Raw genomic sequence first — 72,089 nt, forward strand, 5'->3', positions numbered from 1 at the left:
CCTTGTCTAAATATGATCAGAGTCAGTGAACTCAGGGGGCTTCCATAGCCTTGGCAGCTCATGACAAGAGCCTAGGGTGATTACTGAGGCCATAAACAAGAGTGTCAATTTGTTAAGTCAACAACAGGAGTCACTGTACACTTACTCCTCATGTAGGATCTTTGTCCTTAATGTGCTGTACATTGAGATTTAATGCTATAACTAGTACTCAAACAGTATTTTTCACTTTATGTTTCTGTGTGGGAGCAAACTGTTGAAATCTTTACTTAATGTATGCTAAACTGATCTTCTGTATATAATGAGAATCGAAAATGAATCTTGATGTGAATGGAAGGGGAGAGGGAGTGGATAAAGGGAGGGTTGTGGGTGGGAGGGACGTTATGGGGGGGAAGCCATTGTAATCCATATTTTGTACTTTGGAAATTTATATTCATTAAATAAAAGTTAAAAAAAATTTTCGCAACAGTCTTGTCTGTATTAAGGAAGCCATATAAATTAGAAGACTCATACCTAATAGTAGTTCATTTCATGATTTATGAATGAGAATTAAGAATGGAAAATTTTGAATTGTATTCTGGGATGACAGAACAAATATTTATCACTTTTTGAAGAAAAAGTAGAAAATAACATTTCTGTTGTAAACTGCATGCAAATGAAAAGCAATGAAAATTTTATCTTAGTTCATTGCATAAAATAAATGTATGATTGTGTTCACACAAATGTATGTGAAATAGTAACTCTATTGCAGTATAATAAACATAAAAATTGCAAAATTTTATATACTAAGTTAAGCACGTAGAAATTGTATATCCATGTAAAACATTTAAAATATAGTTACTGGATTTTATAACTTCATAAGTATTGTGGAAACTGGAAATAACTATCTGAGTGCTTAAAAGTATATTTTCTTAGAGAATATATTTTCAGGAAATAGAAATAGTGAGAGAACAAATATTTGCTAGCAAATTAAACCAGGTTCCCTTTTGAAATTAAAGATCCTAGATAGAAACTTGGGAATGGAAACACATAGCACAATAGAAGAATTGAAATCATGGTTTCTTCTCCCAGCTGGAGCCTACTACTGGAACTCCAAAGGAGCTCATCTACAATCCCTACCCTTATATTTTACAGCACATAGTTGGAATTCTACCTAGTGAGAAAAGAGCTCATTTTTTTTTTTCCAAATGGAAACTGATGGCAGGTTTGTGGAAATTACTGCGGGGGAGGGTGCAGTTGGGAAGCATCATTATGGGCTTAAAATTGTATATATGAAATACATCAAATGCGTTCTCTTTAATATAATTAATTTTTAAATGATAGAAAACAGAGTAGAAATGAAAAAATTCTTTCCCATAATATCTTTAAGCAACTGTTTGAAAAACTTTCCAAGATCATCCTGTGTATCACTTTTAAAGCAAGTTTTTATATAACAACTTTACAAGTAAACTACATATATATATATATATATATATATCACATGATAGAAATAAAACAGATATAAAGCCGGCGCCGCGGCTCACTAGGCTAATCCTCACCCTTGCGGTGCCGGCACACCAGGTTCCAGTCCCGGTCGGGGCGCCGGATTCTGTCCTGGTTGCCCCTCTTCCAGGCCAGCTCTCTGCTGTGGCCAGGGAGTGCAGTGGAGGATGGCCCAAGTACTTGGCCCTTCACCCCATGGGAGACCAGGAGAAGCACCTGGCTCCTGCCATCGGATCAGCGCAGTACGCCGACCGCAGCGCGCTGGCCACGGCAGCCATTGGAGGGTGAACCAACAGCAAAAGAAGACCTTTCTCTCTGCCTCTCTCTCACTGTCCACTCTGCCTGTCCAAAAAAAAACAAACAGATATAATACTCTTCAAATTGTCATTATTTTTTTAAATATATACAAAAAGTTAAACATATCTTGAAGAACCCTAATATTATTGAAAGTTTTTGTTGTAATTACTTCAATGCATTCTTTTTACATTCAGTAAATATGATGTGTGATTCATTAGGGTGCGCTGTTAAGAAATATTTATTTCATTTAAAAATTAAATATTAATCTCAAATCAATAATAACAAAAATTATATCTTGTTATGTGGTGGTAAGCTGTCTATTAGAAGAAGTATTAAAAATGATGCTGAGTAGAAATATAATGGGATACATTTGAGGGTGTGTGTGTCTAGTTGTGTGAGTATACCAGATAGTTTATTAAAGTAGTCTTAATATACAGTTGCATGTTAGATTTATTCTAAATTATGAAATAATTAAGAAGAAATATCAAATACTAATAAAATACCAGTTTTAATGTTATTAGTCATTAATAAACACCATTTTCACATCTAGAATGTAATTAATGCACAGACTAACATTTTCCAAGTAAGAAAAATTATCAGGATGAATCCAGACACCACTAGTTTTTTTACCATCTGCAAAATCTGCAGGGGTGCCAGCCATGAACACTTTGGATATCTAACAAATTAAATGTTTCTAGAAAAGGAAAAATTCTAATCTGAAATATTTTAGTCCAACAGTATACAAATTTGACTTCTAAATAAATATGGACACATGTAAGACTTGGCTGTAGAAACTGCTAAATAGAATACAATAAGGGAATTAATGATCTTCTGTATGCAGGAAGTTATTAATTACAACTAAAGTCACATCAAGAGTCACATTTCAGGTGGAACAATATTACCTTCCAAAATATGTTACACTTTGCTCTAAATAAGAAATAGCTTACTGGGCATAAGAAAGTGTATTGTAGTTTACATTTAAGGAATCCTGTTTTAATGTGAACATAACTGTATAAATATATATGTATGTATATATACACTCACTTTTCATGTACATATTTTTACACAATGTGTTATACTCATTATACTATCATTAATAAATTCACACAATATTTCCATGAACTAATTTTAAGTTCAAGAAGGATTATTCATTCACTAAAGCCAATAAATAATGAAAATAATTGGCTCATGTAGTTATTTTTAAATATCACAATTACTGTATGGAAAAGATTTCAGACAAGCAAATTTTCAAATGATAGAAACAAATATTTACAGATTTGTGATATTTGTATACTCATTAACTTTCGTGAAAATATGTCCAAATTTTTAGATATTTTCAATTAGTTCTAAAGAAGCCTGAAGATAATTTCTTCCTGAATTCTGAACATTTTGGTAAAATTATTAGCAGTCATTGCTTGCTTTCTTCTTGTAATAATAGTGCCATCTAGCATACTGTTATAATAAATATAGATTTTTATTATTCTCATGAGTACAAGAAAATATGCCTTGATAACATAAAATAGAGGTGTAGGATAAGGAACATAGTAATTTGCAGAGGTAGGGATGATCGCAGTCTGTATTTTATCTATGTATAATATACATATAAAATATAGATATATAGATACTCCAGAGTCTCAAGCATACGAGCAAGTTCTGAATTATTACTATCTGACAATGTGCCACTGATTTTACCAGCCAGAGCAGAGTGAATTATTTCCTTAAGAATAAACAGTGGCACAGGGGGTTAACACCCTGGCCTGAAGCACCTGCATCCCCTATGGGTGCCGCTTCAAGACCTGGCTGCTCCGCTTCCAATCCAGCTCTCTGCTATGGTCTGGGAAAGCAATGGAAGATAATCCAAGTGCTTGGACCCCTGCACCCACATGGGAGATCTGGAGGAAGCTCCTGGCTCCTGGCTTCGGATCTGTACAGCTCCGGCCGTCGTGGCCAATTAGGGAGTGAATCATAGGATGGAAGACCTCTCTCTCTCTTCCTCTCCTCTCTCTGTGTAACTCTGACTTTCAAATAAATAAATAAACCTTAAAAAAAGTAATGCAAACTTTACCAAAATAAGCATACAGCTGTGATAGAATATTTAAAAAAATTTAAAAAAAGGAATAAACAGTCTCTTACCGAACATTTGCTTTGCTTCTGAGGAGCAGCTAATGCCAACATGGAAACAGCTGAAGATTCCTGACCTTATACGTGGACAGTAGGCTATTTCATGGTAACTTGTGGCTTGCATTTAGATGCTTGCATTTAGATGCTGTTGAGAACTGAAAACTCCTGCAGTATATTTGTCCTGTGGAATTATATGGAGAACAGGAGTAGCTACAGCTGCAGCAACTGCAGGATGTGGACTCATTGTCTGTGTTGATGTGTTAACAACATCTGTGTTGACATGACTCACAGAAAATGTGAAAAACCAGTCTTAGAGTAGTAAATGATGATATAGGGGCAGCTGGGCAGATAGCACTGTGCATGTTTTGAAATAAATGAGGTCTGGCAACCTGAGCAGTTCAGTGAAGGCTTGATTTTAGTTGAGCAGTGCGGCTAGGATGATATGGAACATATTTCTGAGTGTGTGAGAGACTTGCCATGAAACTTGAAAGGGGTGCTGATTAGTAAGTTGATCAGAAGGCTGGACACATCTTGTACACTTGCCACTCCCTGCATATATTCATTATTGAGGTGAGCCTGATGCGCTTAAGATTTATTTATTTCAAACATAGACTGACACACACACAGAGAGACAGAGAAAGAAACAGAGAGAGAAGAATCTTTTATCTGCAGGTGCACTTCTCAAATGACTGCAACAGCTGGGGCTTTGTCAGGCTGAAGCCAGGAGCCAGAAACTCCATTCTGCTCTCTCATATGAGTGGCAGGGATTCAAATACTTGAGATATCCTCCACTGCTTCTCAGGCACACCAGCTAGCACCGGATCTGAAGCATAGTAGTAGAGATTTGGATTAGCACCCAAATATGGCATGGGGGCATCCCAAGTTGAGGCTTATCCTTGCTATGCAACAAGGCCTGCTCCATTATATTATTGCTTGTGCTGATATAAAGCTATATATAATGGCTTTAATAGTGACACTGGTGTTCCAACTGTTTGAAATTGATCAGAGACCACAGAAAGAAACTCAATATTCACCAAATACTTAAGCATATCATCAAAATATATAAGTATTATGGGAAAATTGTAAAATATAGATTGAATTAAGAAAAAGAAAAGGTCTCTTTGAACTTTAAATACCAAGCAAATGCCTGGTCTAGCAAAGCATAATGCTAGTCCTATCTTGCTTATTGATTTAGAAAAAATGACCCCCAAGAAACAGTAAAATATAAACATAAATTAATATTTTACAGGCCCTGTAATATAATTTTCAGCAAGTTAAAAGCATTTCAAGCATTCTTTTCTTTAGTTTTGTGTTCCCTTAGTGTGGAGTAGCTCAGAATGTCAGCTCAGTGTCAAGCAACAGAACTGATAACTCAGCAAGGAAACATACTTTGCAATACAGAATTCTTGCTTTAATAGAAATTCCCTAAGCAGTTAAAGAATGTTATCAGAGTTTTATAGATTTAAGGGACCATCCACATCCACACACACTCCAACCCCCCCCCCCCAATAAAGCTTCAATTATCTTTGAGCAGGATACAGAATATACTGACTTGGGTTGTCATAGAGAACAGAGGTGGGTGTAGCAAAACAGTTGTAAGACACCTTCTTGACCTATTTCCAAACAAGTTTGTCTGCTGTGGACAACACTTTCCCACCAGAGCTGAGAAGGAAGCCAATTTCTTGCCTTGACAAGACCATTTAAACTCAGTAACTGAGGCCGGCGCCTCAGCTCAACAGGCTAATCCTCCACCTGCGGCACCGGCACCCCGGGGTTCTAGTCCCGGTCAGGGTGCCAGATTCTGTTCTGGTTGCCCCTCTTCCAGGCCAGCTCTCTGCTGTGGCCAGGGAGTGCAGTGGAGGATGGCCCAAGTACTTGGGCCCTGTACCCCATGGGAGACCAGGAGAAGCACCTGGCTCCTGCCATCGGATCAGCGTGATGCGCCGGCTGCAGCGCGCTGGCTGCAGCAGCCATGGGAGGATGAACTAACGGCAAAAAGGAAGACCTTTCTCTCTGTCTCTCTCTCTCTCACTGTCCACCCTGCCTGCACAAAAAAAAAAAAAAAAAAAAAAAAAAAAACCTCAGTAACTGAGACATCACTGAAATATTTTCAAATAATTGAATCCCTGCCTATCACATATGGCCCCTAGATTGAGTTCCTTGTTCCTTGGCTTCCTCTGGGCCTGACCTTAGCCATTGAGGACATTTCATGCATGAAAAAGCAGATGGGAGAGTTCAATCTCTCTCTCTCTCTCTCTCTCTCTCTCTGTCTGTCTGTCTTTTTATCTCTTTTACAAATTAAAAAGGAAAATGCCAGAGCTGACATTGTGGCATAGCTGGTATGGCCACCGCCTACGACGCCAGCATCCTGTGTAGGCACAGGATCATTTCCTGGCTGTTCTGCTCCTAATCTGCTCCCTGCCACCATCCTGGGAAAGGAAGTGGAAGATGGCACAACTACTTGGAAAAAATTGAGCTTCTACAAGTTCATCAAAGCAGCATCTGCATGATTAATACCCCACCTCTAACTCTCTGACTCACTAATCTCCTCACCTGCAAACGTGATGTGGGTGAGTGTGCAAGGGTTTTAATGTCTGAAAAGGCGAGAAAAGTATAAGGAAGTTGAAAAATCTTATTAAAGAATTGCATTTGAGATTGCGTAACAGGGGGCTTATTGAACATATTTGGGAAAATGAGGAAGGATAAAATGCTCAAAATTTTTTTCCAAAAGGTTTATTTTATAGAAGTACAAAGGACATATGGGAGGAGGAGATATTAAAAGTAGAAGAAGATGGGCCGGCACCACTGCTCAATAGGCTAATCCTCTGCCTGTGGTGCCGGCACCCCGGGTTCTAGTCCTGGTCGGGGCGCCGATTCTGTCCCAGTTGCCCCTCTTCCAGTCCAGCTCTCTGCTGTGGCCCAGGAGTGCAGTGGAGGATGGCCCAAGTGCTTGGGCCCTGCACCCCAAGGGAGACCAGGAGAAGCACCTGGCTCCTGGCTTTGGATCAGCGCAGCGCGCCAACTGCAGTGGCCATTAGGGAGTGAACCAACAGCAAAGGAAGACCTTTCTCTCTGTCTCTCTCTCACTGTCCACTCTGCCTGTCAAAAAAAATTAAAAAAATTTTAAAAAAATTTAAAAAAAAAGTAGAAGATAAAAAAGAATGCTATGAATTGGTTCAGGGCTGGATGATGATGGACTAAATTAAGGGAAATCTGATGAAGGGGAGGGAATGTGGGTGGATTTGGGGATAAAAATGAGATGGGCAGTGGTTGGAGAAACACGACCAAATTGAAGAGTTATTCTTGATCATATGGTTAATTGGGAAGGCTACAGTAAGAGATGGAAAGAACTGATGATAAACCTTGGTTAAAATACTGAAAATGGGCCAGCACTGTGGCACAGCATGTTAGATTGCAGCCTGTGACTCCTACATTCCCTATAGGTACTGGTTTGAGACTCAGTTGCTCCACTTCTGATCTTGCTCCCTGCTAACGTGCCTGGGAAAGCACTGCAATGTTAGTTGGTGAGATCCAGGAATTTACTGGGAAAATGAATGAGTTTCCTAGAGCTTTATTTTCTGACACACATTTATACAACTCTAGACAAACATCAGAGTACTGGGCAGGTTTCAGTAACAATCTATGGGACTATCAAGTTCTTCCATGAGCATGCCTCAGTCAGTTAGCTAGGCTTCTCAATAACATACAACCAGAAAAAAAATCATGCAAGATATAGGGCAAACAAGTTTCTCAAATAGCTTGTTTGCAAATTTTAAAATATTCCTTAGAATACCTAAGTTCTAACTTCTGAAGTCTTTTATTTATGATATGTGTTCATATTTATTATTTCTTTATTACCATTATTATCCTTCATATTTACTACAAAGATTCTTCAATGAATATGTGTATTTCTCTCTTCCTATATTTCTATCTAGATACCTATAAGGAACTAAAAAGTTCATTAAAATGTAATTTAAAGGATGTTTATAATGGTTTTATTAATTAGAAGATAAAACAATTTAGATTATGCATGCAATATAGACTCAAAATTAGGAAAAGCAAAACCTGTCAAAGAGAAAAGGTAAAATAGTCTGCAAGCATAGTTGAAGGATTCTGTAAACATTTTCTATAGCTTACAGCTAGAAAAAAGCGTGACACACATGGCAGTATGTTACCAATCAATGACAGAATGCACATTCTTTCCATGTGAACATGGAATATTCATAAAATTTGACTTTAAGAAAGCCTTTTGTCGCTCCCCCGTCTTCGTGGAGGAACGACACAGGACCCTGCGCTGTTCTTTGTCTGCTCGGCCCTCCCCGGGTTTGCTGCTGGTTCTTCCCGGGTTGGCTACCGACCCTTCCACCTCCGTGGAAGGGCGGTTCCCACTGCCACATTCCCCACTTCCGCGGGGGAGCGGCACACCGCTGGCTGGCTCTTCTCGGGGGCTGCACAGGTGTTCCTTCAGATAGATGTTCCCCTTAGATGTTCCTGGTGCATGTTGTCTCTCTCCTCCTTTATAGTCCTCTTCCGCCTATCCCAACTCTGCTACCCACACGCCAAGTACACTGCTCTCCTCCAATCAGGAGCAGGTCCTGCTGTTTATTGGTTGAACTGGAGGCAGCTGTGTAGAAGCTGTTTCCTCCTCTCCCAGCGCCATATTGTGGGAGAGCAGATGCATAGAATAAGTCTTAATTCCAGTAACTTAGTCTAGTCCGAGTTGCTCCCCACACCTTTATATATATATATATATATATATATATTCATATATATATATATATATATTCAATATATATATATATATATTGAATATGCTATCCTGTGATAATAAAATTATCATAAAGAACAATTTTTGAAGCTAATTAACAGAGGCCCATGTTGTGGTACATCCAGTTAAGCAGCCCTCCGTGAAGTTGGCATACCTATCCTGGCTGTTCCATTTCAGATCCAGTTCTATGATAATGTGCTAAAGCAGTGGAAAATGGCCCAAGTGCTTGAGTCCCTGCCAGCCATGTAGGAGATCAGAATGGAGTTCCTGGCTGCTGACCCATGTGGACATTTGGGGAGTGAACCAGAAGATGGAAAATCTCTTTCTCTATCTCTCCCTCTGTGTCACTCTACCTTTCAAACAAAGAAGTTTAAAAAAAAAGATTTATTTTATTGTATGTTTTCCCTGATCTATGGTAAGTAATTGAATACAAAAAAAATGCAATATATAGGAATGAAATTAACATTTTGATATTCATTGATTGTTTATAGCCCTTGTCTCTACCATTGAGGAACAGTGTTTTTTTCTTCTTACTATTTGTTGAAAACTTTACTTTGTATAGGGTTAATTTTATGAGTATAAAATAAACTGAAAGTAGATAATTGTAAAAATTAAGAGAGGGAATAAGAGAGGAAGGGTGGGAGCATGGGCAGGAGGGAGGATAAGGTGGGAAGTATCACCATGTTTCCAAATCTGTATATATGTAATACAAGAAATTTGTTCATTTTTAAAAATTTTCAAAAATTCATTAATCAAAAATTACAAAAAACAAAAAAGATTATTTATTGGAAGGGCAAAGAGAGAGAGAGAGAGAGAGAGATTTTCCATCTGCTGATTTGTCGCTCCCTTGCCCGCAAAGGAACGACGTTGCTCGCAGCTTATCGGTCTTCAGTAGACTTTATTTAAACAGGATAGAAAGAGAAACACTTGAGCAAGGGGAGCTCCGAAAGAAAGGGGAAGCTCCCATTACTATTTCACAAATGGCTTATATAGTATATCATTGCAGAAGCATGTAATGCAAGCTTAGTCCATGCTACAGTCCATGTGGCGGCGCTCCAATCGGGTGCCTGATCACGCACAGTCCATGTACTCCTCGCCCAACCATAAAGGTGATCACGTGTCTTCATCCAATCAAGTTCCTGGTCACGTAGCAGACAACTTGGATGCTAGCAGCAAGCTTATCATTGTTCCACCTGGTGTTTTCTCAACTCTTGGTCAGTGGGAAAAGAAGTAAGGGAAGTCCCAAGGCCATAGTTGTTTTGACTCTAGCCTGGGGCTATGGAATGGTCCCGATATTGCAGCTCAACAGAAACCATAAACATCCACACAGCAGTAACTATTGCAAATGGTCAGCAAGCTAAGCCTTAGCATGTGGGCCCATGGCCGGCTCATGGGTCCCCACACTGATTGAATCCTGAAATGGCAGCAATGGCTGGGACTGGTCCAGGCCAAACCCAGAAGCCAGGAATTGCATCCTGGTCCCTCTTGTTGATGTCAGGGGAACAAGCACTTGGAACATCCTCTGCTATTTTCCAACATTCATTAGCAGGAAGCTGGATTAAATTTGGAGAGCCAGGACACAGACCATCACTCACATGGGATGTCAGCACTGCAAACAGCAGCTTAACATATTTAACATATTTAACAATTTGCTCCATAGTAAGAAAATTTTTTAAAAAGCTAATTAATAATTATTATCTGCCTGGAAATTAACCAATAATTTTAATTATTCCATGAAAAAGATTAAAACAAAGAACCTTGCAATCAAGAAAATATTGTCAACCAAAGGATAGTCTACAAAAATTATAGGTCAGAGATAAAGTAGTTTCTAGAGGGAAATTAGGTAGCATTAAAGTCCATATTAGAAGCAAAGAAAGAGTGAAGGTCATTCCTATAGCTTCATTCTAGAAGCAAAAAGATGAAGCAGCAAATTAAACTTAAATAATTAAAAGGAAGGATGTTATTAAGGTGGGACTGACAATCAGCCAAGAAAACAACAAACAATAAGGAATCATAAAACAAAAATCTACCCTTTTCTATGTGCATGATCAAAAAGGGAAGCAAAAAATAAAAAAAGGAAACAAAACGAAACAGAGAAACACAAATTAGACTATTAAAAGAAAGGATTATGGGATTTGCTATGTTCCAAAGCATTAAATAATAACCAGAAGACACATTTCCTATACATTTGACATAGGAAATTGATAAATTCATCATGGCATAATTATCTGCCAAAATGCTATGATAATACATTTCAAAAATGTAAATATTTCCTCATCTATTAAAGACATTGAGAATGTTGTAGAACTTTCTCACAACATTCTTGGTATGCAGATTGCTTCACTAGTAAATTGTCTCCAACATTCTCAGAGAAAATGACACCAATTTTGTGTAAATGTTGTAAGAGAAATGAAAAAGATGGAAACCCCAAATTTTTTATAAACTCATATAACCTTTACCAAATATTATAAATAAATTATAAATATAAATATAAAACAGCAATGTCTTTCACAATGCTGTGTTTTATTTTTTCTCTCAGACTTAAAAATTTTGGCTTACATTGGAAAATAAGTCAATATAATGAATCACATTTCCATCTGGTATTTCAGAAAGAAATCTGATAAAATTTGCTGCCAATTTAGAAGTTGGAGTTGGTGGAATTCTGGCAATGCTATTCAGGAGTCATTAGAACCATTCCATATAAGTCCATTACACTGCTACAAAAAGTATCAGGTAAATAATGAATACATTACTAATTTCAAAGTCCAAGAATCCTCTTAATGAATGATTATGGGAAACTTTTTCATACAGATGATTAAATTTCTAGAGAGCAGTAAATTAAAGTCAAAAGCACATTTTTACTATTACATGTATGTAATATGTATTATATAATATTATGTAATATTACATATTACTATGACACTATTTACATTAATACTAATATCAGATGTAAAAATCTGATATTATGTACTATATAATATAATGTTACTTTTCTGTTGGTACTGTCCTTATTTAATTTGTGGTTAGGATATATAATTTTGGGATAAGATTAACCCTCTATTCTATTTGTTGAAGTGTATTTCTGAAATTTACATCGCATTTTCCAATGCACAGGGCATTAAAATTTGTCCTTGGTTTATCTATGTATCTTCTACCAGTGAGATCTGATATCAGGAATGGTATAAGACAGCAGAAAGTGAGAGAGGTTTGGGGGACCCAATTACTCATTGCCCTGCCTATTTCATCAAAATTATCCTCAATATTTCTTCTGTGAAATATTCCACTTGCATCCTCCTCTTCCTTTTTATGAAGATCAATAACTCATGGTCAAGTGTTCAATTCTATCAGTGTTCTCTAGCATAGTTAAAACTGTGTGTTAAAAGGCCTGTGGTACATTGACACAGATAGCCTGATCTTGCTCCAGAGTCTCAGGGATTATGTGATATTCCCAGTGGAGTTCAACATAAAGCTATCACTGTAAATTTTTCTGCCATCACTCCATATCTCTCCATAAGGTCTCCCAGTATGTATGACCCAAGTGAACACCAAGAAGCATCTTCAGGAGAGCAAGCCCTTTCCTCCTCTGAGCTTCCTCCAATGTGATCCACCTTTCAGAAGTAACTGACACAGGGGATAAGTTAGTGTTTCCTGTAAGGAATGTGTTGTCTTCAAAATCTGAGAAAAACTTATCAGAAACTACGTGTCACTTGTAGTAGTATATACTAGATATCTTTATTTGGAGGAATGTTTTGAAACATTCCTAACAACTTTATTGCAGTGACAGAGCTATGCTTTGTATGTTATTGTTCTCTCCAAAAATTAATATTAAAGTTAATCAATGCATTTTGCTGTAGTGTAGGGAGATGAAAACTAATGAGATGTTTTAGATAATGAGGATCCACACATGAATAGATTAATGCTACAAGAAAAAAAAAATTGCTCTTCTGCCAAATGAAGACACGACTTCTCTCTCAGGGTTGCAGCAATCACACATCATGATCTGAACAGAGAATAAAACCACCAGCATTTTGATCATGGACTTCTCAGTATCCAGAATTGCTACAGAATAAATTTCTGTTTACTATAACTTGTATGATATTTGCATTTCTGTTAGAGAAAGACAAATAGAAGCAAGGCGGCAAGCCCCTGCACTTCAAGGGGTTTCTCTTCCATCCTCTGCAGTAGATATGGCCTCTGCATATTACACATTTTTTTCCTTCACCTATACAATGAATGTATCCTCAATGTAATGAACCAATATATTTTTCTTTTGAATATTCAGATAGTCTGTATCTCTCCCACAATGTCGTGATAGAAAGTGGAATAATTAATATAGCCATGGGGCAAAATTCTATTCTTCCATCCAAATGTTTACTTCCTCTCTTCTCCAAATTTTAAACATAGAATGTCTGAAAGCAAAGCCTTTAATTCAAAATTGCCTAAAAATTACTTGTTTTTAAATTGCCAGTGTATAGTCAAGTGATTAATTTGTCTGAACTTTCTAATTATTTGTTTTTCATTGATACATCAATAATAAACAAATATAATATTGTACTTTGCTTACTACAAATTACTTGTCATTCCTAATTTTAATACCCATTTTCATTCCTGTTTATGTTTTACTTGAATAATTTGTATATGAATTTATACATCTTTTATTTTTTGATTCATAAATCTCTTATCAATAAAGAAGTAATCAACAGAGAATCAAAATGGAACCACACTTACACAAATAACTGATTTTATTTTTTAAACATTTTATTGAAATACAGTATGCATACCAAGAAATGTAAATAAGCATACAGATAATTTTTGACCTATGAGCAAATTCATAACCAACACCAAAATTAAGAACAAAACATTACCAGCACCCCAAAATTCCTCACTGTTACCTTCTCTGTATATTTTGATTTACATAGCATGATTTAGTGAAGGATTTCTGTAGCTATATACAAAATGATATGACATCTACCCAATTTTTATATTCTTTCTACATATTAACTTCTACAAATAAGAGGAAACTGAAAATTGTCTTTCTGGGTCCAGCTAATTTAACTTAACATAATGATCTCTAATTTCATCATTTTCTTGCAAGAATAACCAATATTCCATCATGTGTATATATGATTTATCTATTTTCTTTATCCAATTATCCATTTTTTATCCAATCATAAGTTGATGGACATCTAGGTTGGTTCCATATGTTAACTGTTATGCATTGAGTTGCTATAGACATGGGAGTATAAGTAACTTATAATGCTGCTCTAATTTCTTTCGATATATTCCCAAGAGTAGGATAGCTGGGTTACATGGTAGATCTATTTTTTTAGTTATCCATATTGGTTGTGCCAATTTGCATTCACATCAACAGTTTATTGTGATATTTTCTTGAACATCTGGCCAGAATTTGCTATTTATTCATTTTTGGATGACAGCCATTATACCTGGAGTGTGGTGATACCTCATTGTGACTTTTAATTGCATTTCCCTGGTGGCTAGTGATCTGAGTGAGCATTTTTCCCATGTGCCTGTTGGCCATTTGCATTTCATCATGTGAAAATGTCTGTTCATGTCCTTTGACTGTTTCTTAACTAGTTTACTGTCATTTAGTTTCTTGAGCTCCTTCTATATTCCTGATATTAATCCTTTATTGGAAGCATAGTTTGCAACCATTTTCTTTCATTCTGTCACTGTCAACTGACTCTTTACTTTGTTAATTGCTTCCTTTACTGAACAGAAGCTTCTTATCTTCATGTAATCCTATTAGTCTATTTTTACTTTTGTTGCCTAGGCAACATTTCATTTAAGTTTTACTCTAGTAGTTTGATAGAGTCATGTCTAAAGTGAGTTGATTTTTGTATTGGGTGTAAGTAAGGGCTTTGTTTCAAGTTTCTATGTATGTAAATACAATTTCCCCAACACTATTTTTGAAAAGACTGTCCTTTCTCTAGGGAATGTTTTCAGCTCATTTATCAAAGATTAGTTCATTTTAGATATGTGTAGGTTAATTTCTGGGTCTCCCAATCAGGTACAGGGACCCAAGGACTTGGACCATCTGTACTGCTTTCTCAGGCCAAAGCAGAGTGCTGGATTAGAAGTTGAGCAGTCGGGATTCAAACCAGAATCCATATGAGATGCTGGCACAGCAGGCAGCAGGTTTACCCATTATGCCACAGCACCAACACCAGATTTATTATTTCTTTATTGAATTTTTTGTCTGGTTGATTTGTCCATTGCTAAAAAATGGGATGTTGAAGTCCTCTTTTTGATTCTGTTGGAGCTCATCTCTCCCTTTAGATCCATTAACATTTATTTTATAAAACTGTGTGCCCATGGCCAGCATTGTGTCTCAGTGAGTTAAAACTTCATCTGAGATGCCAACATCCCATATGAGCAACAGGAGTCCCAGTTGCTCCACTTCTTATCCAGCTCCTTGTTAATGTACCTGGGAAAGCAGAAAATAGCCCACATCTTTGGGTCCCTGTGCACACATGAGAAACCCAGATAAAGTTCTAGGCCCCTTGATTTGGGCTGGCACAGCTTTGGCCACTGTGGTCATTTGGGGAGTAACCAGTGGATGAGATTCTCTCTCACTCTCTCTTCCTCTTTCTCTGTAACTCTCTCTTTCAAATAAATAGATATTTAAAAAAAAAAAAAAAGAAAAAAGGCCAGCGCTGCGGCTCAACAGGCTAATCATCCGCCTAGCGGCACCGGCACACCAGGTTCTAGCCACGGTAGGGGCGCCAGATTCTGTCCCAGTTGCTCCTCTTCCAGGCCAGCTCTCTGCTGTGGCCCGGGAGTGCAGTGGAGGATGGCCCAAATGCTTGGGCCCTGCACCCCATGGGAGACCAGGAGAAGCACCTGGCTCCTGCCTTCGGATCACCACGCTGCACCGGCTGCAGCGCGCTGCCCGCGGCGGCCTTTGGAGGGTGAACCAACGGCGGCAAAGGAAGACCTTTCTCTCTGTCTCTCTCTCTCACTGTCCACTCTGCCTGTCAAAAAAAAAAAAAAAAAGAAAGAAAAAAAAAAAAAAGAAAAAAGAAAAGAAAGTAAATGGATGTCCTAGTACTGGATGCATCTATACATTTAGTATAGTAACATCTTCTTGTTGAATTATATATGTGCCATAATCATTACATAATGCTGCTTTTGTCTCTTTTACCTATATTTATCTTAAAGTATATTTTTTCTGCTATGAGTATAGCTTATCCTGCATACTTCTGGTTTCCATTCATGTACAATATCTTTTTCCATCCTTTCGCTTTCAGTCTTTGTGTTTCTTCATTGTTGAAGTATGTTTCTTGTAGGTGGCAGATAGGTACGTTTTGTTTTCTTATCCATTGTGCCTCTCTATATCTTTTAACTGGAGAATTATTCCATTTGCATTCAGGTTATTTTTGGTAACTAATGACTTGATCCCACCATTACTCCATAAATATTCCTATTTTTGCTTTGAATCTCCTTTGTTCTTTTATTAGGTGGATTTCTGCATTCACTTTTCATGATGTTGATTGTCTTTCTAGTTCTGTGTGAAATACATCCTTAAGTATTATTTGTAAGGCAAGATGGGTGTTAACAAATTATTTTAATTTTTGCTTCTCTTGGAACATCTTTATTTCACCATCATTTATGAATGAGCACTTAAATAGCCGCATTTTAAAGATCTTTTACTTTTTCATTCTATATGCAAAACTTATTGTGAGTTGGGTCATAGACCTAAATATAGACCTCAGTAACATAAAATTTTTGAAAGAAAACAAAAAAAAATCATAACATGTGGACAGTCAATATTTCTTGAACAGGATATCAAAACAACTAGAAATAAAAGAGGGGGCAGCGCCATGGCTCACTTGGTTAATCCTCTGTCTGCGGTGCCAGCATCCCACATGGGCACCAAGGATCTAGTTGCGGTTGCTCCTCTTCCAGTCCAGCTCTCTGCTGTGGCCCGGGAGGGCAGTGGAGGATGGCCCAAGTGCTTGGGCCCCTGCACCCACATGGGAGACCAGGAAGAAGCACCTGGCTCCTGGCGTCAGATCGGCGTAGCTCCAGCCATAGTGGCCATTTTGGGGGATGAACCAATGGAAAGAAGAACTTTCTCTCTGTCTCTCTCTCTCACTGTCTAACTCTGTCAAAAAAAAAAAAAAAAAAAGAAAGAAAGAAAAGAGAACAATGAGATTAATAAACTGTAATAGATGTAAAATTATGTATTACTATCTAGTATATTGTTGAGAAAAATGATGAATATTTATGACTCCTTTTTGATAAAGTTAAACTAAGAAATAAAAATCAGAAAATATTTACTCTGGATCTTGGAGAGAGAATTGATTGAAAGTGGGTTATTGGGAAATTTCTAGGGATAGAAAAAAACTATATCTTCTTTTGGTGGCAGTTACATAGGAATAAATAATTATCAAACATTAAACAACTGAAAATTTCTAATCTATACTAATTACGTCATAACAAAATAAAAGTCTCTAAGTTTATAAAATTTCCTCTGAAAATATTGTTCCTAAAATTTTCTTTACTCTCTATATTCCACATTTTGGTCAGTGTCTTATTAATCTATCCAACCTATTTATATCAACCTACGAAATGTCCTGGATATGCTTTTCTTTTTTATTTATTTTTAAAATTTGAGCAGCCTAGAGATTGAGAGTGAGAGATGGAGAGAGAGAGAGAGAGAGAGAGAGAGAGAGAGAGAGAGAATTCCATCTGCTGGATCATTCTCTAAAAGCTGGGACAATATGAAGCTGGTAGCTAAAATGGAATGCCGGTCTTCTAGGTAGATGGCAGGGACCTAAGTAACTGAGCCATTTCCAGCTGCTTCTCAGTACCTGGAATTGGGAGTACAGCTGTTACTCAAACACAGACACCCTGCTAATGAATGCACATAGCCCAACTGATTTTTTAACCACTAGATCAGTTGCTTGCTCCAAAGATTTCTTTCTCATATGTCACAACTTCTTGTTTAAGTATTTAATTTATATTAATAATCTCCCTTTCATTTTTTCTGTATACTCTTATAACTGCTATAATAATTATAGTTTTAACAATCTCTCCCAAGACAACTGTTTTTCCAAATATTATCATTATAATTCCTTTTTTCTATCACCCAACCTGCTGCTAAAAGATTTTCTCTAAAATATATATGTGATCACAGAACTTTGTAACTATCTACCGAAAGACTTAGTATGACAAATATCTCCTTGATATGTCTATTATAAATGATTATTTCATCACTTATTATCTTGCCTCACTGTTCAGTCCAAACTTGGCTTATTTAAATGAACTGAGCTATTTTATTCTTTTGTTTATAATGCCCTCTGAAAGATGCTGGCTTTCTCATCATTGATCATCAAGAAAAGATTGGGGGTAGATGTTTTAATGTATCTCTTTGAAATGATCCCTGCCAATAACCAGTCTACTCCAGTCAGAGGATTGACTGCTTTCTCCATTTCCATCTATCTTTCATTATACTTTTAACATTTGTTTCTTGTCCTTGTTTATTATCTGTTTTTTCATACTAACTTCTTATACCCTAAAAGCAGGGAAAGTACTTCATTCATGTTCGTTTCCAAAGCACTTACCATAGCTCTTTGAAGAAGCAAGCATATCATAGACAAGATGAATCTATGGCAAATGATTGAATTATAAAATGTGAGTTGATTAACCAATAACAATATATACATATAAGTACATGTTTATATATTCATAGAAATGTATATGTGTCTATATAAATTATCAGAAATAAAAAGTGAAAATATCACTCATAATCCCATAATATTTATGTATTTGTGGTATTTATTAACCAATGGTTGTCTATAAGTATGCCGATTCCTTTTTTCCTTATCAGGATTTCTTGTCTTTCTAAGTAGATTTAATAGTTATTATTTTAATTACTGCATTTTGTTTCATGGAAACAGTATAGAATCGGTAACTGTCCTCCAAATGCATGCTTATTTTTCTCTACCATAAAATTCACATTTTTCCTTTTCTTTCCCATTATAATTTTATAATTTAGATTATTTTAATGAACACCAAGAAACATATTTTTATTCTTCACATCCTCCAAAAAACCTAGATACTCTTATTGTCACTATATAATGTTAAATATTACCTGTTTAAGATATGAAGGTAACAGAGAAATAAATGCTAGAAAAAAAATATATATATAAAACATGAAGTGTAGCATAAACCCTTTTTTAAAATATTTATTTATTGGCACCAGTACAGAGGCATAGTAGGTTAAGCCTCTACCTGTGACTCCGGCATTCTATATGGGCACCAGTTCAAGTCCTGGCTGCTCTACTTCTGATCCAGCTCCCTGCTAATTGCCTGAGAAAGCACCAGAAGATGGCCCAAGTGCTTGAGTCCCAGCACTGGTGTGGGAGACACAGAAGAAGCTCCTTGCTCCTGGCTTCAGCCAGGCCCAAGTCGGCCATTTTGGTCATTTGAAAAGTGAACCAGAAGATAGAAGACCTCCTTCTCTCTTTGTCTATCCCTCTCTCTGTCTGAACTCTACATCTCAAATAAGTAGATAAATCTTAAAAAGTTTATTTATTTATTTATTTTCATTTAAAAGGCAGGGAGACATTGGAGAGGTCATCCACCCCCTTATTCATTCTCCAAATACTCAAACAGCTGGAGCTGGGACCAGGCCAAATTCAGGAGGATTCCCTCTGGTTTCCCACATTGGTGACAGGGACTCACAGACTTGAGCTGACTCCTGCAATGCACCTGAACAGAAAGCTGGATCTGAAGTATTGTAGCAGTGACACAGACCCTGGTGCTGTAGATATCCCAAGCTGTGCCTTTGCTCCTACACCAAATACTAGCCATTATTGCTTCTTCTAAGATCAATTATTTTTGTCTCTTTTCTTCTTCCTTTCCAAGGCTGGGAACTAATGTGGATTAATGTTTGTGAGAAGAGAGAAATGTTCTCTTCCTGTAAGGTTAGACAACCTGTGCTCACTTTATTTGTTCTGCCTGAGATCTTGGGTTTTATGCTGTTAAATTTCTTATAATTTTGCTATTTGTTTATTATATAAGAGACAGAAAGAAGAGAGCACTTCTGTCTGATGGTTCAAATTTGCAAATATCTGAAATGTACAGTGATATTCCAACCTGATGCCAGGAGCTGTGAACTCAGTCCAGGTCTCCCTCTTGAGTGGTAGGATCTCAAATACTTCTGCTACTTCTCAATGTGCACATTGACAGGAAGTTTGAACTGGGAATGCAGTCAGGTTGCAAACTCAGGCACACTAACAGGAGATGTGCGTAGCCAAAATGGTATCTTTACCACCTGGTCAAACACCTGTTTCTGCTATTATATTACTTATACTTTTCACTATCAACTATTTTAATGATTCTGTAAATAATTATTAATATCTGTATTCTAAGTAGCAATTCTTTTTCCCAGAAGCTGAAATTTTTTCTTCCTTACTAAGTCTAAAGGCTTGTAAATCTGGGTTTTTGTTGTTTTTGAAGTGAACTCCTGAAATACAAAAAAGCTCACATTATTTTCATACCCAGTATCTTTTGGTGACCTGACATAGCTAAAAGGAAATCAAACAAATTAGAATTATATACAAGGTCCTAAATGGCTTGGACTTGTCAAAAATTTTATCCTCCATATTAGCCATTTTGTTAACAACTTAAACCTAAATCCTAGCTATGCGAAATCATTTGAACACAGGGGGAAAAATTCAAGGAAGCCCACAAAAATACAGGACTTTCAAGAATTCATCAAATAAAAGTGTTGTACCAACCAGTACTGAATAGAAGTATCAACTTTTCTGATTAGCTGATATGTCTTAGGTCTCATACTGAAAGTTTTTCATCACATAAAAATATAATTACAAATGTGTATATATCTTCCATCTTCACTTATTTTCTCAAGAATATGTCCTGTTTTTCATTCACTTTTGTTTCCTAATGTTTGGAATGAAGTCCCAACTTAAAATTATTGAGCTAGGGTAAAGTAATTGTTGCTAACAGAGGAAGCAATTACAAACTATCATTACAGTTTTATTTTATAAGCCTTTCAGGATTTTTGTTCAGTTGAACACTTTCTATTGGCCACATTGACAATACTATTTCTATCTTATGCAAATACAAGGAAGTGGATTCACAACGGTCATCAATTTTAACCTTGTTGAACACTGACATATGTTACTTTGTGTGCGTTCTTCAATATAAAAATAATTAAGAACAGATCTCTTTCTTGATCACAATTACATACAGTAGGATTCAGTACGCAACATGTGTCACAATGGAAGGCATCTTCCTGAGGAAGATAGGCTAATTCCTGAGGAAAGATATATTATATAATATATTGGTAACTTTGTACATCCCTTTTTCCATTTTTAAGATCCATCATGTACAAAAATCAAGTTTGATTCAGGACCCTTGTTGTTATGAAATTGTAGTTTTGCCTATGCCTCAATAAAATATAGTGAATTCTACTTCTAACCCCTGCTCTTGGTTTATTAAAACAGATTGTAAATATTGAACACTTTTACAGGAATATCAGAGAATAGATGGCCTGTGCCTGCTCATATCCTTGTACAAGATACGGGCATATATGTGGTTAGAGATGCAACTGTTAGGAAGCTTGTTCATTCTTGCTTTTGACTAAACCTGTATAAATTTAGAAGATAAAAAAATGCTATGACATTTCTGTTTTCAAATCTAGAAAAGGCTTAATAAAATTGTTATTTGACATTTGAAATGCCTTGCAGTTTTAGACGTTTATTGAAACCATTTGATGACTTGAAATGTGGTATTTTCCTTAGCTGTGTATGGAAGCTGATTGATTTTTTAATAAACAGTTCCTCTTTGATGAAATCAAATCAACATTCATTTTCTCTTCTTTGACTATTTATCCATCAGAACGAAAAAATATTCTATCAAATGATTGCATCACTTTTCATTTCATTCTTAGTACAAATAACACATTGTTGAGTGATGATGAGAAAAAATTAAAAACAACTATCATCAACTAAGAGGCATTGATTTAATATATAATCCTTTGCTTCTTTGATTCTTTCAATCATGTATCAACTATTATTTTATTCACATAAGTACTTTAAATTTTTTATCCTTTATCCTCTTTTTGAAATGAGCAAAAGATTGTGAATGTATGGGAGAGGCAAAACATAAGGTGAAGTCATTTATATATCTAAGAGTATAGTGAGAGACACACAGGAAGCACTAAATATTTTGTGACATTCTATCACAACATATACATATTTAGAAATTTTGCATATGTAAATGTTTTTTGTATAAAGAGATGTATATGTACATATAGATGAGCATGTAGTCCTCGTATTTAGTCCTATACTTGATATGACTGTAGTCCTATCAGTGTGTGTGTAAACACACACCACATATACACACGTAGTGTAGTTATGCATGTAAATTTACCTATGTATTCATTAGTATATCTCCTCAAAAATTCAAAGTTTCTTTCATTTCAGCTGCCCACCACATATGTATGTATGTATGTTTCAATAGTTTTAGTGTAGGTGTGGTGGAATGAGAAGACCATGCCAAGGTGGCCACTGGCAAGCAAGCATCAGTTACTCAAGAATGGCTTTGAAACCTACCTGGCAACGGAAACTGCCTGGCAATAGGCTGTGATTGGATGGATTTGAAACTGCCTGGCAACAGGCTGTGATTGGTTGGGGCAAAGACCGCCCCTTGACCAGATTGGCTGGTCTTGGCTATATAAGATGTACCAACTGAAATAAATGAGTCTGCGGGCTGCTCGCCTCAAGCCTGCTTTCACATGAATCCCGGGGTCTGTGTGGTGACTCCGCGCCTCTTGCCCCCACCACGCTGCTCCTCTCAGAAACGAATCCACTGTAACATTGTTGAGAAATCAACGGCAACATGTAGGGATATGTATATTCATGTAGTATACATACAGTTATATGAATATATATATTCATGCATGTTTAGAAATAGGATTTGATTTCATGTTATAATTAATTGAAAGTCTATTAATTATCATTTTAATAAAACATTATTACTATTAATGACTGTTTTAAACATTTTAAGATCCATAATGGATATTCTCACTGAACTTTAATTATTAACAATATAAAATTTCTTGTGAGAAATGTTTCTCTTATTATTTAGAATATGTGTAATAATTGTGGATTTCCTAAATTTCTAATACACCATACTCCTCAATGTTCTTGAAAAACACAAAGTTCCATGCACCCCACTCATTTAATACACATGGCATTTTTAGTCAAATTTTATTGCCGAGCACATCACGTCTATTTTCACCAGAAATAGCAACAGGGTAAAATATATATAATGTTCAAGAGAAGTGGTGGTTGGAGAAATTACCATTTTGGAATGGGAATTTGATTTTAAAGTAAATGTTAAAACCCTTACTATGACAGATGGACTCAGCAACTTCAGAGTGGGCCCCTGCTGTCTCTGTCACACTGTTGGCTGCCTTGTGTAGGTTTTAGCCTGTAAAGCAATAATAGTCCCTGAGGAAGGAGAGGTATAATACACACCTTAAATAGCTATAAGTGGTATGAACTCACCTAATTAATATGTACTGTCAAATTCTCAACCACTAGCAAATCACCTGAAAATTATGTCAACAGTTAAAAATTCTATAATCTGCAGTAGAATGCCTTATGAAAATTGACCTATAGCTGTTATTTTGTATTATTCATTTAAAAATTTTGAAGTATTTAAATCATTTAGAATCATTTCATTAGCAATAATTGTACATATTTACAAAGTACACTGTGACATATCAATACATGCATAAAATGTGTACTGATGATAACATGATAATTAATGTGTCTCTCTCTTGGTCATTACATTATAATTGGAGCCTTGGATCTCCTCTCTTCCATTTGTCCAGAAAATAGATAATAGTTTTTGTGAGCTATAGTCACATCATTGTGCTATGAAATCCTAGAAATATATTCCTTTTATATAACTGTGATAGAGGGAATTTTAAAAAATTAAATTTCTATATTACAACTTTAGGTAGACTTCTCTCTAGTTTTCTATTTTTAATATAGAGATCCATTTTTGAAAAATGACAATTCTTGGAAACCATGGTTTTTTTTTGTTGTTATTGCAGCTTTCAGTTAGCAGCTTGAAAATAGGAGTGATTTTATCTACTGTATTTCTGGGGAATAAATAAGGTGGAAAGGTAAACAGTTGTTTCATGTTTTGGAAAAAATTAAACCTTTTTTCATGTTTTTCAATTATATTTTCCATTATTACACAAACTTACTATATAACTGATATTTTTATAAAAATAAACTGTATATTGTGTCAAAACAATTTGCCATAGAAAAAGAAAATCCAAAATAAAATAGATCAGATTTTTTGGTATAGTTATAAGTGGTGCCTGGGCAAAAGTTAGCTTTTTATAAAAATAATTTCCTACCTTTTTGTACACATTATTCAAAGATGAAAGACAAGGTTAAAGAAAAAATAATAGCCCCTTGCCGATATGTCTAGTAGAACTTTAACTGATTTTTATTCACCTTGTACTATTTTAATAAATTATGATATAATTTGATCAGAATGGCTACCTTTAATGTGACACAAGGGTGATTTTAAGACATATAATAAATAGATATTGCACACAAATCAGATATGATGTTCTCAGTCATGGTACTTTGTGTATTTGTAATGACAAGTGGGCATGGGTAAATTCCAAAACATCACATTATGCACGAAGGAGGTTAACAAATAGGCCTTAACTGATAAACTTGCAAGCCAAGGGTCAGCATGCAAGCACAGAAGCTTCCCACCTTTCACTGATTCCCAGAAATTAATGTTTGAGGGACACGTGCATGTTCTAGTGACACTAGAGCCAGATCTCTTCCTTTCTTTCCTCATGGGATATACATGGGCACAATTTGCCTAATGGGGAAACAGAGACTATTGAATACCAGGTAATCAGCTTAGATGCCAACTGCGTATGTTAGTTGTCTGAAAAATATATGGCACCCAACACTTGGGGGATTTGATGTACATGAAAGCCATGTTCAACTGAAATTCCTTAACGATGGGAAGAGAGAAGCCTCCTGTATCTGTTAGTTCAATGTCACACATCTGAAAATGAGCTTCCTAGGTCAGTTTCCAATAATATCAACACAACTAACATGAACATAACATTGTTCACATGTTTCTAAATTAGTTATAGATATTTCATATAGATATTATCTATAAGTACTTTAACATGCAGATTTTCTTCTAAAATTTAATTAAGTAAAAACATATACAATTAATTGATTTGGGGGTTTGCCCTTTAAAGTGACTAGTGTGTTGCCTAAATAGAAAGTTCAGGCCGGCACCGCGGTGCACTAGGCTAATCCTCCACCTTGCGGCGCTGGCACACCGGGTTCTAGTCCCAGTCGGGGCGCCGGATTCTGTCCCAGTTGCTCCTCTTCCAGGCCAGCTCTCTGCTGTGGCCAGGGAGTGCAGTGGAGGATGGCCCAAGTGCTTGGGCCCTGTACCCCATGGGAGACGAGGATAAGTACCTGGCTCCTGCCATTGGATCAGCGCCATGCACCAGCCGCAGCGCACCGGCCGCGGCGGCCATTGGAGGGTGAACCAACGGCAAAGGAAGACCTTTCTCTCTGTCTCTCTCACTGTCTGCTCTGCCTGTCAAAAAATAAAAAAAAAGAAAGTTCAGATGATATTATTGTAAATAAGTAGTCTACCAAGAATTTGAGTCTTCGTAGGTATAGAGAGGGAGAATCTACAGATCACAATTAAGAAGTGTGTTTCTGAGATGTCAAGGTGAAGGAAGATTTATTTTTGAAAACCCTCCTTGTATATTACATTCAACACACTTACTAGTGAACTTAGCAGTGAACTGTCTCCATTAGTATACTTGGATTAATATTTTCACCCTTTAATGATGAGTTGCCTTTTTATGTGGGTGAGGAAAGTTCCTATTGCATGAAAATTGATCTTAGACATCTCTCCCCAACTTCATGTATAGTGGCACCATGGGAGTAACTTAAAATCATTGGTTGCAATGGTATTTACAACATAACATGTAACCATCAAGATCTGCAAACACTTCAATCTTCAGTAAATGGCCAATCCATAACGTTTTGTCACACATTTTTGGCTATCTTTTCTTTTTTATTATAGGTCAAATAATTTATACATTCTCAATGATGTGTATGAATTGCAAGTAGTTTTTTTCATATTTTATAACATATTTTCACAAATTTAGCTTTCAATAAGAACAGAAATTCTCAACTTTAAAAAATTATATAATAATATTTTTAACAATCATATTCTGGAATAAAGTACTGATTTATAGTTTATGTTTAGGTCCACAGTATATATGAAATTTATTTTATGAATAGTGTGATGTAGGATTGAAGTCACTTATTTAATTTGCATGTGAACATCCAATAGACACTGCATTAGGTATTGAAATGAGTATTCTTTTCTCCATGTACTGCAATACTGCCTTTTTCATAAATTATGCGTGAGTTTCTTTGGGAGTTGAATTTTTCTCTGTTCCATTGTTTAATTGTATACATCTGTCCTAAAGGCACCCTGCCTTAATTACATTCTTGCATAACAAATATTACCATCTATTTTTAAAGGTTATTTATTTGAAAGACAGAGTTACACAGAGAGAGAGACAGAGACGGAGACAGAGAGAAAATCTTTCATCCACAGGTTTACTCCTCATATGCCGGCAATGACCAGGGCTGGGCCAGGCCAAAGAAATCAGGAGTCTGGAACTCCATCGGAATCTTCCACATAGGTGGCTGAGACTCTACTTGGGCCATCTTCTGCTACTTTCCCAGACATTAGCAGGAGATGGACCAGAAAAGTTCAATTGTTAAAATTTTCCTGGTGGGGAAAAATGAATGGGCTAATATTTGAAAGAATGCCCTGGTAGGTGACATACTTCAAATTTAGAGGAAAAGAATAATTCTAAGAACCATAAAGTTGAATGATTGTTTCACAGAGTTATAAACGCTTTGAAAAAAAGACAATGGAAGACCAAAAATGAATGACCATCAATTAAAGCCTAATCATGAGGCCAGAATTGTTCCTTGGCATCATATAAAACCACCTCTTATTTCCAATATATATATAGGAAACCAGAAAATAAATCATCATACCTGTGAATTTCTGTGAACACTTCACAACCTTATTGTGAATTATTTAATAGTCTGCAGAGTTTAGAGTGGTACTGCATTTAATCTCTGGATAAAAGGGGAAATCAATATCTTAGTAACCCTTCAGTTATAGGCATGTGTTACAATGGGTGAAAGCAACTATTCTGACACTCACATGACACATTGTAGTACCTGGGGTCAAGTCTTCCTCTGCTAGTGGTTCAACTTCCTGCTAATGTTCTTGGGAGGCAGTAGTTGATGACTCAAAATCTTGGGTCATACTACCAATGTGGAGACCTAGTTTGAGTTCCGGGCTCCTGGCTTTGGTCTAGCTTAGCCTGGACAAACCAACGAACAGGAAATCAATCTCTCTCTCTCTTTCTGTGTGTATGTGTGTGTGTGTGTCAACATGCAAACACATTCTCCCTCTCTATCACCCTGCCTTTCAAATAGTAAATCAATATTTCAGTAATTGTATATATGCTTTCCATCATGTACTTTTTATAGCTCTCCATTTGTTAAACTCCTTAATGTTTCTGAGCAATATAATTTAGTTTTCAGTGTAGAAGTCTTTCCTTAAAATTTTAATTTATTTTAAACACATTAATTTTGTTTCAATTTCAATTGTCCCTGTATATATAATTAAAATTAATCTTAGTGTTATATTTGTGTAAATTACTAAATTCATTTTTAGTTCTAGTTACTTATTCTTTATTCTTTGGCTTCATATCTAAATAATCATTTCATCTGCTAATGATCTTAATTTTATTTTATCCTCTCTAATAGTGATGTATAATGTGGGTGATCCCATGAGGCTGCCTGCCCTGCCCTTGCAGGAGGTTAGGAGCGACCCCACAGCCTGGCTTCTGGCAGGCAGCAGGAGCCTCAGGCACATATCCCCCAAACCTTACCTTCTGCCAATCAGGTAAACTGCTTCCGGGTGTGCCCGAGGCCCATCTAGAAAGCTACCCTAAGTGACCTTCAACTTGATTGAAGAGGTATATTGGCACCAGTGTCAGTTCTGTCCTGTAGTGTTAGTGTTGCCCTGAGTTAGTTACGTCCCTTCTGCCTGCCCTTTAAAAATGTTGTCGTTAATAAAGCATACATGTTCACTGAAGTTTGTCCCTGGTGCTTCCTGGGGTAGAACATTGTTGACCCACTCTCCCTGATGATGCAGGCCTCACAGGACGAGTCCACAGCATAATATTTAATGTTCTTATTCTATTCTACTGGCTTGATTCACCAATGTCATAGGGATAGATTTTGTGATAATAGAAACCTTTTGGGGCTGGGTCTGTGGTACAGTGGGTAAAGCTGCCACCTGCAGTGCTGGCATCCTATATGGGTGCCAGTTTTATGTCTGAGCTGCTCCAGAAGATCCCACTCCCTGCTAATGCACCTGGGGAAATAGTCAGGGATGGTCCAAGTCCTTGGGCTCCTGCACCTATATGGGAGTTTGGGAAGAAGCTTCTGGATCTTGGCTTCAGATAGGCCCAACTCTGGCCATTGTGGCCATTTGAGGAGTGAACCAGTGGATGGTAGATCTCTCCTTGTCTCCACTTCTCTCTGTCTGTAACTCTACCTTTCAAACAAATCATTCTTCTTTAAAAAAAATAAACTTTTGATTTTCCTAATGAGAATGTGTCAAGCTTTCACTGTTCTGTACATTGTTAGCTGAAAACATTTGATGGGTATTCTTTATCAAGTTGAGGATTTCTCCCCATTTAGAATTTTTCTTTTATTTATTGAAAGACAGAGTTATGGAGAGAGGTAGAGACAGAGAGAGAGGTCTTCCATCTCCTGGTTCACTCCCCAGATGGCTGCAATGGCCAGAGCTGCCCTGATCCGAAGCCAGGAGCCAGGAGCTTCCTCCAGGTCTTCCACATGAGTGTAGGGACCCAGGGACATGAATAGCTTCCAGGCCATAGCAGAGAGCTGGATCAGAAGAGGAGCAGCTGGGACTAGAACTGGCACCCAAATGGGATGCCAGCACTGCAGGCCAGGCTTTAACCCACTGTGCCATAGCTCCCGCCCCACCACATTTAGAATTTCAAATAATTTTTAGTGGATTTTCTTGAATTACTGTTTTTTTAATGCACTCTCTGCACACATGCAAATTTGTAAGGAACAAGAATGAATTATTGCCGGACGCTTGCCAGCGAGAGTCCAGCGTAGTAAAGACACGATCGCTGCTTACTCGGTTCTCATGGAACTTTATGCATCCAGATGCAAGGCAAAAGAAAAGAAGCCAAACCCCCATCCCCCTACACAACACTATCCCCATTATGTACCCTAGGTTCCCCTAGCAGGACGCTCCCAGCCAATGGCAAGTCTGTTCACATGCAGTCCATGCAGGCACAGTCCAATCAAGTTGAAGGACACATAGTGCCTCAGGTCAAAAGTTCATCTTGCTCCATCAGGGTTGTTTGTGTGTCTTCAGGACATCCTGTGGTTAGCACTTCCTTGACTTGTTTTTCTCAGCAGCCAGCACTTCCTTAACTTGTTTTGCACAAGTTGTTACAACAGGCCATGCAAACAGCAAAGTGAGGAAGTTCCCACAGGTGGCCAGCCTGCGGTTCCCCACAAATTATGACAAAATTAATAAAGCTATTGAGGTGGTCCTGAATAGGTAAATTTTTTTTAAATTTATTTCACAGGTAGAGTTATAGACAGTGAGAGAGAGAAACAGAGAGAAAGGTCTTCCTTCCACTGGTTCACTCTCCAAATGGCTGCTATGGCCAGAGCTGCACTGATCTGAAGCCAGGAGCCAGGTGCTTCTTCCTGGTCTCCCATGCGGGTACAGGGACTTAAGCACTTGGGCCATGCTCCACTGCCCTCCCGGGCCACAGCAGAGCTGGACTAGAAGAAGTGCAACCGGGACTAAAACCTGGCACCCATATGGGATGCCAGCGCCACAGGCAGATGATTAACCAAGTGAGCCACGGCGCAGGCCCAGGTAAAATTTCTAAATATCCAACTCACTGATTCAAACGTTTCTGTATACCAGAAACAATTGTGTAGTATCTGATGTCAGTAATGCACTTTGGATTAATAATAAGTTAAGATTATTTGGATATTGTGACTCTTTCAGAGACTTTCATGATGCCAGAATATCTGTGTTGATAAATTTCCTTCACCAGTGACACAATTAACAAAGACTTAGACTGGAATACCAAGGACTCAAAGACTGAGTCTCAACTTTCACATTATTTAAAGTACAGAAATAAGGAATGTCTCAAATGTGTATCAGTTTGTAAATGGCTTCTCAATTTTTGTCGTATACTTATAATACTGGTTCATCATATTTACCAGGGGCAGAAATGTAGTTCATGGTTTTATTTTATTTTTTAAATAAATATTTAATAATTTCCACTATATAATTACCGTTTTAAAAGTTTGTACTGCTTTCTTTTCTTTCTTTTTTTTTTTTGAAATTTAAAAGCAATATTTATTTAAGTCAGAGACGTCCTGATTGGGTGGTCAGGAGGAGGGCTCCAAGACAGGCAAAACCAGAAGGGGCTGGTGGGAGTGGGGTTTTGAAGCTCACTTTTGGGGAAGAAAAAATTTGACAATCAGTAACAAGGTGGGGAAAAATTCTGCTTTCAAAAGGATTCTTCATTTTTCTCTCTAGAAGGAATAAATGGAATTTAAAGGTTAGCTTAGAAAGGCTACAGTTAAGATAGACTTTGTGTGGTTTGTTTTGAAATTTGAGGACATTAAACTTCAAACACATGCAACTTTGTTAATGAAGGCAATAACTGAAGTTTATTGTATCCAAGTTTTAAAGTTCTATTTTGTTTTGCCAATAAAATGAAATAAGTTTATGCCTAAAATTAAATATTCAAAGAATAATCAAATATTTCAGTCAAGTAGTTAGATCACTTAAAACTAATGATGAAATAAACTGATATATTTGATACGCAATCAACTGTTGTATAGAAAAATATATGAGAGTACTTCAAAAAGTTCATGGAAATTAGAATTAAAAGCTAAGTTTGTCATCTTGCAAATATTTTGAGATCACATAAATGAGAGGTTTCAAAAGCTCCAAGAAGTTTTTATTGCTAAAAAGATGGATTTAAATAACTATATCATAATAAATTTACATTTTCTTGCATATTTCACAAAACCTTGGAATATTCTCATATTAAGGAACTAATTGTTTAAATAATCCACATCTAAGAAAACCATTTCTTAGCAGCTTTCCAAGACTGTTTTACTCATATGAAAATTCTGTGATGCTGATAATGCAATATTAATAATTTCCTAGCTGTTAGTTTATCTGTAACAATAAAAATTAGTGAATTTGAAAGCAGGAAAATAAATGAAGTCAAATAATAGAAATCTTAGTACAAAATTTATTAACTAAATTATACTTATAAATCATAGTTAAGAGAATCCTATCAAGTTTTACTTTTCAATTTTTAATACTTTTATTAAAATATAGTATGCATGACAAGAAATCCACTTAATTGTAAAGATCAATGAGATTTTTCTCATCTGATTATTCTTATAATCAACATCCAATTAAGATAGCATTACTGGGGCCGGCACCCTGACGCACTTGGTTAATCCTCTGCCTGCGGTGCCGGCATCCCATATGGGCACCGGGTTCTAGTCCCGGCTGCTCCTCTTCCAGTCCAGCTCTCTGCTGTGGCCTGGGAAAGCAGTGGAGCATGGCCCAAGTGCTTGGGCCCCTGCACCCACATGGGAGACCAGGAAGAGGCACCTGACTCCTGGCTTCATATCAGCACAGCTCCGGCCATTGTGGTCGTTTGCGGAGTGACCCAGTGGAAGAAAAACCTTTCTCTCTGTCTCTCTCTCCTGTAACTCTACCTGTCAAATAAATAAATACAATCTTTAAAAAAAGGATAGCATTGCTAGTAGCCCAAGAGTTCTCACTATTACGCCCTCTCCATTTGTTTAAAATGTACAAGTGTATTTTGTCATTTACATGATACAGCTCAAGAAGCAATATTTATATACCAAATGATTTGACATTCACAAAATTTTTATCCTCTCTTTATATATTAACTATCACAGGTAAGAGAAAATTTGACTTCGTTTTATTCTTTTTGAGACTTATTTCACTTAGCATATTGATCTCCACTTGCAACTGTCAGGTTTTATTCTTTTTCATGGGTGACTAATATTCCATCGCATAATTATATAACACTTTCATCAAATTATCAGTCGATAGAGATGTAGGTTGATTCCATATCTTGGCTATTGTGAATTGAGCTGCTATAAACATGAGAGTGCAGCTAACTCCTTCATATTCTGCTTTCATTTCATTTGATATATTTCTAGGAGTGGGATAGCTGGGTCATACAGTAGATGTATTCATAGTTTTCTGAGGTATCTTTATAGTGTTTTCCATAATGCTTATACCAGTTTGCATTCGCACCAATAATGTATTAGAGTACTTTTTCTCTCTTGCCAGCACTTGACATCTGGATTTTTGGATGACAGCAATTCTAACTGGACTGAGGTGATACTTCATTGTAGTTTTTATTTGCACATCCCTGATGGCTAGTGATACTAAGCATTTTTGATCATTTTTTTGTGTTTGTTGTTCATTTATGCTTTCACCTTTGAAAAATGCCTGTTCACGTCCTTTGCCTCTAAACTGGGTTGTTTCTTTTGTTGTTGAGTTTTTTGAACTTCTGTATTTTGGATATTAATCCCTTACCTGATGCATCGTTTGCAAGTATTTTCTCCCATTCTGTTATTGCCTTTACACTTTATTTGTTATTTCCATTGATGTGCAGAAGTTCTTAGTTTGATGTAATCCCATTTGTCTACTTCTGCTTTTATTGTCTCTGCTTCTGGAGTCTTATCCAAGAAGTCTTTGCCTACACCAATGTCTTGCCATGTTTCCCTTATGTTTTCCTCTAGTAATTTGAAGATTTCAGTTCTTAGGTTTAGATCCATGACCTATTGTGCATTGATTTTTGCATAGAGTGGGTAAGGGTATTTTTTTCATAATTCTGCATGTGAAAATACAATATACCTAACATAATTTGTTAAAGAAACTGCATTTTCTCCACGGAGTGATGTTAGCTTGTTTGTAAAGATTAGTTGGTTGTAGATATGTGGATTGATTTCCAGAGTTTCTACTATATTCCATTGCTCTGCATGTCTATTTTAATGCCAATACCAGGCTATTTTGTTTCTAATAGTCTTACAGTATGTCTTAAAATTTGGTATTGTGTTTTCTCTGGCTTTATTTATTTACTTATTTATTTTGATTTAAGGTTGCTTTTATTATTTGGAGTATTTGGGTTTCCATATAATTTTTAGAAGATATATATATATATATATATATAAAAAGAATCGTCTTTTTGATTTGAATGGCACTAATCTGTAAATTGCTTTGGGTAGTATGGACATCGTGATGATGTTAATTCTTCCAGTCTAAGAATATATAAGATTTTTCCATTTCATTCTCTTATGAGTTCTGATGGTCTTAATGAAGTATTTTGATTCTGCTATATAAAGGATTATGTCAACTGCAAGCAGGGATAACTTGACATTCTCCATTCCAGTTTGTATTCCTTTGATTACTTGTGCTTGCCTAATGTTTGTAACTAAAACTTCCAAAATGATATTAAATAAAAATGTTGAAAATGGGAATCCTTCTCTGGTTCCAGATGTTGGTGGAAATGCTTCCAGAATTTTTTTATTCAATATGATGATATCTGTGAGTTCCCCATATGTTATCTTGATTGTGTTGAGGTATGTTCCTTCTATACCCATTTTAAGGCATTTATCATGAAAGGATGTTATATTTATGCAAGTTTTGTGTTTATATCTATTGAAATAATCATATGGTTTTTATCCTTCATTTTTTAGAAGATTTATTTATTTATTTGAAATTTTGAGAGAGAGAAAATGAATCAATTTTCTCTGTTAGTTCATTCCACAGATGGCTTTACAGCTGGGCTAGGCCAGGCTGAATCCAGGAGCCAAGAGCTGCATCCAGGTTTTGACAACATGGTTGCAGAAGCCCAACCTCTTAGGCCATTCTGACTGCTTTCCCAAGCACATTAGCATTAAGTGGTAGCTTTGGGATCGGCAAGGAGAGAAGGCCTATACTTCCAGGAATGGAAAGTCCCTACCTGCACTTCCCGGGAAGAAAAGCCCTTGTCAAGGTCCCCACAGGTGCCTAAAGGTCAATCAGTGAGGATCAGACCAGCCTGACCTTTAAAAAGCTTGTCAATTAATTGATTTGTCTGCCTGGGAAGATTTGTTATGGGCCAGGCACCTTGCAGATGGTGCTGAAACCCGGGAGCTGAGGCTGTGCGTCTCCCCTTTCTGGGTTCGAGGCCCCCTTGTTCCTTGAACCTGTCTGGTGCAACAGGTTGACTATGGACCATACTTGACCAACTGTCAGTAACTCCTCCCCTGCTCTCCCTCCGTCCTCTGGGTTGGCCCAGTCTCTGTGATCTCCAGCTAGCTCTCCATCAGGACAGAGACCTCCAAATCATGCACACATGGGCTCTGTTCTCCGCTAATTAGCCTCCCAATGGCTGTGGAGACATCCTGCTGCTGGCTTGGCCCAGTAGACAACTGACCTCTTATCCATTTATTGAAGTCTGGGAGAGGGGCTGCCTTGCCTGAATTCTAGTAGATCCCAGGCTGCCTGGGAGACCATGGGATCTGGCCAATCCCGAGGGTGGGATTCAAAATGCCCCTTGGCCTGCCTCCTAAATAACTTGAAGTAACTAGGACTGGCCCAGGTACTAAGGCATAAACACCTAATCTTCCACTCCACCCAGGCAAGGCCTAATTATGTACTTGACAATGGATCTAAGTGGCCCCCTGGGGAACCTTTGATTCCAATGTCCTCACCCACCTTGAGAATTTCTGCCACAGGGAGAGAAAATGGTCAGAAGTCCCATATGTCCAGGCCTTCTTGGACCTCCGCTCCCATCCTATGCCCTTCTCCCCTACTTTCCTCTCTGCCTGCTCCACAGCCCAGTTCTTGCTGGCCAAGATCGGGCCCCCACCTCCTAAGGACCCCTCTTCTGTGTTACTGCCAAACTTTCCACCCTGCACCTTTTCGGACTCAGTCCTAAGTTCCTAGGGACCCCATAGCTGGACAGGAACCTCCCACCCCCATGTGTGCATTCTTCCACCCAGCCGCCATGTCCTGCCCCTCCCTCTGGCTCCTTGCCACCATGTTCTGCTCTGCCCCCTGCCGCCCCACCATGTTCTGTTCTGCCCCCTGAAACCAGTCTCATCTAATCTGTACCTTCTGCTCTCCAGCCCAGGTCCTATTGGCCTCCAAAGTTTCCACTAGAGGTCAAGGGCCTAAGTCAAAATCTCGGCCTTCCACGTTTGCAGCCCCAGCTCTTCACTATCTCACTGTACTTCCCCCTCCCACCTAGGAATTCAGACTTTATCTTAGAACCAGGCCTGGTCCAAAGTCTACTCTCTCTGTCTTATCAGTTTGGGAATGATTGTCTCCACGCTTTCACTCTCCAGTCCCTGTCCTCCAGCTGGTCTTTTGTCCCTCCCTCTCTTGTTCCAGTTTTGCTCCCTCATTTCTCTATTCTAAGCCTGACTTTTTCTCTCATATCTCTACTCTCTTCAAGGTAGGAAACTAATTCTATTCTGAAGGACTCACCAAGGTGCACAATTTGATTTTTAGGTCTTATAAAAGGGATGGCTAACATTTTCTGTAATAGTATAGCCAAAATGAGAGCTTAAATTGTAACTGTATAGCTAGAATTACTTCACCATCAGTGAAGTAAACAGGGAAAACCTCCCTTTCAGACCAAAGGGAAAGAAAGTTTTAAAGTAAGAGCATAGTTTTCCTCATGGGCATTGTCTACTTCAGAAAAACTACTGCAGAACATGTCTGTGACTATAGACTTCTAGTTTAGGCCAACAAGATTAGAGATGGGACTTGAGCACCCCCTTGACTTGCAACCTCTGGTCTGCTTTAACAAAAACCAGGAGGAAGAGAAAGCTAGGCATCAGAAGAAATGTAAAGAGAGGTGGCAGGCCTATTAAATGTAGCTCTGTACAGTAATCTGCCATCAAGGAGACACAACAGGCCAATCCACTTCCATGAGATCAGTTTCCAGTGTGCCAGGAGATCTGAGTTTCCATGGTGACACTGCTTGAGTGTGAAGAACACAGCCACAGCCCACGTCCCTCTCTGCTCTGTGGCCTATGTCCAGAATTCTCAAAGTCACAGGGTCCAGGGTGACTGCGACCTGCCCCGCTAGCTGCTTTATCACCAGTATGAGTTCCCATCGTTTCCTAAGTAAGGATAGAAGTCATATTGAACTCGGCAAATTGAACCTGGCACTTTTGTGTGAGGAGGAGAGAGAAACAATGTGATCTCCCTTGATGAAGCAAAGTGGTTGCTCAGCCCCACCCCAATTCCCCAAGCCAGACTTAAAGTCAATGCAAACCATAGAATTCTCCCTCAGTCAAAGCTGTTATTGGTATATGTTTGGCTTGGAAGATGATAGTTCTCAGCTAGGCGCTAGCCTTGAACATAAAGATATCTGCAACTGCACTCTTTCCTCACTTCCCATAGAGTCTCTTTTTAGTCTGCTCTCCACCGAAAAATTAAATCAAATCAGTCTCCTGGGAATGTGGTCTTTTTTTTTTTTTTTTTTTTTCTAGTATCTGTCTTCGGCTGAGGTCAGTGCACTTTCACCACATTCAGCCATCTGAGATCCCTCATATAAACTTTTTATAATCTGATTTCTGTGTTAAAATGATCTGTATTAAAATATTAGTTTTAAGATAAAAATATAATTTTTTAGTTGCAGGGGAACAACATAAAGATATTGAAAGTTTCCCTTTGTCCTTCTTCCATGGGCATACTGGTGAAGTAAAAAAAGGATAATTATTTAGATGCAATTTTTTAAAATATTTATTTATTTATTTATTTGAAAGTCAGAATTACACATAGATAAAAGGAGAGGCAGAGAGAGAGGATTTTTCATCCATTGGTTCACCCCCCAATTGGCCACAATGGCCGGGGCTGTGCCAATTTGCAGCCAGGAGCCAAGAGCCTCTTCCTGGTCTCACACATGGGTGCAGGGGCCCAAGAACTTGAGCCATCTTCTACTGCTTTCACAGGCTACAGCAGAGAGCTGGATGGGAAGTGGAGCAGCTGGGTCTTGATCGGCACCCATATGGGATGCCCACACTGCAGGCAGCAGCTTTACCAGCTACGCTACAGCGCAGGCCTCTACATTTGTTTCTAACCTATAGCTTTCGCTATGCTTACAAAAATTGTACATATATACATCTATGTATACACTTACCTATGCATCTGTAATACATTTATGTCAAAAGTTTTAAAATTACGTTTTTCTCTTTTTAAGAAAATATACTAATTATGCAGAAAATACAAAATTGCAGTAAGATGAAGGCCATTAGGCTATGACTATCTTCATTAACAGTTTATATATAGCATATATAAATCATGCATATAATTTTCTTCTACTTATTTATAAAAACCTGTAGCATTTTTTTTCTAGAAAGCTTTTATTTAATATAAATTTCGTAAGTACAACTTTCATGTTATACTTTAAATGAAGTCAGAAAATAGCAACAGAATACAAATAAATAGGAAAAGGAGTGGGTGTTTTGGTGCAGCAGGTTAGGCTGCTTCTTAGGATGCCCAAACCACATTGTAATGTCTGTGATCTGTTCCCACCTCTGCTTCTAATCCAGTGAATCTTTGGGACAAAAGTCAATGAAAGATTCTTTTTCTCTTTCTCTCTCTCTCTCTCTCTCTCCCTGTCTCCTGCTTCCCCCCCATCCCTGCCTTTCAAATGAATTAACATGAAATAAACCTTTTCAGTGTTTAAATAAATAAATGAGAATACAAGTTAATAGTCGTAATTTCTCATTCATAGTGATTGTTAAACTAAATAAAATGGAAGCACCTTGTTCTTTCTTTACCTAGAAATAATATTATAAAAAATATAATACCATAATAATACTAACAAGAACACTCAAGTAGCTATATTATCATTAAATAAAGTGGACTTGACATCAAAAATAATTAAAGATGTCAAGAGAGATACGTTATAATGACAAGTAAGTCAAATATTCAGAAAGACACAATAACAACAATGGTGTATGACTTACTAAAAACTTCAGGTTATATACATGGAAGAAAAATTAAAGGAATAAACAAATAGATGCACAGTTGCAAACATAAGTTAGAGAATGCATTATTCTGCTTTGAGTTTCAAAAATCTGGAAAAAATAACAGGAAATGTATAAAACATAAATTGGAAATGATAACTCCCTTGGCCTTAATGATATTTGTGGAATACCAATATTTGTATAACATATATAAAAATAACATAAAATTATATTCTTTTCACCAGTGGCAGAATACACATAAGAAGGAACATTGAATCATAAAACAAATATCAACAAATTTAAATAGATTGAAACCATACAAAGTGTATTCTCTGGAAAAAAAGTATTAGGACTCAATGACAAAGCTTCCAGAAATACACATAATTGCCACACATAATTTCAAACTAAATTATGTACTTCTAAGGAACCATTCCTCCAAGAAGAAAAAAAAAAGAGAAATTCAAAAATACTTTGAAATGAGTTACATTGTCATACAGCAGCATATGAATTTAAATGAACCTCTGTTTCCTATCTAACTTCCCTATTCCTAGAGTACACTCTCCTTTACTGTACATATAAACCATGAAGCAAATGAGAATTTAATGTTAGGTTCTTTTTTGTTGTATTTTTTTTACCACAACTGTTATGAAGGTTTCTAGATAGATAGATAGATAGATAGGGAAAATGTAGGGGTTAAATAAAATAATTAAAGAGAGAGAATATATAGAATATATTTGTATATATATATATAATATATAGACTCTATATGTTGTGTTTACTACAATGATAACATACTCTTAATTTTTTCAGTGTATCAAGCCTCAGTTAAATGCCCTGTTCATAGAATCCTTTGATACCTTAAATGTTACTAACATGGCACCCCTAACAATTTATTAAATTTGCTTCCATTGTTTTTATGGCATCACCTTCCATTCCAACAGGTTCTAACACAACAAAGAGAAGAGATCATTTTTACTTAGCTCACTACTTTGACTCCAGGTATATAAACTCCTTGGTCATTAATTTTCAAATATTAATGGCATAAAATAAGTTATTTAAGATTTACTTTGTATTTTATCATTGACAGAAGTATTATATTTTTTCTCTTTGTTCTCTTATGAAATATTTTCTTTTGCATGCAACTTATGAAGTATGTATATGGGTACACACACACACACATCCCATAAGTTCTGTGGGAAGAGCTAAAAATTTCTACCATGAATTTGACTACAACATTCCTTTTAGCACTGTAGATCATTAGCCAAATATCCACAACTGTAACACACTCCCTGAAACAGATGCATTCCAAAAATTCAATTGCTGTCAGTTGACTCATGTTCATGTTGATTTCTATTCTAATTTTAAAATCACTTTATTTTTATTTTCCAGTTCTTTCAGGGGCCATTTATTTCTAATATGTTGCCAAATTCGCTCAGGTTACAAAATAATCATATAAAAACTCACCTATGTGTAACTAGATGCATAAATGTTTGTTGAAATTTAAAGACTATACTTCTTAAAGTTTATTCATTTAAATTATCCTGCTGATTGGATATGTAGTGTTGGTTTTTATTATTGTAAAGTATAGTTTTAGAATGTTATTCTTAAAACAGAACACATACAACTTACTATCCTGCAAATTTTGAAGATGAGAATTACAGATGACCAAGTATCTGAGTTCAATTTGTCAGAAACTATCTGTCGCTCCCCCTCTTCGTGGAGGAGCGACACTAAACCCTGCCTAGGCTTCATATCCGAGTCACGGCACCATTATGTCGCTCCCCGTCTTCGTGGAGGAACGACACAGGACCCTGCACTGTTCTTTCGTCTGCTCGGCCCTCCCCGGGTTTGCTGCTGGTTCTTCCCGGGTTGGCTGCCGTCCCTTCCACCTCCGTGGAAGGGCGGTTCCCCCTGCCACATTCCCCACTTCCGCAGGGGAGCGGCACACCGCCGGCCGGCTCTCTCGGGGGCTGCACAGGTGTTCCCTTTAGATGTTCCCCTTAGATGTTCCTGGTGCATGCCGTCTCTCTCCTCCTTTATAGTCCTCTTCCGCCAATCCCAACTCGGCTGCCCACACGCCGAGTACGCTGCTCTCCTCCAATCAGGAGCAGGTCCTGCAGCTTGTCAAGTTGGCGAGAGGCAGCTGGGTAGAAGCTGTTGCCTCCTCTCCCAGCGCCATATTGTGGGAGAGCAGATGCATAGAATAAGTCTTAATTCCAGTAACTCAGTCCAGTCCGGGTTGCTCCCCACACTATCAAATTCTTATATGAATTGTAGAGATTTGTCTTCTGCTTTTGATGCTTCAACAGACGTATCAAAGAATATAGTAACAGCAATAAAACTAGCAACTGTGCAGCATTTTGAAATGTTCAGGGTATATTGTTTCACACATAGTTTATTACATTATCACAGCAATCATTTCAGATAACCAACCTCAGTATAGACCACTAGTTTACAAATGTTTAATATCTCTAGAGAAAGTACTTAAAAGTGGATATAGTTAGGGATTTTATATACATAATTCCAATTTCATTGGTTATAGTTCCATCATGTTACCTGGCTTTTGAGCAGAGAGAGAGAAAGACTGATGGGGACAGGGAGAGAAAAGAGAAAGAGTGAGAAGGAGAGAGATTGATTTTCCACCTATGGATTCTATCTCCACAAGTTTCCACAACTTCCAGGACTAAGCCAAAGCTGGTAATCAGGAACTCAAACCAAGTCTCCCACATGAGTGGTATGAATCATACTACTTGCACTGTCACCACTGCATCTAGGATCTCTGTTGGCAGTAAATTTGAGTCAGGAACTGGAGCTGAATATCAAACCAGCACTTTGATATGAGACATGAGAACCAATCAGCATCTTATCAGCTAGTCTTAATTGCTGCCCTGGCATGCTACTTCTTAATATGGAGAAGCCATTCTTAGGCCCTGTGAATTCAGTGGTGAAATGTGATAATACTATTGGCAGGGAACTTACTTGTTAGTGGGAAGATAATGTAATAAGTAATAATATGTAAAAAGATAATTCAAGACAAATAAGGGTGGCAAATGAGAAAAACCCTGTAGCTTAAAAATGGCTAGTGGGAGATAAGTCATCATAATCAAAGTAGACTCTCTTTATAAGGTGATTACCTTTTAGCTACACAGAAAATTTCCAACAGAGGTCCTGAGAAAGGAGCTGACTTGGCTAGGAAGAATCCAAATATTCCTTCTGAATGCTCAGCATGTGAGAAACAGATAATATTATTTTTATGCATTAACTGGAGAGAAGACAATAGTCTAGAACTTCAACAGAATTATAAACAAGATTTAAATATTGGTGATCAGCTAGCAAACATATATACATATATGTCATGCAATAATGACTTGAACTTGTGACTACCTGGGGAAAGTGTCTAATAGATAATTAAATCTAAAAGAATATAAGTTATGGGACACTTCAATATTTAGGGATCAGTGTAGAGGAGACACATTCAAACAAGTTTACTTTGAAAAGCAGCTAGTGTGATATCACAGAAGCTTCTTTATGTTAGCAAAGAGGTAGAGAAGGTAGCAAAAGAAAATACATGATTTAATGTATTTTTATTTTTATAAATTTGAAAACACTTAATATCTACTGCCTACAAATTATTTTGGTTAAGTCAGTCATCTCTACAACACTGCTAGCTACAAATTCTAAGACAATTCTGGAAAATTTTGATGAGTCACTCATTAATCCTTTGGGACAATTTTTAATTTTTTTAAAAAAGAGTATTTACTTATTTGAAAAAGTTACAGAAAGAGGGAGAGACAGAGAGAGAGAGAGAAATCCTCTATTTACTGGTCCATTCCCCAAATGACGACATGGCCAGGGCTGGGCCAAAATGAAGCCTGGACCTAGGAGTTTCTTCAGGGTTCCCACATGGGTGATAGGGGCCCAAGCACTTGAGTCCTCTTCCACTATTTTTCCTAGACCATTAGCAGAAAGTTGGATTGGAAGTGGAGCAGCTGAGACCTGAACATGTGCTCACAGGTGGTGGCTTTACTTGCCACACCACAATGCCAGCACCAGGTGATTTCGGAAATGACCCCCTAAAATATATACGAAAATGTGGCCCCTTAAAGTTCCCCAAAAGTGCCATCTGGGATGTTGCCGGAATTCGGGATGCCATATGATATCACCAATATGCTTATTAATAAATCCCCAATAATAATAAGCTTGAGAGTGTTCTTGCCTAATATTTAGAGAATTCTAAATACCAGCATAAATAAATGAGACTGCATGGTATATTTTAGGCTTTTATTTAGTGCGAAAGATGCATAAGAGAGTGAGAGCTTTATTTAGGAGAGGTAAATCTGGGTTCATACCGAACCAGCCACATGAAGGAGCATCCAGGCCAGGAAGCCTAGGGTGGGTGGCCTGAAGGCTATGTGCCCTGGAGGTGCAGGGCTACAGCCAGCCCCCTCCTGGCAAGAGGCCAGGTAAAGGAAGAGAAGGGCAGGATACACCGCGTCCCAGGCTTTTAACCCACTTCCAAAGGAGAGTGGCTAATTAACCTGATAGACTGGTGGGCACCCAGGTATGACCAGGTAGGGGCATGAGATCACACAGGGGCGTGGCTAAGGTATCAGGTAGGTTGTAAGGTCATCCAGGGGCGTGGCAAAGACATTCTCTTCCAGCAACAAACCTAATCAAATTTAACCTATATGCCTGCCTACAGGGACAGTATTTATAAGTATTTATAAGCTGTGTGCTGACTGTTGATTTAGGCAATATGGCCACTCAGTTTAGGAAACAAAAATTCATCAACACATTTATATCAAACTGTAGTAAGCTCAATGCTATACATAGATAATGGACAGTAATATATGGTGTAGAAAAAACTCTAGAGAAAATTAATGAAGTAAATTGTGCAATGCACTTAATCCAAGTGAAAAATATTATGCAAAATTGTTAGTGGCTTGAAACTTTATTCTTTTAATAAAGTCTATAATATGAAACGAGAAAAGAACTAAAACTGCTGGAGTTGCTCAGTGGAAGGACCCATGGCAGAAATCTTACATTCTATATAAGAATCAGTGAAGAAACATCAACCTTTTAGGCACAATAAAGAATTCCTGACATTTGAGATAAATCAAATTGTGATTGTACTAATGATAGAATGGAGGATGTCTGATCACAAAAGTACATACTCAGATGTCTGATCACAGAAGTACATACTCAGCACTATTTGCAATAATTCTGGTAATAGAACACAAGAGTTGAAATCGAGATAATAATAAGTAATACTATGGACCAGGCAGAGTTATTAGAGAACTAATTGAAACATAGATTTTGCATGAGTCTGATTACACTTAAAGATGGTAAAAGATGTTGTCTATATTCTTAGCTTGAGTGACAAGTAATATTTTTCCTATAATTTGAAATAGATATACCACATATAAGATAATTTTTAAAAAACTTCACCAAGATAAAATAAAATAATTCATTTATTTAAATTAATATACATAGATACATGCAGCTTGTCTCATTTGAAATCTGCTAAAAATGTATGCCACTGTGTGTCTAATTAATGCATAGGTTATATTGATTATAGCAAAATAGAAAGGCTTATCAGGACTTTCTATTTGATGTCTTAACAGTAGTACTCATCTTTACCGGTCTGTCAAAGTGTGAGGAGTCAAATGGGTAATAGGCAGTCAGGGTGGTCCCCTGCTAGAAATTTGGAATAGGAGGTGCCTGTTCCCTTCCAAAGCTTATCTTTAGCAGATCAGATTCCTTAGCAATCTCCAAATTTACAAGTTTACCATGAGAATAGCAAGGGAGTGGTGACTGCAACTGAGATCCCAGATTGTTGTGTGGGCAGGTTCCCTATCCCTCACTTCTGGATGTTTTTGTTTTTCCAGGAGCAAAGCAGATAGGATAAAGGATTGTAAATCAGGTCTTTTGATGTCCCCCCTCCCCCCCACTTTCAAATCTCCTTGCTGTCCTCTTGGAAATTCTCCTTCCATATGAGACAAAGAACCAAGGTGACAATAATTTCTCTGCCCCCTTTTTTCCTGCAATAAAAACCTGGCTCCACAATCAAAAGGTAAAATTTCTATATAACTTTAACTCTTCTTCTCTTCTAAGTTATTTATATGATTTGGGGCAATAAGAATTAATAATTCTTTTAATTGAGTTAGGGAGATTTCCCTCCCAGCTAAAACTTTTAAAACTTTAAAAAGCCACCTGAAAAATGCTCTGTAATAAAGTTGCTACCTTCCTCTTCATTCCTGTGTACATTGTTATGTGAGTACATTGCCTTTTTGCTTCCACAGTCACCTTGAATCTATGAACAGAGACTTGTACAATATGCCGTGGATGGCAAAGCATAAAGAAGAGAAGGTCTTGGTCCTCAATATCACTGAGCTCTCATCTGGCCTTGAAACTACCTTCCTGCAGATTTGTTATTATATTATCTTACTACCTGCCATTTTTAATTAATTCACTGTGATTCAGGCATCTTTCAGTTTTTGCTGTATGCATTCAATTGATCTAGTAAATCCATGAAACTACCAAACATTCGTAACTCAATGGGCTCTAAACACGCAATAATTTTAATGATTTCTGAATGTCACATTCAACTATAATGTGTTAAATCATTATTTTGTATTCTTTGGGAAGATCTTGGGCAAAATGAAGTCTCTACCTATAGTAATTATAAAGACTAGTAAAGTTTACTTCTATTTAAAGGTTCAATTTATTATTTTAGATTTAATTATTCCCTATTCTATCCTCATCTTCTCATCCACCAACCAGAACACAGTATAGAGTTTGCTCTCGGAGGTGGATTAGCCCCTTGAGTCTTTCTTCTTTTCTTCCAATAAATTTTTAAAGGAGGATGGAAGACCAAGTTTGTTAAAGAAGCAACAGTATTTTTTCCTTAGCTGTGTTTACATAGGTAACCTCCCATCCATTTATGGTACTGCCTTTCCGCTAATGCCCCCCAAGCCTAAGGAGTTTATTCTTCTGGTGTTCCAAGGGGATTCACCACAGGGAGGCAGCATTGGCAACATTAATTTTCAGGTGAGTCAAATAAAAACCAACTTGTATTTGGTAAATAGCTTAATTGGAAAGACTGCTGCATTAGAGCCACCCAAACACAGGGACAATAAATTTCTCAAAATTAAGCAGAAGGTAGCTTTGTCTTTTATAGGAAAGTGTAAGCAATAAAAAAGTAGTTGAGTAAATGATGAGAAGGGACCTGAATAATTTTACAGGAAAAGTGTACAGTCTCACCATCTGGTTCTCAGGAGAGTTGATTATGTAGTATACTTAGCATTTCAGTGCATGTATTGTGGGGAGCAATCCGGACTAGACTAAGTTACTCGAATTAAGACTTATTCTATGCATCTGCTCTCCCACAATATGGCGCTGGGAGAGAAGTAAACAGCTTCCGCACAGCTGCCTCCAGTTCAACCAATTAACTGTAGGACTTGCTCCTGATTGGAGAGCAGCGTACTCAGCCGAGTTGGGATTGGCGGAGGAGGACTATAAAGGAGGAGAGAGACGGCATGCACCAGGAACATCTATGGGGAACATCTAGCTGAGGGAACACCTGTGCAGCCCCCGAGAAGAGCCGGCCGGCGGTGTGCCGCTCCCCTGCGGAAGTGGGGAATGCGGCCAGGGGGAACTGCCCTTCCACGGAGGTGGAAGGGATAGTAGCCAACCCGGGAAGAACCAGCAGCAAACCCGGGGAGGGCCGAGCAGACGAAAGAACAGCGCAGGGTCCTGTGTTGCTCCTCCACGAAGAGGGGGAGCGACATAATGGTGCCGTGACTCGGATAGGAAACCTAGCTCGGATAGGAAACCTAGGACGGATAGCAAACTTAGGAGGGAAGAAACGGGAAGAAACGGGAAGAAGCAGGAAAATACCGGAGAGAGAGACTAGCAAACAGCCTAGGGAAAAGCCGGACGAAAAGGGTGCCGGAAGAAGCTATTGAAAGCCTAGGCATAGACTCGGATACGGACTACGGGGGGAAGCTGGGAGAAATCTCTAAGGTCGAAAGCGAAAGTGAAAGCTAGAACAAACAGATTCGGACGCGGACTGTGGGGAGAGGCCAGGAGAAATGAGGGAGGAATATCGTTGGAGGAAAGCTTGAGGAAACATACCGGGTAGAGAAAACTGTTAGGGAAATTGAAGCCGCGGGGGGCAGGCCAAGGCGGAAACGAAAGCCACTTTGGGGTTCTCAAGTTAGCCCGGGAATAGGGGGCGAAAAGTTGAAACCAGAAGCTGAGACGTAAGCCAGATTGGGATCCGTCTGATTAGCCCGGGGAGCAAAGGACGGGAAGCCAGATCGTGGGGCGGAGACGTACGCTGGGTTGAATTCGCCAGGCTAGCCCGGGGAACTTAGATTGAATCCTAGTGGCGGAGACGCAAGCTACGCTGTGTTACTCGCGGAAGCCGCCGCGTGCAGAGAGAGCACGGGGCGTGAATAGATAGGGAACGCTGGCGTAGGCCGTGGTTCAGACGCGAAAGGGTTAAGCGTGGAGACCGCGGACCGCGCAAAGCCGGGAAGCCGCGCAGAGAGGCGCGCGGGCTGAAGCGGCGCAGAGCCGGGAACCCGCCGGCGGGGCGAGGTGCCGGAAAGCCGCAGGGATAAGAGAAACAGAAGTTTGGAAGTGAAGTAAAAGAGAAATGGGAATGCTGGAAGATAGAAGTGAAATGGGAGAGGTAGGAATGCCCGGAGATAGAGAAATAGAGAAAAATAAGGCCTCCCCTCAACATGCCAATTAGAAGGCTTGGATTCGGTCTGCCTGATTTAAGGCGGTAAGCGCCAGCAAAGCTCGACCAGAGTATGAGCTGCAGGTCACCGAAGATAGGCACGAACCAACACTAATAAGTCTCCCCCACAATAAGGCAATGAGAAGGCTTGGATTCGGTTTGCCTGATAGGTTTTGTAAACACCTGCAGGCAGTTCTAGCAGAGCAGAGTATGCGCTGCAGGGCACCGAACACAGGCACGCATCAGCGCCTAAAAACCTCCTCACAACATGGCGAAGAGAGGACCCGGATTCGGTTTGCCTGATGGATAGGACTTGTAAGAGCCTGTGGCAACTCTAGTGTGTGCCGCGGGACACCGAAGACAGGCGCGTATCAACGCCAAAAATAAAAAGAAAGGGGGATCTGTGGGGAGCAATCCGGACTAGACTAAGTTACTCGAATTAAGACTTATTCTATGCATCTGCTCTCCCACAATATGGCGCTGGGAGAGAAGTAAACAGCTTCCGCACAGCTGCCTCCAGTTCAACCAATTAACTGTAGGACTTGCTCCTGATTGGAGAGCAGCGTACTCAGCCGAGTTGGGATTGGCGGAGGAGGACTATAAAGGAGGAGAGAGACGGCATGCACCAGGAACATCTATGGGGAACATCTAGCTGAGGGAACACCTGTGCAGCCCCCGAGAAGAGCCGGCCGGCGGTGTGCCGCTCCCCTGCGGAAGTGGGGAATGCGGCCAGGGGGAACTGCCCTTCCACGGAGGTGGAAGGGATAGTAGCCAACCCGGGAAGAACCAGCAGCAAACCCGGGGAGGGCCGAGCAGACGAAAGAACAGCGCAGGGTCCTGTGTTGCTCCTCCACGAAGAGGGGGAGCGACATGTATAAGCTCGGGAGCAAGCAGATTTCAGGTAGGAAAGAATCCTGACTCTAAAGTTGGGTTACAAAAAAAGCAGAATATAGGAAATGTGTTAGTAAAAAGGTGCCTTTTTCCTAAACCCAGCCTGGCTTACTAAAAGTCAGATGACCAAATAGCTCAATCATAAGTGTCAGTTCCACCCCCACCCTTATGGGATTTGCCCCTCCCACTTCTTTACCTCTACAAAGCTATATAAGACCTGTTCTCCCAGTACAGGCTGTTATTCTCTCTGTGCACAAGGAGGCAGCCTGTTGGGTTTCCCCCACTCGACAATAAACCTTCACCCTTACTCCGGTGTTTGGTGTGTTTTGTGGTGGCCTTTCCTTTCAGAGTGGTCTGATCATAAGCCTTTGGTCAGGTGGGACAGTGGTGAAACAAAGAGGCATGACAGTTTGCTTAGTTCTCTCAGTTCTTGCATTGTAGTCTGGAGTAGTTGTTAATACAAACACATTTTGTTCTTGAAACTATCCCATTTATGGCAATAAATTATATATTCATAGAAGAGACCAGCAAGGTAGCTGATGTCTGCTGCCAACTCTTAGGATACTTGAATCACAGGAGAGCCACAATCTTACCACAGCAGATTCTGGTAATGAATTCACTTTTTTTTTTTTTTAAGATTTATTTATTTATTTGAAAGTCAGAGTTACACACAGAGAGAGAAGGAGAGACAGAGAGAGAGAGAGAGGTCTTCCATTTGCTGGCTCACTCCCCAATTGGCGGCAACAGCCAGAGCTAAGCCAGTCTGAATACAGGAGCCAGGAGCTTCCTCTGGGTCTCCCATGTGGATGCAGGGGCCCAAGGACTTGGGCCATCTTCTACTGTTTTCCCAGGCCATAGCAGAGAGCTGGATAGGAAGTGGACCAGCCGGGACTTGAACTGGTGCCCATATTGGATGTTAGCACTGCAGGAGGCTGCTTTACCTGCTCCACCACAGCACTGGCCCCCTGAAATCACATCTGTTAACATCTTTTTCCTCCAATCTGCCGTTTCTCCTCAAATCTTTTCTTGTTCAGATAGGAAAATGGTTTGTCAGTAATTTTGCTTCCTAAGCAGGTAGACATCCAACTCAAGAATGGCATACCTATATCTCCATTTGTTCCTCTAATTTTTAAAGTGTTATTTATTTGAGATGTATACAAATGGGAGGGGGGCATGGAATGTCTGCCATCCACTGGTTCATCCCCCAAATGCCCATAAACCTGGGGTTGGTTGGACCTGAAGCCCACTCCAGGCAAGCTAGATACTCAATTCAGATCTCTCACACATGTGGCAGGAACTAATCGCTTGAGTCATTGCTACTTCTTCCTTGGTGTTTTTTTTTTTTTTTTTACCAAGAAGCTGGAATTAGGAGCTGGAACCAGGAATTTAACTCAGGCACTCTAATATGGTATATGGGCATCTTTAATTGCATTTTAACAATTGAACCAAACACCTTCCATTTTTCCTCCAACACTTTTAGTGAGCTTTGTTTTTTAGTTTATTTTATTGTCCAATTTTGGCCCCATGCTGATTTGGAAAATTTAAAAAGACATCTTCTCCATCTTGCTCTAGAGTTCTGTTTCCAACCTCTGAAGGATGTGTAGGGTAGGGATGATATCAACATATGTTGATAACCCAGTTAGTGTAACTGCTTCTTAGCCTCATTTAGGGCTAACTGCTTCCAGTTTTCAACTTTTTTTGGTATATATAGAATTTTTTTATTATGATTTTGTTACAAGTTTTCAAGTCAAATTAATGGAAGAGTTTCATTCAAAATCATATAGAAATATTTCCTAGAGTACAAATTTTTCAAATAAGTCACTTTACCAATATTCAGGAGAATATGTAGTATGTTTAAAATTCAAAATTCAGTATAAACAATGAAATGGGGATGATGATTGTGGCGCAGTGGATTAAGCCCATTTTGAGATGCCTATTAAGTATGGAATAGCTTGGGGTTCTCTGCTTTCATATCCCCAGAAAGGAGAGATGGAAAAAGGAGATGGAGATGGGCCTCATCAGAGAGGGTTTACTTTATTTGAAGCAAAAAGGTTGAAAGTGTAGGGGGATATTTGAAACCTCAGGGGACTTTCCTCTCTTCTGTTTCATAGCTGCCCTGTGCAGCTTATCTGTTTTGCCATTTGCATTGCAAGGAGTAGAGAAGGGTCTGGTTAGGCACCAAGGGAGGGAATGGGGTGGGGTAGGGGAGGGGATAGGAAAGGGAGGAGGGGAAAGTTGCAACATATCCTTTACTGCCCACATCCCATATGGAGGTGCCAGTTCAAGTCATTCAAAAACACCATAGTGTACATGATGTAAACATACAACATAAATAAATAAATAAGTCAGAGAAAATACATTGTTATATATGTGATTATGTTTACATGTGTGCATGTCAATATGTTTGGTGCTAAGGAAAATTAATAACAAATATTAAACAAAGTACATATCCAATATGATCTTTCATTGCAAGTTTAAAAATCTTTAAGGTACTAATTCTAGTTTAATCACAATATAATGTTTGATGGTTAAAACACAATCAATGTTCGCAACACAATATTCCATTAGTTGAAAACAATGTAAGCCAAGAATAAACAATTAACATATTATAATGGATGCTGATTGTACTTCTTTTGAGCATGTGTTATGTTCCTGATGAGCTCAAACAACAAAACACTCAAATAAGCAGGGTGATTTAAGAGGGAAGCAAAGCAAATAATGTATTGCAGGGGTACCCATTTGTCTGTCATTAGCAGGAGACAAGCAGCTGCTAAACAAACTCTGCTCCCTCAAATTCTTCAGAAACCCCCAAGGGAAAGAATGCAAAAAACTCCAAGAAGTAAAGAGCGGAGTCAGCACCAGTAGCGAGTTATGCAACTTTTCAGGTAACTATAAAAATCCTGAGTGGTATAAATTTACAAATGGTTTCTAAATTTATTGTGGTGAATGGAAGAGATCCCAGTGGCCAAATCCAATCTCATTAAGATAAAAACATTTTTTCCTCCGTAACTGTCAGCTTTTATATGAAAAATTGCTTATTCTCAAACTCTGTCAATTTTTTTAAATGTCTACTAGCTGAGTTTGCCCAGCAGGAAGCTAAAGGATCTGTTCCACTGGCAGATTCTCCCTGCTTTAAAACCCTACAAAATTAAAATGGCTTTTATTTTCTGTTCATAGCCATCTCAACTGAATTGATATAAAAATAATATCACAATGTTGCCATTTAAAACTTGTATCTTTTTGTAGTATTTTAAATATTTGCAGACCTTACAGAGAATCTAATATTTCTATTAATAATGCCAACTTTTATTTCTCTCAATTTTCATTTTTAACTAAAAACCTCAAACTCAAAATAAGTACTATCTGCTATAATTTTGTATTTCTGTACAGTTGTGGTAAATGTATCATTTTTGCATTGTTTTTAGATGTAGGCATGTATCCTTATATCTAGTTAACTTGTAAGGAAATAATTTCATTTATTTAGTTATTTGCAATTGTCTAGATATTGAATGGTACTATTTGCATGGGACTATTTGCACAGACTCTTTTTTTCATAGCTCAACGTATTATACATTAATCTCTACTGCCAACACATAATTTCAAGTGAAAACATATTGTTTGCATTCAACTACATACATAAAATACAAACTTTCAAAAATTATTCATTATCTACCTATAAAGTTTAGCTTCTGAAGGGGTGGTGAGAGGTGAAGAACAAGCTTTTTATAAAACTCTACATAAATAATTTAGAATTTTAAATTTATTGTGTATCACAACACAATACTACAAAGCAAGTTACTTAAACACTAGAAAATTAAGTTATCGTCTCGAGCTTCTCTAGGGTAGGCTGGGGTGGTAACTTCTGAAAGCTTTGAAGAAAGAAGCTATTCCAGTCCTATCTCCTTGGCTTATAGATGGTTTTCTTCTTTCTGTATCTCTTCACATCATTGTCCTGTGTTGTATCTGTGTCCAACACCTTTTTTTTTTTTTAATGATACTATTCATACTGAATTTGAGACTATTTTAGTGACCTCACTTTTTAACTTGGTTTCCTTAGTAAAAAGATATTTTCTACAAATAAAGTGGCATTCTAAGTTGCTGAGGATGAAAGCTGCAACACATGAACACGGAAGGATGCAATCCATTCCTTAACATCCTCTGTATTTCTTCTTATGTTACAGTCTGACATTCTATTTACTTAAAATCATGAGACTATAAAAGGAAAAATGTCTATCTCTCTTACATTCTCCCAAATTCCATTTTTTTCACAACTCCTAAGATACTGATAAATTGTCCCTACTTTGACTAAATGCTATTACTTATCCAAAGTTTTCTTTAATTTACAGAATTTCTTTTAAAAAGCTCTTGTATTTTAGCATCTTCTTTTTCATTAAAACAGTTATCCCCCCCCCCCCCCGGGGGGGCTTGCAGTATAGCATAGTGGGTTAAGTTGCCACCTGCAGTGTGGGCGTCCCATATGGGCCCTGGTTCATGTCCCTGCAGCTCCATTTCCTATCCATTCCCCTGATAAAAGCCTGAAGAATAGCAGTGAAAGATGGCCCAAGTGTTTGGGCCCTGCCACATGTGGGAATCCCAGAAGCTCCTGTCATCTGGCTTCAGCCTGGCCCAGTCCTGGCTTTTGCAGACATCTGGGGAGTGAACCAGTGGGTAGATCTCTCAGTATCTCTTCCTCTCTCAATGTAACTTTGATTTTTAAATAAAAACAAATAAGTAAAATCTTAAAAAAAAAACACTTAACCTCGAGTTATTTATTTATTTATTCGTTCATTCATTTATTGTTATATAAAATGCAGAATAACAAAGAGAGAGGGAGAGGAAGAGGGAGAGAAAGAGAAATCTTCCAACTGCCAATTCCTTCCCCAAATGGTCACAATAGTTAGGACTGCACCAGGCCAAAGTTAGGATCCAGGAACTCCATCCAGATCTCCCATGTGGGTGGAAGGGACTCAAGCATTTAGACATCATCTGTTTATTCCCAGGCACATTAGCAGGGAACTGGGTTGAAGCAAAGTACTTGACACTCAAACTAGCGGTCTGATATAGGATGCGGGAATCCCAAGCAGCAATTTAGCCCCTTGCATTGTTTACCAGTCTCCATGTGTGCCATTTCTTTCTTTTTTTAAGATTAATTAATTAATTTATTTAAAGGCAGAGTTATGGGGCAGAGGTCAGGTAGGAGAGAGTGCAGGTAGACAGAAAAAACATATATTCCATCTGCTGGTTCACTCACTAAATAGCCACAACTGCCAGATTTTTTGGCCAGGCAGAAGCCAGGAACCTGGAATGCCATCTGGGTCTCCCATATAGGTGGCAGAACCCAAGCACTTGGGCCATCTCCCGCTGCTTTCCCAGGCACATTAGCAGAGAGATGGATCACAAGTGGAGCAGCACTTGAACCAGCCCTCATATTGGATGCCTGCATTGCAGGCCGTAGCTTAACCTGCTGCGCTAGAATGCTAGCCTAATCCTTGCCATTTCTAACAGCTAACTCCATGGAAGTGAATCTGTACCCACTGATAAATTTGGTCATCTCCCTCATATTTGTCCCTGACCTCTTGCCTATTTATGTGTTCACTTTATCCCCAAAATTACTCTGAACAGTCAGTCATCTATGACAAAATGTCAATTGAATAGAGGTTTCCACTTCACTTGTCATGTTACATTTCTTAGGTTGGTATTATAATTGATCACTCCTGTCCTGAGCTTTCTCCTCTGTATTCTACTCTTCTCACCAGCTTTCATTTCTCATAGTTATCTTCTCCAAGTTATCAAAATATTGGTTTTCATCTTATCCCTTTGGATTTGTGCTAATCTTCATTATTAATAAACTTTTAAATTAGCTTAATCCAAACTCTTTTTTGAAGTGCCACTGTGATCTTCTTACTACAAAAATTGGTATCACTAATGGTGTGCATCTCCCAGGCTCAAGCTAGACCTCAACATTGACAGTTCCATGGGTTTCTCAAAAACAATATTTAAAAAGTGAACTAGTCACCTTCCATACTTCTTTTAAAATTTTCATGTGGTTTTATTTCTCAGATATATGTATAACTTTACATTTCACACACACTTATGATTCCTGCTTCTTGTAATTCTCATGTTTAAAGAAATCAATTTGATATTTTCATGAGTTTTGTATTCTGTCTACTTACCAGCCATTAAAATGTAATCCTTTGTACTAATTCTTTTGACAAGAACCATGTGTAGTCATCATTTCAAAGTCATATATATAGTGAATTAACATCAAATCTTTGAAGTCTAGTCACTTGTGTGGAAAATGTGTTTGTAGGTATAATCTAAGGAAAACCAGTTACATCAAGGTTACAAAATCACTCATGGATAAGATGTAGAAACAATTTAATTACCTATTTTGTTAAACATTAAAATATTTTATAATAAATATTTGGCATTTTAAACTATTGTTTTTTGGAAGTATTCATATATATATATATATATATATATATATAATGTTGACAAAACCCAAAAGTATATAGAATCAGATGATATTAAATTTCATATTTTTGCTATTTGAATTTCAAATATTTCCTAAAACAATCAAGTATCATGTAAATAACTTTAAGATCAAATAACTGCCAGAGGAAAAACTTATCATTGGTGTTTCCCAATCCAAATTTGAATATGAAAAAAATGGTAGACCAACATCTACATATTTTCAAACCAGTTTAGTTTCTAGCTCTGATACATTTTTTTTGTTCATGTTTAATCATGATAAGCCTCCTCAATGCTATACTGTAAACTATTTTATTTTATTTTAAAATGTGTTAGTTTACAATTGATAAATAATAATTATCTATATTTATGGGATAAATTGTGATGTTTCAATCTATTATCTGTGAACTTGGAGAAACATACTTTTATCCAAAATTTGTTAGCATTTTATATTATTTTATTATTTTTTGCCTACTCTTTAAAAACAATTTATTTATTTAGTTGAAATTCAGAGTTACAGAGAGAGAGGGAGAGACACACAGAGAGATCTATTTGCTGTTTCACTCCCTAGATGCACTCAATGGGAAGGATTGGAGCAGCTGAAGTCTGGAGCTAGGAACTTTATGTAGGCCTCACACATCATCGGCAGGGACTCAAACACTTGGGCCATTTTCAGCTACTTTTTCCAGGTTATTAGCAGAGAACTGGATTGGAAGTGTGGGAAGCAGGAAATGAACTGGCACCAAGGTGGTGGCTTTACCTGCTATACTACTACCCTGGGACTGCACATTTTATTTTATGATATCTTTATTGAACTACTTAGTTGTAGAAATGTATTTTTTATTTCTTCACAAGTAAATATTGTCCTGGTAGGATTCGGAGTTTTAATTCTGGAAGAATAAACAAGAACAAAGAGAGGATTATTCTGATTACACACAGCAATTAGACAAATCAATTTATTTTTTTTTAATTGCCAGCAGCATTTGTGACTGAAACATCCCTTGGTTAACTATGTGTCATAAGACTGAACAAATTGGAGAAAGTGATGGCAGTATATAAAATTCTTGCTTGTAGGATGGTTACCATTTTATGGTGATAAACAGCAGTACACAAAGTGTACTTGCTGTTGCCAAGGGTGTTGTATATTTAAAAAGATCTTGAAGAATAAAATAACTGGTAGAAAACAATAGAAGAGGAAGTCTTAATCAATGTCATTAACCATCAGGAAAAAAAAATTCCATTAAGTTACAAAAACCACAGTAAGTTATCACCTCCTACATTTTAGAATGGCCATTATGAAAAAAATTAACCAGTGCTTTAGGGGATGTGAAAAATGAGGAACTATTATACAGTCTTGGTGGCAATGCAAATTAATGTAGCCACTGGAAGATAGTTCCTTAAAAAAACTAGAAATAGAAGGCATATTACCCAGCAAACTCACTACCAGATATATATTGCTAAAAGACCTGAAATTATTGTAATGGAGATACCTGCTCCTCCATGATTATTGAAGCATTTTTCACAATAGCATGGAATCACCTGAATGGACAAACAAAATATGTACACAATGAAATACTCTATAGCCAAAAAAGGTATGAAATCATGTCATCTGAAGTTTATGAATAGACCTGGAGAACATAACACTGTTAAGTAAGTCAAACAAAGGAAATTTAGTGTCAGATATTTTTCTCATATGTGAAAGCTAAAAATATGTCAATATGAATACAGAATGTTGATTACTATAGGCTGGAAGGGGTAGGGTAGTATAGAGGGAGTTCAGATCACATGAAACAAACCAGAGTTTGATAGAAGGAATAAATTCCTAGTGATACACAGCATAGTTGGGGGACTACAATTCATAATAAATTGGTAGATATTATAAGAACAAATAGAAGAAAGAACCTCCATGAATAAAGTGTTGTCAAAGAAGAGGAAATATTAATTATCCTGTTTTGACTTTCATGTAAAATAATGTAAGCTAAAACAATATACAAATAATAAAGTAAAAATGATTGAAAGTGATAGTAATACTTCCTAAAGAAATTATAGCATGGGTGTATATTTGATTTGTCAGTATTCTCCTGGAATGAAGTCAAATTCAGATTCATTTTTCCTGCAGCATGTATTTATCGATTGCATATCTGACATTTGATCTAATCATCTGTTCATAGCACTTAAGTAGCCTGACTAAAATAATAATAATAATAATGTGATATTTCTGTTTCCCTCTATCTATTAGTGCATAGAAATTCAAAAGAGTATAATTTAAGAGGTATTTGTTACTAACATTGTAGAAACATTTTAAAAGACCTCAAAGTAGATATTTTAAAATGCATCATTGTTGAGTGAAAAAATATGCTATATTTTTCACAAAAATATTTAGATGGTCCTTCACATTACATAGTTATAGAAGTTTTATGTTATCCTTAAGATTTAGTGAGAGACAGTTCAAATATTAGAATTTTGTAATGAAAGCAGAAACTTCTCGATGTGTTACTAGTTTTTCTTTCTGTTATTTAGGATTTTTTCTTGACAACAAAACCCTAACATTTCACCATTCTATTTTGTTGTAACCATTGAAAATATGTACTTATATAGTCACTCTGGAATTATATCAATCTGAAGATCAGAAATTATTTGAATCAGAATACTAAAAATGACTTTTATCTGATTGGCATTCTAAGAGATAACAGATACAAATAGAAACACAGGCAATGGAAATATATTGCCCTGAATTATTTCAATCTCTTGAAAGAAGAGGATGTTCACTATTTGTTTTTTGGAGCATCCCACAAAATTCTCTTTTGCTATAAAGTTTCAAGTTAGTATGTTACCAAGTTTGTTACCAATATAATAAAATATGATGTAACCACTTGCTTTAGTATACAAAGTTGCAAAAAAAAAAAAAGAGTAAATCTACTGCTTTTATAATCTGGAAAACTCTTTGTTCATAATCCATATCACTGGTATAGAATCATTTTTAAGGATTTCTAATAGATATTTTGGAATATATTTAAGTTTTCTAGGACAGCAGTTGATTTTTTTCTGTGTCCACTTTACAGTAGCATTTCATTACAGAGGCTGTCATATATATCTGATGTAGAAATTAAATACAATAGAGGGATACCTGCTGCTAACAGCTGTGCATATCTATGCAGTATTCATAGTAACATCTGCACAATTGCCACCTCATGTACTCCTCCATTAATGTAATCAGGAAAGTGTACAATTCCCAGTGCACAAATCACTGAGAATTGTAAATTTTACCTGTCTTTTCATCACCAAAATTAATCGTGTTCTCTTCACATATTCAGGGTATTTGCATAAATTTCCATATTATAACCCCTCTTTAGTTGCTTTCCTGTCATCTGCTCTAAGGGAGTGAATGCAAATGTCTGTTCTATAATGTAATTAGTCACAAATGATTGCCAAAAGCTTATGTTTAAAATCTAGAATAGTTTTACACATAGTAGTAATCTGTACATTATACATATTTTAGAATTCCAGTAATTAATAGCATATAATGAAGCCTTAAGGATTATGATAGTGTATACCATAAACTATATACATCTAGATTATTCCCAATTGTCTAGCTTTAGCTGCTCTTTGCATTGCACATGATCTTAAAATGGGAAGAATCTGTTTTGTATATTACAAAATATCTGGTAATTATTCTGAGACTTTTAGAAAAAAAATGCTGGATTTACAAGTTTAAATCTTTGAAAAATATTATCTCTGTAATACATTAAATTACTAAAATGTTAAGCATATTTAAATTTTAATACCATTTATTACAATTATGAGATTAGCATTAGTGACTTGACATGTTATTTAAGATTACTATTTTTATTTAAAATAATACTACATATGTAAAGATTAAACTCCCTAATGCAGGATAATATTCATAAACTAAGATGAAATATAAGCAATTTATATGATGTGAACATGCTGTTTAGGTTCATTTTCAAGTAAAGAAGAAATTCTAATTTGGATCTGAAATATTTAATTTTACATAAATATTTATTTTGTGTAAATATTTAAATGTTGTGAAATCCTAGCTGAAGGTGAATGAATGAATCTTTGTCCATTGTTCCTTATTTTGGTGATAGCAAATTAATAGTGTTCTAATATGGATTATTCACTTCATTGCCCTCTCTGTATTTGATCTGGGAGAATTAATTGTAGGTGAGGAGAGGAAACATGGATATGGTGCAAGAGTATTAGAGTATTTGTGGTATAGTTTGAGGGTTAGCAAAGGAAGTTGCAGAATATCATTTTGTTGAATCAATGTTTTATTTTTTACATCTTTGCTGGATAGAAAATGAAGAGCAGGGAGTTAAGATTAAAATAAGATAATTGTGAGAGGCGGACCCAAGTTGGCGGAATAGTGAGGGCGCGCACCGATAGTCCGGGAAAATTTAGTTTAATAAAAGCAGAGTTACGGTAGCCTAAGAAAAAGGATCAGGAAAAAAATTGCAGAGGAAACTCTTCCGGAGCTAGTGGCGGTGACTCAGAGGATCTACTGGGAGAGCAGGGTCGCCCACAGTGCGGAAGCCAAATCGCGGGAGCCGCAGAGTCTGAGCGCCAGTGCGGGAAGGGGAGTTGATGTGACACAGACACCAGCAGGGAGAGGAGGGATGCCCAGGGCTCCGAGTGCACACATCGGCGCTGGAAGCATAGGTGAGCTCAGTAACCGGAGACATTGGCAGGGAAACGGCAGACAGAATTTTAGAGGGAAGCAGGCTTTGAAGCGGGAAAGTTCAACAGATTACAGGAGAGAAGGGAAAAAAAAAAAAAAAAGGTGGGAGCATACTGCATACTGGTACAGACAAGTTCCTCTCTCCACCAACTTTGCAAAGGCCAGCAAGAGGCAAAGAGCTGGGATATACATAATAAAAGGGGAGAGATAAGGCTACAATTCAGTAGCCTAGGCAACCCAGTGGGAGTCCACAAGAGAAACAGAGCCTGCACAGACTCTTTGGGTAGAAGCCAGAGATCTCAAGCTAAATACCATCCATTCTGCTCAGAATGCAGTATTACATACCTCCTGAATAAAAAATAAAATAAAATAAATAAATAAATAAATAGAGATTTACCACGCATAACCTTTGAACACCTATAACCCTGAAGAACCAAGCAGAGCTCTCAGGTCACACACATCTCAAGCCTCCAAGGCTCCTCCAACAGCAGGCAGGCCACTTAACACATACATAGTATATATATAAAAAAAAAAACACCTCACAGTGAGGTAAAAAGAATTAACCATGCCAAGCAATAAACATAGAAATCGAGGGACAAGATCAATGATGACACTATGATGCCTCCAAATAAACAAAACACCCCAAAACAAGATTATGAAGATGATGAGGTAGAAGAAATGCAAGATACGGATTTCAAAAAATTTATGATAAGAACATTTAGAAGTTTTCAAAAGCAAATCCTTGAACTACAGAAATCCTTATTGGACAGGATTGAAAATCTCTCTAGTGAAAATGAAATTTTAAGGAAGAATCAAAATGAAACGCAGAAACTAGTAGAACAGGAAAGTGTGATAGTGAAGAGAAATCATAATGAAATGAAGAGCTCAACAGATCAAATGACAAACACATTAGAGAGCCTTAAAAACAGAATGGGTGGAGCAGAAGAGAGAATATCAGACTTAGAAGACAGAGAACAGGAAAGCATACAGTCAAACCAAAGAAAAGAATAGGAAATTAGAAATCTAAAAAATATTGTTGGGAATCTACAGGATACTATTAAAAAACCAACATTTGCGGCCGGCGCCGCGGCTCACTAGGCTAATCCTCCGCCTAGCGGCGCCGGCACACCGGGTTCTAGTCCCGGTCGGGGTGCCGGATTCTGTCCCGGTTGCCCCTCTTCCAGGCCAGCTCTCTGCTGTGGCCAGGGAGTGCAGTGGAGGATGGCCCAGGTGCTTGGGCCCTGCACCCCATGGGAGACCAGGAAAAGCACCTGGCTCCTGGCTCCTGCCATCGGATCAGCGCGGTGCACCAGCCGCAGCGTGCTGGCCGCGGCGGCCATTGGAGGGTGAACCAATGGCAAAGGAAGACCTTTCTCTCTGTCTCTCTCTCTCACTGTTCACTCTGCCTGTTAAAAAAAAAAAAAAAAAAAAACACAAAACCAACATTTGGGTTCTAGGAGTTCCTGAAGGCATGGAGAGGGAGAAAGGATTAGAAGGCCTTTTTAGTGAGATACTAGCAGAGAACTTTCCAGGTTTGGAGAAGGACAGAGACATCCTAATATAGGAAGCTCATAGAAACCCCAGTAAACATGACCAAAAGAGATCCTCACCATGACACATTATAATCAAATTCACCACAGTGAAACATAAAGAAAAGATCCTAAAATGTGCAAGAGAGAAATGTCAGATTACTCTCAGAGGATCTCCAATCAGACTCACAGCAGACTTCTCATCAGAAACACTACAGGCTAGGAGGGAATGGCGAGACATAGCACAGGTGCTAAGAGAGAAAAATTGCCAGCCCAGAATATTATATCCTGCTAAGCTCTCATTTGTGAATGAAGGTGAAATAAAGACCTTTCATAGCAAACAGAAATTGAAAGAGTTTGTGGCCACTCATCCGGCCCTGGAAAAGATACTTAAAGATGTGCTACACTCAGAAACACAGCAACACGGCCATCAATATGAAAGAAGGTAAAGGAAGAAAACCTACCAGTAAAAGAGCATGGGAAGCTCAAAGCATATATTAGAACTTATCTTTGGCAAATGGCAGGGCAAAGTCACTATGTATCAATAGTCACATTAAACGAGAATGGACTTAACTCTTCAGTTAAAAGACACCGATTGGCTGTTTGGCTTAAGGAATAACAGGCAACTATTTGTTGCCTACAAGAAACACATCTCTCTAACAAATATGCATGCAGACTGAAAGTGAAAGGTTGGAAAAAGATATTCCATGCCAACAGAAACCAAAAAAAGCAGGTGTAGCCATATTAATATCAGAGAAAATAAACAAATAAACTTTAATTCAAAAACTGTTAAGAGAGACAAAGAGGGGCACTATATAATGATTAAGGGTTCAATTCAACAGGACAATGAAACTATTATAAATGTATATGCACCTAATTACAGGGCACCGGTCTATTTAAAAGATATGTTAAGGGACTTAAAGGGAGACTTACATTCCAATACAATAGTACTGGGGGACTTCTATACTCCACTCTCAGAAATAGATAGATCATCCGGACAGAAGATCAAAAAGGAAACAGCAGATTATTCGACACTATTGCCCAAATGGATCTAACAGATATCTACAGAACTTTCAATCCTACATCTAAAGACTTTACATTCTTCTCAGCAGTGCATGGAACCTTTTCTAGGATTGATCATATACTAGGTCATAAAGCAAGTCTCAGCAAATTTAAAAGAATTAGAATCATACCATGCAGATTCTCAGACCACAGCGGAATGAAGCTGGAAATTAGCAACTCAGGAAATCACAGAAAGCATGCAAACACATGGAGACTGAACAACATGCTCCTGAATGAACAATGGGTCATTCAAGAAATCAAAAGAGAAATCAGAAAATTTCTGGAAGTAAATGAGGATAACAACACAACATATCAAAACTTATGGGATAGAGCAAAAGCAGTACTGAGAGGCAAGTTTATAGCAATAGGGACCTATACCAAGAAATTGGAAAGGCACCAAATAAATGAGCTTTCTGCACATCTCAAGGACCTAGAAAAACTGCAGCAAACCAGTCCCAAATCTAGTAGGAGAAGAGAAATAATTAAAATCAGAGAAGAAATTAACAGTATTGAATCCAAAAACCATTACAAAAAATCAGCCAAGCGAAGAGCTGTTTTTTTGAAAAAATAAACAAAATTGACACCCCATTGGCCCAACTAACTAAAAAAAGAAAAGACCCAAATCAATAAAATCAGAGATGAAAAAGGAAACGTAACAACAGACACCACAGAAATAAAAAAGAATAATCAGAAATTACTACAAGGACTCGTATGCCAGCAAACAGGAAAATCTGTCAGAAATGGATAGATTCCTGGACACATGCAATCTACCAAAATTGAACCAGGAAGACATAGAAAACCTAAATAGACCCATAACTAAAACAGAAATTGAAACAGTAATAAAGGCCCTCCCAACAAGGAAAGCCCAGGACTAGATGGATTCACTGCTGAATTCTACCAGACATTTAAAGAAGAACTAATTCCATTTCTTCTCAAACTATTCAGAAAAATCGAAAAAGATGGAATCCTCCCAAATTCTTTCTATGAAGCCAGCATCACCTTAATTCCTAAGCCAGAGAAAGATGCAGCACTGAAAGAAAATTATAGACCAATATCCCTGATGAACAAAGACGCAAAAATCCTTAATAAAATTCTCGCCAATAGAATACAACAACACATCAGGAAAATCATCCACCCAGACCAAGTGGGATTTATCCCTTGTCGCTCCCCGTCTTCGTGGAGGAACGACACAGGACCCTGCGTTGTTCTTTCGTCTGCTCGGCCCTCCCCGGGTTTGCTGCTGGTTCTTCCTGGGTTGGCTACCGACCCTTCCACCTCTGTGGAAGGGCGGTTCCCCCTGCCACTTTCCCCACTTCCGCGGGGGAGCGGCACACTGCTGGCCGGCTCTCTCGGGTTCTGCACAGGTGTTCCTTCAGATAGATGTTCCCCTTAGATGTTCCTGGTGCATGTTGTCTCTCTCCTCCTTTATAGTCCTCTTCCACCAATCCCAACTCTGCTACCCACACGCCGAGTACGCTGCTCTCCTGCAATCAGGAGCAGGTCTTGCTGTTTATTGGTTGAACTGGAGGCAGCTGTGTAGAAGCTGTTTCCTCCTCTCCCAGCGCCATATTGTGGGAGAGCAGATGCATAGAATAAGTCTTAATTCGAGTAATAGTCTAGTCCCAGTTGCTCCCCACAGATCCCCCTTTCTTTTTATTTTTGGCGTTGATACGCGCCTGTCTTCGGTGCCCTGCGGCGCACACTCTGCTTTGCTTGCTGGAGTTGCCCACAGGTGCTTACAAGCCCTACCAATCAGGCAAACCGAATCCGGGTCCTCTCTTCACCATGTTGTGAGGAGGTTTTTAGGCGCTGATGCGTGCCTGTGTTCGGTGCCCTACAGCCCATGCTCTGCTCTGCTAGAACTGCCTGCAGGTGCTTACAAGCCCTACCAATCAGGCAAACCGAATCCGGGTCCTCTCTTCACCATGTTGTGAGGAGGTTTTTAGGCGCTGATGCGTGCCTGTGTTCGGTGCCCTACAGCCCATGCTCTGCTCTGCTAGAACTGCCTGCAGGTGCTTACAAGCCCTACCAACCAGGCAAACCGAATCCAAGCCCTCTCATTGCCGTATTGTGTGGAGACTTATTGGTGTTGATAACGTGCCTGTCTTCGGTGACCTGCAGCCGCTCACAGGTGCTTATCGTCTTACTAATTAGGCAGACCGAATCCAAGTTCTCTCATTGCCATGTTGTGGGGAGGCCTTATTTTTCTCTATTGCTCTATCTCCGGGGATTTCTATTTCTCCTATTTTACTTCTATCTACCAGCATTCCTATTTCTCTCATTTTACTTCTATACTTCTGTTTCTCTTATCCCCGCGGCTTCCCGGCGCCCGCCCCGAGGCTGCTTCTCGGCGCCTCGCCCTGCGGCGGCTTCCTGGCTCTGAGCCGCTTCCCGGCTTCGCCCGCTCTCCGCGGTCTCCGTGCCCCTTCGCGCCTGCACCACGGCCTCCGTGCTAGCCCCGCATTCCTATCTATTCGTGCCCCATGCACTCTCCCCACTTGTGCCCCGTGCGCTCTCTCTGCACGCGGCGGCTTCCACGAATCACACAGCCTGCTCACGTTTCCGCCACTGGTATTCAGTCTAAGTTCTCTAGGCTAACCTGGCGAAATCAACCTAGCTCACGTCTGCGCCTTTCGGTTTGGCTTCCCGTCTTTTGCTCCCCGGGCTAATCTGACGGATTCCAACCTGGCTTACGCGTCCGCCTCTAGTTTTAGCTTTTCGCCTTTTGCTCCCCGGGCTGACTTGAAGAATCCCAAGCTAGCTTACATCTCCGCCTCAGCCTGCCCCCGCGGCTTCATCCTCCCTAACATTTTTCTTTACCCGGTATGTTTCCTAACTTTTCTTCCAACAATATTCCCCTCTCATTTCTCCTGGCTTCTCCCCACAGTCTGTATCCGAGTCTAAGTTTCTTCTAGGTTTCACTTTCACTTTCAACCTGCAGTCCGTATCTGAGTCTAAGTTTTTTCTTGCTTTCACTTTAAATCCTAGCTTTCAATCCTAACTTCTTTCCCACAGTCCATATCCGAGTCAATGCCTAGGCTTTCAATAGCTTCTTCCGGCACCTTTTCCGTCCGGCTTTCCCCTAGGCTCTTTGCTAGTCTCTCTCTCCGGTATTTTCCCACTTCTTCCCGCTTCTTCCCTCCTAGGTTTCTTATCCGAGTCACGGCACCATTATGTCACTCCCCCTCTTCATGGAGGAACGACACAGGACCCTACGTTGTTCTTTTGTCTGCTCGGCCCTCCCCGGGTTTGCTGCTGGTTCTTCCCGGGTTGGCTACCGACCCTTCCACCTCTGTGGAAGGGCGGTTCCCCCTGCCACTTTCCCCACTTCCAGGGGGGAGCGGCACACCGCCGGCCGGCTCTCTTGGGGGCTGCACAGGTGTTCCTTCAGATAGATGTTCCTGGTGCATGTTGTCTGTCTCCTCCTTTATAGTCCTTTTCCACCAATCCCAACTCTACTACCCACACGCTGACTACGCTGCTCTCCTCCAATCAGGAGCAGGTCCTACAGTTTATTGGTTGAACTGGAGGCAGCTGTGTAGAAGCTGTTTCCTACTCTCCCAGTGCCATATTGTGGGAGAGCAGATGCATAAAATAAGTCTTAATTCGAGTAACAGTCTAGTCCCAGTTGCTCCCCACAATCCCTGGTATGCAGGGATGGTTCAACATTCGCAAATCAATCAATGTGATTCACCACATTAACAGACTGCAAAAGAAAAACCATATGATTATCTCAATAGATGCAGAGAAAGCATTTGATAAAATTCAACACCCTTTCATGATGAAATCTCTAAGCAAATTGGGTATAGAAGGAACATCCCTCCACATAATCAAAGCAATTTATGAAAAACCCATGGCCATCATCCTATTGAATGGGGAAAAGTTGGAAGCATTTCCACTGAGATCTGGTACCAGACAGGGATGTCCACTCTCACCACTGCTATTTAACATACTTCTGGAAGTTTTAGCCAGAGCCATTAGGTAAGAAAAAGAAATTAAAGGAATACAAATTGAGAAGGAAGAAGTCAAACTATCCCTCTTTGCAGACGATATGATTCTTTACTTAGAGGATCCAAAGAACTCTACTAAGAGACTGTTAGAACTCATAGAGGAGATTGCCAAAGTGGCAGGATATAAAATCAATGCACAAAAATCAACAGCCTTTGTATACACAAGCAATGCCATGGCTGAGAAAGAACTGCTAAGATCAATCCCATTCACAATAGCTACAAAAACAATCAAATACCTTGGAATAAACTTAACCAAGGACGTTAAAGATCTCTACGATGAGAATTACAAAATCTTATAGAAAGAAATAGAAGAGGATACCAAAAAATGGAAAAAACTGCCATGCTCATGGATTGGAAGAATCAATATCATCAAAATGTCCATTCTCCCAAAGGCAATTTATAGATTCAGTGCAATCCCAATCAAGATACTGTCGCTCCCCCTCTTCATGGAGGAGCAACACTAAACCATGCCTAGGCTTCATATCCGAGTCACGGCACCATTATGTCGCTCCCCGTCTTCGTGGAGGAACGACACAGGACCCTGCGCTGTTCTTTCGTCTGCTCGGCCCTCCCCGGGTTTGCTGCTGGTTCTTCCCGGGTTGGCTACCGACCCTCCACCTCCGTGGAGGGGCGGGCCACCTGCCACTTTCCCCACTTCCGCAGGGGAGCGGCACACCTCCGGCCGGCTCTCTCGGGGGCTGCACAGGTGTTCCTTCAGATAGATGTTCCTGGTGCATGTTGTCTGTCTCCTCCTTTATAGTCCTTTTCCACCAATCCCAACTCTGCTACCCACACGCCAAGTACGCTGCTCTCCTCCAATCAGGAGCAGGTCCTGCTGTTTATTGGTTGAACTGGAGGCAGTTGTGTAGAAGCTGTTTCCTCCTCTCCCAGTGCCATATTGTGGGAGAGCAGATGCATAGAATAAGTCTTAATTCAAGTAACAGTCTAGTCCCAGTTGCTCCCCACAAGATACCAAAGACATTCTTCTCAGATCTAGAAAAAATGATGCTGAAATTCATATGGAGAAACAAGAGACCTCGAATAGCTAAAGCAATCTTGTACAACAAAAACAAAGCCGGACGCATCACAATACCAGATTTCAGGACATACTACAGGGCAGTTGTAATCAAAACAGCATGGTACTGGTACAGAAACAGATGGATAGACCAATGGAACAGAATTGAAACACCAGAAATCAATCCAAACATCTACAGCCAACTTATATTTGATCAAGGATCTAAAACCAATTCCTGGAGCAAGGACAGTCTATTCAATAAATGGTGCTGGGAAAACTGGAGCAAGACCCCTACCTTACACCTTACACAAAAATCCATTCAACATGGATTAAAGACCTAAATCTACGACCTGACACCATCAAGTTATTAGAGAACATTGGAGAAATCCTTCAAGATATTGGCACAGGCAAAGAGTTTCTGGAAAAGACCCGGGAGACACAGGCAGTCAAAGCCAAAATCAACTATTGGGATTGCATCAAATTGAGAAGTTTCTGTACTGCAAAAGAAACAGTCAGGAGAGTGAAGAGACAACCGACAGAATGGGAAAAAATATTTGCAAACTATGCAACAGATAAAGGGCTAATAACCAGAATCTACAAAGAGATCAAGAAATTCCACAAAAACAAAACCAACAACCCACTTAAGAGATGGGCCAAGGACCTCAATAGACATTTTTCAAAAGAGGAAATCCAAATGGCCAACAGGCACATGAAAAAATGTTCAAGGTCACTAGCAATCAGGGAAATGCAAATCAAAACCACAGTGAGGTTTCACCTCACCCCGGTTAGAATGGCTCACATACAGAAATCTACCAACATCAGATGCTGGCGAGGATGTGGGGAAAAAGGGACACTAACCCACTGTTGGTGGGAATGCAAACTGGTCAAGCCACTATGGAAGTCAGTCTGGAGATTCCTCAGAAACCTGAAGATAACCCTACCGTTTGACCCAGCCATCCCACTCCTTGGAATATACCCAAAGGAATTTAAATTGGCAAAAAAAAAAGCGGTCTGCACCCTAATGTTTATTGCAGCACAATTCACAATAGCCAAGACCTGGAACCAACCTAAATGCCCATCAACGGTAGACTGGATAAAGAAATTATGGGATATGTACTCTTTAGAATACTATACCGCAGTAAGAAACAAGGAAATCCAGTCATTTTCAACAAAATGGAGGAATCTGGAACACAACATACTGAGTGAAATAAGCCAGTCCCAAAGGGACAAATACCATATGTTCTCCTTGATCGGTGACAACTGACTGAACACCAAAAAGGAAACCTGTTGAAGTGAAATGGACACTATGAGAACGGTGACTTGATCAGCATAGCCCTGACTGTTAATGAACAACTTAGTACATTATCCCTCTTAGTAGTTTTTTTTTGTCTGTTCTACTTAATATGACTGGTTTAATTCTGTAATTAATACACAGTTATTCTTAAGTGTAAAAATTAACTGAAATGTGATCCCTGTTAAACATAAGAGTGGGAATAAGAGAGGGAAGAGATGTACAATTTGGGACATGCTCAGGCTGACTTGCCCCAAATGGTAGAGTTAGAAACATACCAGGGGATTCCAATTCAATCCCATCAAGGAGGCATGTACCAATGCCATCTCACTAGTCCAAGTGATCAATTTCAGTTCACAATTGATCATAATGAAAGGACTAAGAGTCAAAGGGAGCACATAAACAAGTCAAGTACCTGCTAATACTAACCGATAGAATAAATAAAGGGGAGAGTGATCCAACATGGGAAGTGAGATACACAGCAGACCCATAGAATGGCAAATGTCCTAAACAGCACTCTGGCCTCAGAATCAGTCCTAAAGGCATTCGGATCTGGCTGAAAAGCCCATGAGAGTATTTCAGGCATGGAAAGCCAAGACACTCTGGCAAAAACAAACAAACAAACAAACAAACAAACAAAAACAACAAAAAAACCTGAATGAAAGATTTCTGTGAGTGAGATCCCAGTGGAAAGAACAGGTCTTCAAAGAAGGAGGTACCTTTCTCTGAAGGGAGGAGAGAACCTCCACTTTGACTATGACCTTGTCTAAACAAGATAAGAGTCGGAGAACTCAAGGGGCTTCCATAGCCTTGGAAACTCATGACTGGACCATAGGGAGATTACTGATGCCATAAACAGGAGTGTCAATTTGTAAAGTCAACAACAGGAGTCATTGTGCACTTACTCCTCATGTAGGATCTCTGTCCTTAATGTGCTGTACATTGAGACTTAATGCTATAATGAGTACTCAAACAGTATATTTCACTTTGTGTTTCTATGGGGGTGCAAACTGTTGAAATCTTTACTTAATGTATACTAAACTGATCTTCTGTAAAAAAAAAAAAAAAAAAAAAAAAGAAATTATCAATTCCCAACTTGACTCTCACTGGGATTAAACATGACAATAGGTCTGATCTGATTTCATCATCATTTAAAAAATCATCTATTATTTTTCACTTTATGTTTCTGTGTGGGAGCAAACTGTTGAAATCTTTACTTAATGTATGCTAAACTGATCTTCTGTATATAAAGAGAATCGAAAATGAATCTTGATGTGAATGGAAGGGGAGAGGGAGTGGGAAAGGGGAGGGTTGCGGGTGGGAGGCACGTTATGGGGGGGAAGCCATTGTAATCCATAAGCCGTATTTTGGAAATTTATACTCATTAAATAAAAGTTAAAAAATGAATACATTAATAAAAATTAAAAAAAATAAACAAGTCATCCAGAACGAAAAAAAAATAAGATAATTGTTTTTAAAACAACCAACTTTGGCTTTTTTAACATTTATTTACTTTTAAAATTTATATTAGGTGAATAATTTTCATGTATTTTATATATACAAATTTAGGAGCAAAGTGATACTTCCCACCTTACCAACCTTCTGCCCATACTCCTACCCTCCCTCCTCCTTCATTTCTTATTCTTTCTTTTAATTTTTATAATCACATAGTTTCAGTTTATTTTATAATCATAAGTTTAACCCTCAACTAAGTAAAGAATTCAACAAATAGTAAGAACACTCTTCCTCAACATTAGAGACAGTGGATATAACAATAGTCAGTTCTCAAAATGACAAATTTCACTTTTTGTCTATTTTAAATATCATTGATTGTTGCTTTGACTTTTATTATATAGTTTCACTTTGATTTGGATTTGATTTTCTGTTTTACTAGGATGCAATGAGTTGCTTTTAATTTTGGGTCTTTTTTCTAACATATACATTTGGTGGTATAAAATTTCTCCTAAGGACTCTTTATACTATATCCCATAATTGATCCTGGATATGAATCCTTTCAGCTACATAGTTAGCAAATATTTTCTCCCATTCTGTTGGTTGCCACTTCACTTTGTTGAGTGTTTCCTTTGCAGTGCCAAAGATTCTCATCTTGGTGTAACTGCATTTGTCAATTTTGGCTTTGCTTACCTGTGCTTCTGGAGTATTTTCCAAGGAGTCTTTGATTATGACATGGTTTTTTTCAGATTCCCCAATGTTCTCCTCTATTAATTTGATGATATTGGGTCATAGATTTGGATCCTGGATCTTTTTTGAGTTGATTTTTTTGTATAAGTTACAAAATAGGAGTCTTTTGCAGTCCTTAGTATGAGCATAGAATCCTCTGCAAATGATCCACCATAGGCAGCTGGGGAGCTCTGAGTTTCTGGCACGAGACACAGTGAGTGCACAGAGATCCAGCTACACCCCCAGCAGTATCATGCAGTTACAGAATTCCCACAGCCACATGTGCAATGCCTGCACAGTCATGAGGGATGCAAAGGATCCCCTCTCAGCCCTGCTCTCCTGCTCTATTCGTAGAGAGAGCAGAGACATTCCTTGGGCCAGCTGCCTATGGGTGCTCCTCCTTGGCGATTTGAACCTTGGAGCCTATGCTATGTTTTGATGATGGGAGAACATCACAATCCTAAGTGGGTTTCCAGTCCTCTGTCAGCCCTCCCTGCCAGACTCAAAGTCATTGGGAAATATGGTTTCTTCCTGATCCCCACTGGTTGCTAGAAATCTTTGTAGGGTGATGGAGAGAAACAATTGTGCTTTTCCTTTGCTGGATTAGGTGGGTACCCAGCCACCACAACCCCCAACCCCCTCCCCTGGCTAGGGCTCCAGGCAAGACTCAAAGCCAGTGTGGTCTGCAAGGTTCTCCCTCATGCGTTATCACCAGTGGCACAGACTGCCCCAGTCTTCTTGCTGCTTACATCCACTCTTTCCATGTTGTACCATGATGTCTCTCTTCTTTCTGTTGAATGTCCACTCCAAACATCTCTCCAATTCTTCACTGGGAATACACTTCCTTCACTTTTGTTCTGCTGTCTTCCCTTGGTCAAAATCAGCATGTCTTCTCCCTATTTAGCCTTCTTGGAGACCTCCACTTTTAAGACATTGATGTGTAATCATTTGCGTTAAGTATGCTTCCGTGTATTAATTTTTATTATATATAAAACATTATAGTATAACACCTCATGCTTTTGTTAGTCTAAAATGTAGCCTAAAGAGATTTTTAAAATTTTCATATGATGTGTTGTGTTAGGAACTCAAGTGTTTATGGTATATTCTTTGACTAATAAAAAATCAAAGAAATATTCTAAAAGCTTGATAAATAAAGCAATTAGACAAGGTGGAAAATTTTGTCATTATTTGAATCACTACTACATTTTAGACACAGAACAAAGGGAGTAGTTTAAATGTTGTTAAATTTAATTTGTCTTTGAATAAAACATAGCTTAGTATGCTTAATATATCTCAGAAAATTTTAGGTACAAGCAATACACTGCTTATGATCATTTATAATACTAATAGGAGTAAAATAGTAAACGGAATTTAATATCAGAAAAAGTCAAATCAACTTCGTGGAAACTGAAATGAGAAATTTCATGATATCTGATACAATAAATATAAATAATACTAAAAACATGGGACACTATTTTTCCAATAAATATTACTGTGAATGAACTGTGTGCTGAGTTTGGTTCTTTGACAAGATTAGAATAGAGACTAAGATACCAATTCTTTCTCCCTGAAACACACATGAAGACAGGGATAAAACAAAAATATTAATAATAACTTAAAATAACTAGAGTTGGCTTGTTTGAAGTATTAAACATGTGAGACTACCCTGGATGTGTTACCTACAGAGTAAGTCAACTAATCAAAATATTTGAAAAATTTATTCCAATCATAGAAGAAAAAAAATCAACTGCACAAAGTTGCAAGGTGTGATGTTGTGAGTTAATTTCAGGGGGCTGGTAAGAGATTCTGGTAAGCAGCACCCAGGAAGAATGAGTGGGTATGGAGAAATTACCTTGATACCACATAGAACTCTTTTTACTGGCCTTCCAAAAGTACAAGTAGAGTGATGGGAGCTCAACAATAGGGACACATTCTGAACAGTGTGTCATTTGTCAATTTTATTGCTAAATGAACATCAGAATGTGCTTACATAAACTCACATGATATATGTCAGCTACTTCATGTGACCTCTTGATTTCATCAATAATGTAGTAAGCATGCTTGGTATTTATGTAGCTGTTGCCAGTTTATCATGACATACTGTTTTACAGTAAATTCTCTTTATCTAGCAGTACACTCTAAGTAATGATAGATGTATAAAACAGGAAACATAAAAATGAGTAACATAGTTATATGTACTGTTCTTAGGTAATTATATATCGTAGACTTGTTTCTTAAATTTTTTAAAGTTTT

Source organism: Oryctolagus cuniculus, chromosome 3 (genome assembly GCF_964237555.1).
Source record: "Oryctolagus cuniculus chromosome 3, mOryCun1.1, whole genome shotgun sequence".
In the NCBI taxonomy this organism is placed as follows: Eukaryota; Metazoa; Chordata; class Mammalia; order Lagomorpha; family Leporidae; genus Oryctolagus; species Oryctolagus cuniculus.